At 41.3% G+C, this 72089-nt stretch overlaps 2 protein-coding genes across 2 annotated transcripts; one reads left to right on the top strand and one right to left on the bottom strand.

Moving 5' to 3' along the window:
• Positions 1-19483: 19483 nt before the first annotated feature.
• On the bottom strand, positions 19484-22431 carry LOC110729970. Its single transcript, XM_021909760.1, has 5 exons — positions 21927-22431; positions 21298-21805; positions 21030-21221; positions 20534-20937; positions 19484-20458 (listed from the first exon to the last, which is right to left on the bottom strand). The coding sequence occupies exons 2-5, from the start codon at positions 21794-21796 to the stop codon at positions 19775-19777; spliced, it is 1779 nt and encodes a 592-aa protein (XP_021765452.1). The 5' UTR covers positions 21797-21805; positions 21927-22431; the 3' UTR covers positions 19484-19774.
• A 27153-nt stretch (positions 22432-49584) lies between these two features.
• On the top strand, positions 49585-51245 carry LOC110729966. Its single transcript, XM_021909755.1, has 2 exons — positions 49585-49968; positions 51231-51245. The coding sequence occupies exons 1-2, from the start codon at positions 49585-49587 to the stop codon at positions 51243-51245; spliced, it is 399 nt and encodes a 132-aa protein (XP_021765447.1).
• The last annotated feature ends 20844 nt before the right edge of the window (positions 51246-72089 follow it).

Below are 72089 nucleotides of genomic sequence, written 5' to 3'. Positions count from 1 at the left end.
AAACATCATTATGGAACGGAGGGAGTACAAATGACGAAAAAATATGAGTGATGGAGAGAGAATTAATCTGTATATCTTTATTATATAGGATGGGGTATATATATGCATACAATGTAATTAGGGTTTGGTTAGATCAGAATATAAACCATAGATCTAGAATATTCCTGAAGGATATAAGAAGGATAATGGATATCTCTAAATATTTCATAACAGTTCCCCTTGGATGTCCATTATCAAAGACTGTGCCTCGTTAAAATCGAAGACTGTGCCTCGTTAAAATCGACAAACTCTCCTCAAGCACCTTACCACTCCTTGTTACTATGGCATTAACGAGTCTCTTAGGGTCTAGGCCTTGAAAAGGTGAAGAAGAAGGGCTTGCATAGTCTTTCAAATCATTGGAAAGTTGAGAGATTTGTTTTTCAAGCATCTTATTGTAGGTCATCATTTCATTAAACTTCTTGTCACTCGCCGCCATATAAGTGTTCAACAACTTGGTTTGGATTTCAATGATTTCTTCCAAGTTGGTCCTAGAAGAAGAAGAAGAAGAAGAAGAAGATTGAATATAAAAATTATCATTTTGGGTCTTTGGAGAAAATCCGGGTGGGGAACCCTTTTGAGCATTGTTTTGAAAATTTCTCCTATTTTGATTGTTCCAATTACCTCTTCCTTGATTTTTACCATAACCTTGATTATACCTCTTCCTTGATTTTGACCATAACCTTGATTATGTTTGCCATAACCTTGGTTATGATAACCGTAATTTTGGTTTTGATTTTGGCTACTATAACCTTGGTTGTTATAGTTACCTCGGGAATTTTGGTTTCCTTGGTTCCTATTACCACCACCTTGGTTAGAGTTGTCAAAATTCCCATGGTCGTTGTAATTCCTATTCCATTGACTTCTTTGATTCTAAAACCTAGAATCATTATTGTTTGACACATAATTCACATGCTCATTCACATTTCCATCTTGATCATGACAAACATCCATACATGCATGAGGGCAATTAGAAGCATCATGATCATACGATCCACAAACATCGCAAAATAAGCAACCACTAGGCATGTTACTAGAAGAGGGAGAGGGTTGAGAACTATAAGACATACATCTCCCCTTAGATTGTGAGGGAAGACACGAAACTTGGGAGGTAGCACTTTCCAACTTTTCCTTGATAGCGGAGATTTCCTTCCCCAAGTTTGTCATTTATGAGGATAGATTGTTGATGACATTTATATTATCAACCGAGTACACCGAAGAGCTACTCTTTCTAGTTGACTCCCTTTTTCCATCTTGCCAATCTCTATAGTACCTCACTACTTCTTCAATTACGTCTACCACTTCCTCCTCCGTTTTATTCATGATGGGACCTTCAGCTCCTCCATCTAGACATGACTTGACTTTCCTTGAGGACTTAGGCAATCGTAAAAGATTTGAATAATTTAGTAAGTAGGAATTCCGTGGTGAGGACATTCTCTTTGATACTCTTTGTATCTCTCCCATGCTTTATAGAGGCTTTCACTAGACTTTTGCTTGAAACCTTGAATCAAAGCTCTAGTTTCCGTCGTTTTCTTTTGTGGATAGAAACAAGATAGAAATTCCTTGGTCACTTCATCCCATGTCCTTAGAGAATTCGGCTTAACCTCCTTGTCTAGCCATTCTAAGACACGCCCTATGAGGGTAAAGGGAAAAAGCTTGAGGCGGATGAATTCTTGGGAAATTCCATTCACTTTGATAGTGATGTAAAACTTTTCAAATTCTTTGAGATGGTATAATGAGCTTTCATGTTTAGCTCCACTAAACTGTCGCCTTTCTATCAAAGTGATCATTTTCGGCCTTATTTCAGTGTCATTTGCCGGTGTTGTAGGTGGAGCAATCCCACTTTCAACCCTATATGCACCCGGAATCCCCAATTCCTTTAATGCTACCCTTGGATTTTCTCCCATCCTTGCTTGTTCTTCATGTTGTGGTTCTTCATCACTTGAAAATCTAGAACTCAAAGATCATCTAGAAACTTTTATCCTTACAATTGTCCTCACAATCTCCGGATCAAGTGGCACTAGTGAACGACCACTTGCTTTATGCATACAATCTCAAAAGACACAATTAGTAGCACGACTACAAATGTAGCCAAAAAGAGAAAAATCTTTTTGTATTTTCAATTTAAGATGAAGTAGACTCAAAAACTATAATAAAGCACCAATATCATTCCCTGGAAACAGCGCCATTTTAACGTAGGAAAAATGTAGGTCGTTTTCTAATCTCCCCTAGAGCCAAACAAATTTATAATCACTTAACAAACCTAATATGAGTATAAGGTAAGTCAAGGGTCGAACCCAAAGGAATGAGTAGGAGAAAGATATAGCCTAGGGTCAAGATACTTCGAAGATTTTAAGATGAATTTGATTGTAACTAAGGTATCAAAAAGCTAAACAAATCAAAGAATTTATAATCACTTAACAAACAATACGAGTATAAGGTAAGTCTAGGGTCGAACCCAAAGGAACGAGTAGGAAAAGCTATATCCTAGGGTTAAGCTACTTCGAAGATTTTGAGATGAATTTGATTGTAACTAAGGTAACAAAAAGATAAACAAATAAAAGAAATTCAATAAGCTAAACACTTGGGATATAGGTTCCACATGCAAGCTCAATGATTATGCTATTTGATGGATGACTCGATTGATTCAAACATTGCAAAGGACAAACAATAGTTGTAACTAATAGCATCCAAAAGCTATCTCCTACAAGCCAAGCTAGGGTTCACTAAGAATGATTAACAAGGAGAATCACAATAAAATTCAAATAATTAAAGTAATTATCAAATCAAGGGTTCATGTCATTGAAATTTGCTATGCAATCTAGATTAATCTTATAGGTTGATCACTCCTAGTCTAATTAACCACATGCACAAGTATGTCAACCAATTTAATTGCAACAATTCAATCAACCAAGAATCATCTACTAGCAATAATCATCAATCAAGCATGCTTCCCCTTCTCCCTAGCTACTAATCTACTCACTAATCATGGTGGAATTGAAAAACAAAGCAAATTGAATCACAAACATCATTATTTCAAGCTTAATCAAAGAGAAAATCAAACATTCAACAAATTCTTAACCAAAGATCAAAATTTAAATCAAACATTCAAGAATTAAAGGAAATAGCAAACAAAAATAAATTCAAAGGAAAGAAATCTCACAAACCTTTATTGATAGAAGATGAAATCCAAGCTCAAATTTGAAATCAAAGATGAAATTGAAGTACCAAACAGGTAATCTCAAGTTTCTCTATCTACTTTCTCTCTCTTCTAATTCTGGAAATAAGTCTCAAGTACAAATAAAATCGTCTACCCCTAAAAAAAAGGAAAAGTCAAGGCTATTTATAACAAATTGAGCGAAGGAAGGGGAGCACCCCGTGCGCACGCACAGCAGGGTCTGCATGCACGCACAGAGGGGCTTGCGCGTGCACATCTCTGTGCTCGTGGCTTGGCTTCCCTTGCTCGCTCGTTGATCCTTGCGCTCTTGTGCATCCTCATCATTGGTGCTCTCGAGGTGATGCCCGCAAGGAGGGAAGCCTTTTAATCTTCAAATATTTGCGTACTCTGGACCTAAAATCAATGAGAAAGCATCCGTATGAGACCGACAAACAAGGTTTCCAAACTTCACTTGCAAGAAATCAAGTAAAAGTAAGAGAGAAAGCAAAAAGAATAGAAATTAAATAAACATAGCTAATTAAGAACAATAATCATGAAAAACTCATAAAAGTGAATGAAAAACCGCAATGAGCTATAAAGACGAAAAATAAGAGAAAACTAGAAATATAATATGAAAATAAAACGAGAAAATATAGAAAACGGAATCGAAAACTACTCTATTGAGCGCCATAAATGACGCTCATCAATAGAAGAATCACAATCATGCACTAGAGACTCATCAAGATGGGAATGAGGGTTTGGGTTTTCGAAATCAACACTATCTTCACTCTCATCTCCTTCACCATCACTCAATTTCTCACCAATGGGATCCTCACACTCTCTTGGTTGCTCAAAATCATCATCATCATCCTCAACACACACATTGGATTTAGAATTTTCACAAACAAGCATCAAAGATGACAATTAGCTTTCTAGCTCTCTACCTCTCCTTATTTCCTCCTCAAAATTCTCCTCACTCTTTTTCATCATCTCCAATTAACTTCTCATAGAGTTAAGAATCGACTCCTTACTAGGCCCAAGCTCATTACTAAGCTCAATATGCCTAATTTGAGTTTCAAAAATAGTAACAAGAGATTCAAAAGGTGTAGAAGATTGAGGTTCAACAAGAAAAGAAGAAGTACAACCAATATTAGAAGAATCAACATGAAAATCATGAGCATATTCATCACATTGGGGAGTGGGGGCACAATCAAGCATATGAGATTTGTTATTGAGGGAATGAAGCACATCAAAAGATGGCATGGTAAATAATGAAGAAAATGGAAACACACCATTAGCATCAACTTGAGCAGGCACCTCATCATCATGAACAAAAGAGGAAATAATAAAGTTGAAATCATTTGTTTTAGGTTCACTTATGGGATTATTTGACATTTCATGGGAATTCATGCTAACATAAGAAGAATTAAGACATTGCACATCAGCATTAAAACCATGATTATCCCTATTATATACATCCTAAGCAAACCAAACATAAAAACCCCAAGCATCATCAATTGACAATGCTCCAAATTCACCATTATGCGTGTATTCAACTTTATTCCTAGTTTCCTCATTCATACCAAAATAACAAATCTCGCAAGCCTCCCAAATATTACAATAATAATAAATTTACAATCCAAATATCCTTCAAGTCTATTGAAATATTCACAAAGAGACTCATTGTTATATTGAGGAAATGATAGACATGCAATTTTTTTTTCAAACGAAGCAAAAATCAAATAAAAGAAAAGTATATACAAAGACCTAGACTTAAGCAATCAAAAACACTCAAACATAGTCACCGTTCCCCGGCAACGGCGACATTTTTGACGAGGGAAAACTAGGTCGTTGACTAATCCTTCCTAAGTCAAACTAAATTTATAAACACTTAACAAACATAAATATATACAAGTATAGAGATAAGTCAAGGGTCGAACCCAAAGGAACGGTAATGTTCAAGCGCTCTCAATTATGCGCTTAATCTAGGTGGAAGGCAAAGATAAAGAGGGAACACTAACAACTAACAAACAAGCAACCAAACAAATAAAACACTAGGAATGGGGATTAACAAGTAATCATGACAATTGCAACAACTTGGGAAGAACATGCCAATTAATGGTTGTGAAGCCTAATTGTTAAATAAATCAATTGGAATCAAAGAGCTATCTGCTAATCGTTAATCTAGATGTCTCTACGAATAACAAACTAAGAGAATCACAATTCAAACCAATCGATAATTGCAATTCCTAAAAATTGGTCGTGTCATTAGCAATTACAATGCAATCTAGCATAATTCTCAAGGCCTAATCGAATCACACAAATGCAAACTTACATTAATCACTTTAATCTCAACAATCAATCAACACAATTCACAAATTAATCAAAATCAATCAATCATACAAGTTTAACCCAATTCCTAGCCAAATAACTACTCTAGAATCATCATCAATCAACAATCAACTAAAGAAATCAAGAATCAAAAAATATCAAGAACAATTATACTAATCAAGAATCAAACATCAAAATCAAACCAAACAAACATGAAATTAAACTAAAGAAATAAAATGTGATAGAGTTAGATATGCTCATTGATAATAAAGAAGATTTTCAATACAATTGTCACCCTTGTATCATCAATCTCTCACATCACCAATGAAATTCCTCACTTTCTCTCTCCAAATCTACTCATAAAACTAACCCTAAATCTAGAGAGAGAAACTCTCAAATAAGCTAAAATTATGATCAAAATTATGTCTATAACTTCTTACAAAAATTGGTCGAAAAAAAGTATTTATAAGAGGCACAGAAAAGGAAATCGAGCGAAGCCGAAAACAGGGAGGAGCGACCGCGCGGGCAGAGGAGAGCCCGCGTGGGCAGAGGCTCGCGCCCGCGCAAGCGACTTGCACGCCCTCTTTTTTCTGGGTTTCTTCCGTCTTTCTTGTTGCTTCATGCGTTCGCATCAAGTGCACGCATATGATGATGATCAACACTAAACATGGAAGATTGAAATGGACTCTTTGGTGGGTTCAAACACCACCTTTCATGAGGGCACGATTTGAGAGCGCAAGAGCTAGAATTTAGAGCATCCACTTCCTTGCACCTTGATCTTTCTCAATGCTATGAGCCTAATCCACAAGCATCTTCCAACTTAGAAAATCTTCAATATCAAGACCCAAACCTCGTACATACTTACAACCACAAAAAGAAGAGATAAAGGAGAAAACACAAGAAAAACCATAAAAACACAAAACAAGAAAAAAAGGGAAATAAAGAGAAATTGCATAAAACTAAGCATTTATTAAGAAAGAAAGCTATGAAAATAAGGTAAAAGCAACCTAAATACTCATCAGATGAGTGCCATAAATGGCACTTCAGAAAGGTATGTTTGCCTCTTACCAACATAATGTTTTTCAAACTAACACCTTGTATGATGGTAGTATACGTAGGGGGGAGGTCACTCCTCCGGTCAACTATCCATATGCGCCAGCCCAACGAGGGTCCGTGCCATCATGGGGGTATGACAACAACCTACGTACCCCTATTTACCGGCTGTCTTAAACCCCGATGAGCCAAGGCGTGAGTTTTCTAATAATGAGTCCGGTCACTATGACTACTGGGTTTCGGGTGGAAGTGATTATAGGGGCGACCCAAACTACCCTACATTGATCCCTCTCACCCTTTGCTTTTGGTACAACCCGATCCACATGACCAATTGACCCAATCCCAGCTTAACCTTTTCAAAGGTCATTATGGGTGGCCCCCCAGTTACACTGTGGGTTGGGATCCTTATGCCCCCCCTCGCGCTTTTCCTATGATAGGGATGATGATGATGGTGTTGGCCCTAGTGGCTAATAGTTCCCCATTGGTATGTATGTTCACCCCCCCCCCCTTTTGGTCCCTCCCTTGTGTGTTTATTTGCATGTGAAGCATCGAGGACGATGCTCTTATTAGTGTTGGGGGGGTGTTTGAGTCAAAAGGGAGTAGTTTTGGGTAAGTGTGGGGGAAGGCACTAAGGACTCGTGGGAACGTTTGAAGGATTTATGTTGGTTTTGTTATTGGGTGTGGGATTTTATGTCTTTTAGTTGTATTGTTTTTAATTGATGATAATGACGATGATGAGGATTGGATGATGATTTGGGTATTTTGTTGTGCCCACGGTTCAAGTTTGTAGATTTTTCTCTAACCTTTCACTTTGTATAGTTTTTCTCTTTGTTTTTATCTCTCTATTTAGTACCTTTGAAGAACATTGGAAGCAACAAATCGAGTTATGGTAAATGGTTTGGTTGATTTATTTTTCTTTAAGAAACATTTGGGTGAGACCATTCCTTTACTCTCTTTCATTTTCTCTTGTGTGGATAGCTAGTTAGATTAGGATGGAGTTGATTGTTCGAGGTTGTATGCATTTGATTCTATGGAATCTGGTGATCGTTGGTATAATGTAGAACGATTTTTATTTGTCAATTGGTAATTAAATATTTACTTGCCTCTTATTGCTTTTATTCTCCTTCCTTTTAAAAAAAAAATGACTATATTGTTTCAAGACAAACCATGAAAATTTTAGTTGTTTCATCTTCATTTTGAGCATAATAAAAGTTAACTTGCGTGAATGAATGTCTTTCTTACTAAGTGTTAAAACTTTACATGCTTTGGGATTTCCAGTAGTTGACTTTAGGATAGGTCCATGCTAAGGTAGCCGGTTTAGAATTTGTAAGGCCCATCGAACTCAATTTCTCTTGTTTGTGGTAGGAAGGTTTTGCTCTAATTTGGGGATTTGAAGCCTAGTGGTAGTTTTTGTAACCCGATGTGAGTTTCATTGTTCAAGACTCCAACATTTCTTTGTATGAGCGGCGTAGGATCCTTACCAAGGCACGCTTGATTCTAGAAAATGGCGTCTAACTCCCAAAATCGCGACCGAACTAACTTAGGATGACAAAGAACATTCTTTCATTCAGTGACTATTTTGTTTTCTAGGTTTAGCTTTTATCTTATTTTATTTTTGGTTGCATTTTCCTTTTTTGCTTCCCATGTAGAGCCTTACCCCTCCTTGATTATAGCACATTATAAACCCATGGCCTTTTATTTTACTTTCACCCTTAGGATCGTGAAATTCAAGCCTCGAAAGCTTATAGAATTTTTGATTTGAAATGTGGAAGGTAAGGGTTCTTAATTAAAAGTGAGATTGTGATGTTGGGAATATTTTGTTTAATAAAAGCAAGTGCAAATCCTAGTATAAGTCGTCCATAGTTTTAAAAGGCAAGGACTTTGGAAAATTCGCAAAATGAAAAAGAGAATAAAGATTTGTTGAATGATGATGAAAGGAAAAGATGAAAGTTCATAATGTTCGGCAATGTGATTCAAATTTGTGGCAATATAGTTTGAAAATTAGTAGATGTTTAATTTTGAAAAAGAGGCTTGATCACCCTTCGCTTCACGATTAGGCTAAGCACCAATTTCCAAAATATTCCACAACTTTACCCCCTAGACAATGCTACAACCCTTTCAATATTCTTTTGACCTAGGTTGGTTGAGTCTCTAGTTAGTGGCGAAAGGGAAAATTCAAGTTTAGTGAAAGGAATGACTTGGTAAGATGTCAGGTTCTTCTATTTTATATTGTTTTATTTTTTGTTTGGGCTCCTTTCAAAGAGTCATGAGATGCTACCTCTAAGGGTGGATTTGAATCTAGATGAGGCAACACGGTAAGAATGTATGGAATGCGGGGGGAGTGACGCATCTCAGAGTTCTCTATGCTTAGCATGGTTTATCCTTCAATCAAACATTGGCATTCCCTTGCATGCTCACTTTTACTACTTAGAAAGCTTGCCATCCACTTGTGCTTGATGTCTTTAAAAGCTTGATTTGATTATGATTTGCATGTGCTTATAGATTCATCATCTTGTTTTCTCCTTCTTGGTTTGTCTTGAACGCAGTTTTGTGACAGTTGTGGGCCAAACTCTTTGGAAACCCTCACGAGATCACAACTCGTCCTTATTGGCGACCTTGAGGTTCGAATGGCTTGTTGCTTATGCTAAAAGCAAATTCGGATTTTCTTTTTTTAGCTTTGACTCTTCTAGTTTTATTTTGTTGAGGACAAGCAAGAGGCAAGTGTGAGAGATTTTGGTGAGTGGAATTTATGCCACTCTTTTATCCTCTTTCTCTAAGGATTTTCCCCTCATTTGCACTTGTTTGATCCTTTTCAAAGCTTTTTATCTTTGTTTATGTGATGTTTGTCCTTTCTCGTGTTTCCCCTCCTTTTCTCCTTTTCTTATGTTCTCTTAGTTTTTCTTCATTGTTTTGTAGATTGATGGCCCTTTAGGAGAAGCCTATAGTTGCATATTGAGCTATGGAGAGGAAAGAGATGCTCAAGGAGAAGGTGGCAGCCATACAGGAGCCGCGGGAATGGGGTGCTGGTCTTTAGTTACTCAGAATTTCAGTAGATGCCTAGCCGCGCCCTTAGAAAGGTCTCTCCTCTCTGACCCGCAAACGCGACACTTGGAACCACAGGCGCGGTGCTTTGAGCCTAACATCATCCCTGTTCCCAGAACATGGCCTCTCCTCAGCTAGAGAGGCCTCTCCATCTTCGACCCGCGGGTGCAGCTCCACAGGCCGCGGGCGCGGCCATTTGGGCTAGACGAAGCCGTACCCCGTCATGAGAGGGCGTGGCAATGTGAAGAGATGCCTCTCCTTGGGGTTTTATTTCTAGTTTGTAGATGCATATAAAGAGCTTTCTTATTTAATTTTGTAATCATCTTATTTTCAATTAACATTAGACCTAGTATTTTAGAGAGAGAAAGTAGCTTATTCTTCAAGTTTCTTCATTGTATTCAAGACTTGGTCAAGGTTATTTCAATCCAATAATAGAGTTTCATGTTTTCATCTTTAATCAAGTTCCTCTTTAGTAATCTCTAATCCTTTCTTTTAGTTTGATTTATTTGCATTTATATTGTGTATTTTCATCTATCTCTTTAGTTGAACTTGTTGGATTTGTTTTTCTTTTTCTTAATCATGTTTAGTTTGTGCTTATTGAATCCTCACTACTACAAAAACTGGAATAAGGATCGCAACATACAAAACGATTAAATAGTATAGGCGTTTTGTAGAAATAAAAAGAATGCTTATCTTAGATAGGCGTTCTGTGAGTAAAATTATATAGAACAATTAACTAGTTAACCATTCTCTAATATTATTTTGTAAATAAAAATAAATTTAATAAATGACTTTAAAATGATATAGAACGGTTTTCTTGTTCAACCGTTGTGTATTGCTTTCCAAAAATCTGAAATTTTGTCTTCTTTTTACCCGCTTGTAACTCTGTTTTGAAATTAAATCCTAACTCCACTCCTACTAACTATACCCACTTAACCACTCGTCTTATACCATTCTCTTCAACTTCATTTTCTACTCTTCTCACAATCTTCTTCCATTAATTTCTACACTTTAAAGTAAATTCGTTACTCTTATCATTTTTTTTTCTCTTTATCCCGGCAACGTTGTCGAAATCGCCGACCATTTTACCTCCACCATAACTCATACTCTTTTTTGTCAGCCCTGTTCAGATTTCTAGTTATCATTGTCTTTCTTTCGATGTTTTAATATGTATATTTATAGTGTGGGTTGATTTGTGTTCCTGCATTATGCCGCTAATTGAAATAGGTGGAATTTTTTATGAGATCTTCAATGTAGATGGTCTTAGGGCCTATTCTCATAAGTTTATTTTCAGTTTAGTTCAGTTTATCTGAGTTCAGTCAATGAGAATAGACCCTTAATTCATTCCTTAATCTGCAAAGTTGGCACCGCCTAAAATAAATTCCTTAATGAGAGGTTTCCAATGAAGCTTGATGAATTAAGGTCGGTTATTTCTACCTTTAATTTTCATTCTTAATATTTTTTTATGTCATTTTGTTTTACAGGAAAGTAAATTTTGTTACTTTTACATATGTTTATTTTAATTTTTAGATCAAAATTCTTAATTACCTTTGATTGTTCAAATTTTATGAATTTTAGATTTGATTGTTATAACTATGCATATATAGAATTGATTGTTTAGCTTGATTTTCTTCATTTGTTTTCTTTTTGATGCAAACATATACAAGGAAGAACAAGAATTATGCATTTTAGATTTAATTGTCATAATTATTCATAGGTAGTATATAGAATTGATTATTTAGCTTAATTTTCTCCTTCCGTTTTCTTTTTGTTGCAGACATACAAAAGGACAAGGAATTTCTCACAAATGTTCGTTCGCAAATACATAATTTTAGTTCTCAAATTTCTCCATTATTATTATCCATATAAACTGTATTGATCAATATTGTAATTAATACGATGAATATATCCAGTTTTCGTATTTCACAATTGCATATCTAATACGAGTACTACAAATTTTGTTTCATTTAGTTTTCATGTGGAATTTGAATATTAATCTTTTGGAGATCTGCAGAATTGCAGGGGGTGTAGACACCCAAATGTGTCTCCCTAAAACCAAACCTAGTGATAAATACCTTTTATGTAATTTGAATATCGAACGAGGCAAAAGTGTGAAATGTCTAGTGATGAGAATGTTTTTATTAAAATATCTCTTCTTTCTGTTTTTGAAAATATATCTTTTCTTACCCTATTTATGAAAAATGTGCATTCCAATTTAGTTTTGTCCATGATATGCATCCAATAATGGTTTAGTTGGATGGGGCTTGAAAAGACCTTTCCAACGATATATTATAAGCCCAATTCCGATGAATAATGAGGAAGTTATGGCCAAAATACTAAACTCGGCCCAAACCGGATTTTACCTACGGCCCAATGATCATGTGGAGGGTCCACAGGTCTAAGCCTATTCCTAAACTAATTAGGATTAATTAGAAGCTTCTATATGTTTCTAAAAGGTCTTAATTATCCTTTTTGAAAAGATAAGATTAAAGAATTTGAGTTAAATAAAAACTTTCCTTTTTCTAATCTTATTTCTATTCTCGTTTAAAGATGTTCAAAGACAGTCAGATATTATTTTCGTGCCTCATAATTTTTATCCAAATCTTAATGGTTGGATTGATCTTGAAATTATCTTTCCAATGATATATTATAATATTAATTCCGAGCTATAACGAAAAAGATATGAATGAGATACAAAACCCTATCCAAAACTAACACCGTCCTACTATTTCGGACATATATTTTTATCTACAAAATATTTTAATTTGATTATAATTGTGTTGGAAATTAGACTTCAAGAGCTTTCCAACGACATATTATATGCCTTATTTGGACATCTGGATCAAAAGATATGATAAAACAAAATCCGCAAAAACTGTTGCCCATCGAGTTTTATTTCGATTCGAATTCGGATTCTTTTCTTATTCTTCGACCCTCTTTTTTCTCTATAAATAGAGGTCATATCTCCCCCTTTTCAATCATCAACTCTCATCAAGAATTTGTTGATTCTCTCTCTTTCTCTCTAGCCTAGCCTTTTACAAATACAATTCCTCATACATTAGTTCTAGACACACCTAGCCAAGTTCGAAGTTGCCTTTTCTCTAGATGTGAAAGGTTTGATATTTCTGAGGGTTTGGTCCCAAATCTAGTCTAAAATTTTGTTATGGGTAAAAATCTGTAAGTGTAAGTCAACGACAGTCAAGTAGAGTCAATGACAAAGACTCATCTTGACGGAGGCTAGAATATGACGAAACTCCTTCAGCAACGACGGAAGACGAAGTCAAATAACGACTCCTTATTTTCCAGGATAGGATAAGCATGGAAGAACAAGTCTAAGCTCAGCCTATTCCCCCGTGGAGGATCAAAACAAAAAAAAAATCCAATGCATAACTATCATCTGAAAATCATGGAACTTGATTTATCTCCTTGCAACCTAGAATTTAACCTAGCAATAGTCTATATAATGAGGGAAGCGTCGACAGATAGAGGACACATCAAGCTAGCTATATTCGTACTAAAATCCTTGATTGTAAACAGTTATCTTTGATATTTTTCATAGTGAAAGTTTGGTAGATCCTCATTCTACCCGCGGTTTTTACCTTCATTGGGTTTTCTGCGTAATCCCTCGTGTCATTTAATTGTTTTCATTTTGTTTCATCTTTTATTTTATTTAGTTGATCCGTAGCCTAGATTTTGATAGTCAATCCCACTTAACAAAAATTAGCATAAACAATTTGGCGCCTACCGTGGGGCTACAACTAGGTAAAATCCAAAAATCCCTATTCACCTTCCAATATGTCTCCCAACGAAATGACCTAGAACAGCTTAAGGAAGCCTATGAGAAAGCTCAAGCTGATCTTGAAGCAGCCAGGGAATGCAATGAGCATCTCAACAAAGAAAAGGAAGCGTTAGAGTCCGACGCAGCCAATCTCCGTCAAAAGTTGGAGTCAGCTCAGAGCAATCGTTGGCGCCAGCCGAGGCAACTAGGTCTGATCCCAAGGATGCCATCATTAGATGTCATTGATTCTGCACACGAAACTGACATCGAATCCAGCGATGGAGAGATGAATATGAACCCTCCAATTAGGAACAATGGGCAAGGAAACATCTGGACTCCAGGGAATGATCAGGACAACCCGCAACCAAACCAAATAGAGATCTTGCTCCAGAGGTTGGTCGCCTTAGAGAAGCAAAACTCCAGGGTACTGTCAATGATGAAGAGAATTCCAAGTGTTCTGATCCCCGTTCAGAGAGAAGCTCTAGATGGGTTCGTGGCAACTCCATTTTGTGATGAGCTGGCCATGGCCCGGATTCCCAGAAGAGTGTCGCTCCCGACGTTCACGTCGCTTTATGATGGAACGACCTGTCCAGAGCAACATGTCGGGTACTACAAGCAGCGGATGTGGCAAGCTTCAATCCCGTTCGAGTGCTGGGAAGCATGCATGTGCAAATCGTTCGGCGCGATGCTGACTGGCCCCGCTCCCAAATGGCTCAGCAAACTCGAACCAGGTAGTATAACTAGTTTTTCTATGTTAGTTAACAAATTTTATTCCCATTTTGAAAGTAGCAGGCAGTTTGACAAGCAAACAAGCGATCTATATCGGATCGTCCAGGGACCCAAGGAAACCATCGACACCTATTGGTCTCGATTCAACAAAATGAAGGTCTCAATCAAGAATGTCGACAACAGAACTGCCATCGAAGCCTTCCTCCGTGGACTGCATACAGATTCAGATCTGTACAAAGATATGGTCATGTACCCTTGCTCAACATTCGAAGAAGTCAAGACGAGAGCTGTGGCCCAAATGCGCTTTGATGAGGATATCGTCAATTGCAGCTCCTATCCAAGTGCCAGAGGTTTGTCCGACCGCAAAGCCCCAAGCAATCAGAGGGGATCGTGGCGACACCAGCCCTATGAGGCATCAGGTAGATCACGCTCTGTTAATGTTGTGCAGGTAGAACAGATCCTCGACGCCCCGCAATACCCCGAGATATCAGAGTATGGGTTTGACGTAAACATTGTGGCCGTGGTAAAAGAATTGGAGCCCTTGGGAAACAAAGTGCGCTGGCCGATGAAGAGTAACAAGCCAGAGTCGGAGAAAGATATAAGCAAGTGGTGCGAGTTCCATAGAGACCATGGCCACAAGACAGAAGATAGCTACGCCCTATGAAGAGAAGTCGCCTTCCAGTTGAAGAGAGGCAACCTCAAGCACCTGTTAGGAAAGAATAAAAGCAACGACGCCGGTCGTCCTCAACCAGAAACAACGACAAGCGGGCCTCCAAAGCCACCCGTACCTAAGGTAATAGTGAATGTTATCACTAGTGGTTCCGATATTTGTGGACTAACCTATTCTGCAGCAAAGAGGATCGCAAAGTCGACAATTGATAATGCAGATGTCCTGGAAGAGATCAGAGATCCTTTGGAAAAGAAGTTAGAGGCAATGGAAATTACCTTCGTCGATGACGACATCAATAACATCAACAAAGAGCATGAAGATTCTTTGGTAATTTCCTTTGTTGTCGGGAATTGTCTGCTTCGAAGGGTGCTAGTCGACGGAGGAAGCTCCGCAAATGTCCTATTCAGAAAAACTATGGAAGATATGGGGCTGAAAGATAGCGACATCACCAGAAGGTCAACAACTCTGGTCGGTTTCAGTGGTGAAAGTATGTCAACTCTCGGAGACATAACCCTTCCAACCTTTGTAGGAGGCCTAAACCCTCAAACCAAATTCAACATCATCGATTGCCCTTCAGCCTACAATATCATAGTAGGCAGACCATGGATCCACCGACTAAAAGCTATCCCTTCCACCTACCACCAGTCAATCAAATTCCCAACCCCGTGGGGGAACCAACAAATTAAAGGAGAACCCCACGAAGCTAAACACTGCTAAAAACAACCTTAAAGCCAACCATGAGAACCGCATAGCATTTACAGCATGGCCCGACACCAGACAATCCCAACGACCTCGAAATTGACAAAATACCTTTAGACCCTGAAAAACCCGATCAGACCGTCCGTGTCGGAGCTAACCAAGAACCTGAACTCAAAGACACTATCCTAACCTTTCTTCGATAGAATAAAGACTGTTTTGCCTAGTCTCATGAAGATATGACTGGCATAGATCCGAACATCATCTCGCACAAGCTGAACGTCGACCTAAATCACAAGCCTGTCAAGAAGAAGCGTTGAAAGTTTTCTCCGGAACAACACCGGGAAAATAAGAGAAGTCAAGTATATAGATTGGCTCGCTAATGTCGTCGTAGTCAGCAAAAAGAACGGCAAGTTGAAAGTATGCATCGACTTCACCGATCTCAACAAAGCGTGCCCTAAAGATCCGTTTCCGTTGCCGCACATCAACGCCCTGGTGGATGCAACAGCAGGTCATGAGCTCTTAAAATTCATGGACGCCTACTTCGGATACAACCAGATCTTAATGCACCCCGACGATCAGGAGAAGACGACCTTCATGACTGACAAAGGTATTTATTGCTATAAAGTTATGCCTTTTGGACTAAAAAGTGCAGGTTCGACGTACCAGAGACTAGTCAACAGGATGTTCAAGGATCATCTAGGAGACACGATGGAGGTATACATCGATGATATGCTGGTGAAATCCAAGAAGTCAGAAGATCACGTCGATCACCTCCGTCAAACCATTGAAGTATTGCGAAAGTATGGTATGAAACTTAACCTTACTAACTGTTCATTTAGAGTATCTGCTGGAAATGTTTTGGGCTATGTAGTAATGCAAAGGGGAATTGAAGCAAGTCCCGACCAGGTTAGGGCTCTAATAAATATTCAGTCCCCCCGAAACGTTAAAGAAACCTAGAAATTGATAGGGCGAGTGGCAGCGTTAAATCGCTTTATTTCTTGATCGTCAGATAAGTGTCATCTTTTCTATAATGTTTTGAGAAAAAATTAAGGTTTTGAATGGACTGATGATCATGAAAATTCTTTGCAAGATTTAAAGAAATATCTAATGACGCCACCCCTCTTGTCAAAACCCAAGACTAACGAACCTTTGCAGCGTTTTATTGCCGTCAACGCAGTTCTGATGAGAGAAGATGACGAAGCTGGGAAGCTTCCGGTTTACTACATAAGTAAAACCTTACTCCCACCCGAGGTAAGATACACGTCCCTAGAAAAGTTATCTCTTGCTTTAATTAGAGCCGTTAAGAAAATAAGGCTTAATTTTGAGACCCACCACGTCATGGTGATGAATAACTACCCACTTAAGTCTGTTTTGAGAAAGCTAGATTTAACAGGACGATTAGGCAAATGGAGCATTTCCGAGAGGACGATGGACATCGAGTACCAACCCAGAAAGGCAATCAAGTCCCAGGCCCTAGAAGATTTTGTGGCTGACTTCAGCCCCAATTTAAAGGCCATAGCCGACAAAGAAGTAGAAGAAATCAATATTATCCAGAAAAGAACAAATGGATCTTGTTCGTTGATGGCTCGTCCAATCAACGAGGAGATGGCCTGGGAATGGTGCTAAAGTCGCTACAAGGGAACATGATCGTAAGGTCTATATCTTGTGATTTTGAAGCAACTAAGAATGAAGCAGAATACAAGCTTTGATTGCAGGAATGATCGTCGCTAAAGATTTAGGTGCTATAGCCTTGGACGTATACAGTGACTCCCTCCTCATCGTTAGCCAAATGACAGGTGACTTCGCAGCCAAAGATTCCAAAATAACAGCGTACCTCGATGTTGCCAAAGAAAAAGCTAAATACTTTGACCCTTTCACTATCTCACAAATCCCAAGATACCAAAATACCCAAGCCGACGCATTAGCAAACCTAGCCTCCGCCGTAAAAAAGACCATCTTCACAAACATTCCTTTAGTCCACTTGCAGAAACCATCTGTGTCCACCAAAGAAATCCTGCCCGTCGACGACGTCAATGACGACGACGATTGGACCAAACCCATCATAGATTACCTAACCAAAGATATTCTCCCCAGTGACAAGGCAGAATCCCGAAAACTAAAGTACAAAGCCTCCCGATACCACATCGTCGACGGAGTCTTGTTCCACAAATCAGCGTTAGGGTTACCCCAAAGATGCATCCAAAAACATGAACAACAATCCATCCTTAGCCACTTGCACGACGGAATATGCAGTAGTCACGTCGGAGGAAGAAGACTAGCCAAAATCGCAAAAAGACAAGGTTACTTCTGGCCGACGCTTCACGAAGACGCAGTACAATATGTGACCAGATGTGACAGCTGTCAACGGTTCGCCAACACCATCCATTACCGTCAGAGCCCCTCCACCACACATTATCTCCGTGGCCCTTCATGAGATGGGGAATGGATATCATCGGGAAGCTACCCGCAGCACCAGGGCAAAGAGTTTACATGCTAGCACTAACTGATTATTTTCTAAATGGATTGAGGAAATTGCTTTGAAATAGGTGACGGACAAGGATGTTATCTCGTTCATATGGACTAACATTATTTGCAGGTTTGGAATCCCGTCAGTGATCGTCTATGACAATGGATCACAGTTTATTAGCGACAAAGCTCGTTGTTTTTTGCAGAAATTCCGCATAGAGCTGAGAACGTCAACGCCAAGGTATCCACAAGATAATGGACAGGCCGAGTCCAGCAACAAAGTCGTCATGGAAGCCATCAAGAAAAGGCTAAAAGCAACTAAAGGCAAATGGGCCGACGAGCTCCTAGCAGTCCTATAGGCCAACCGAACGACGCCGAGAGAAGTAACGGGGCAAACACCCTTCTCCCTTGTCTATGGATATGAAGCCATTCTCCCAGTAGAGGCCGACTTCCCAATGTCAAGATTCGATCTCATGGCGGAAGAAAGAAATCAAGAGGAAATAGAGGACAACCTAGATGCAACCAAAGAATTAAGAGAGACGGCGTTAATCAGAATGGCAGCAAAACAACAGATCGTTGCAAGGAGCTTCAACAAAAATGTCAAGGACAAAACATTCCAACTAGGTAACTAGGTACTCAAGAAAACGTTCCAGAACACAAAGAATCCAACCGACGGAAAGCTTGCCCCACCATGGGAAGGTCCATATGAAATCACCCAAGTCATTGGAAATGGCGCTTATCAACTGACCGACCCAAAAGGTAACCCCGTTCCAAGAAGTTGGAAAGCAACTCATCTTAGAAAATACTACTTCTAAGTAATCATCAAAAGCACTCATCGACGAAAAGGTAACGTCCTAGTAAAATTCCAAGTTCATTTCACTCATTCAAAGTTTTCTTTTATGACTAAGTGTACTGACTTAAGCATCGGAGGGTCGTTGGCCGTGCCAACGGTCAACGATACTTTAACCGTGTTGGTTTTGCAGAACAATGATTGACAAAGCATGTAGCCAAAAAAACAAAGAAGACTTGGTCACAATCTAGCCATACAGAAAAGGCAAACGACGACAAACGTCAGCTACACTGACATCCTTTAAAAGGGGATGAGGAAAGCTGTCGTTCAAACGATAATCGAAGCAATACGAAGCCTAGGGCAAATCTGAACTTAGCGTCCGAGGCCAAACACCTGATACTTGAACAACAAACTAGTCTTCAGTGTTCATCGTCGACGCTGGAACGCAAGGGGCATTGGCAAACAACGCAACGATAGGCCTAAAATACAAAGCCTTCGACGAGTATACTGTATAGTCATAGAAGTATTTTGGTGCTTAACATTTTTATGATTTTCTTGTTTATACATTATTCAAACATTAATAAAAGTCGAATTTTTAAAAAAATTTTTGCATACCCCTGACATGTCATCTTTTTTTAAAATATTTTTACTAAGCCGTATTTTTTCACAAAACTTTATGTTACGTTTTTGCTTCACATCTACAGAATACAAGTCGATATCAAGCAACGACGAAAAGCAAGAATTACTTAGCATGAAAAATCAATATCATACAAACAGAAACAATTAAAAGACCACTTGCCCTCAAGTGGAACAAAGTACAAAGACAACAGAAACATAGTTTTCTAACAAAAGCAAAAGTTAGTCGAAAGCATACAAAGAAAAAGTCTAAACCATCACAGACGATGGCCTTCAAGCATTAGTTCCGTCGATAGAGAGCCCGTCAACGACTTCTTTGACAATCTCATCAGCACGAGCATTGTCGTCAACACCTTCAACCTGCAACTCCTCAGCACCTTCGGCAGGCTAATCGTTGGCGACAAGAGGTTGATCCCCAACAGCTACAGATTGATCTCCGACTATGAATGGCTGGGTATCGACATCTACAGACGGATCTCCGACGATGAGAGGCTGGGTATCGACAGCAACGACAGATGAAGGAACGGCGACAGATGGACCAGGACCTGAATCCGCAGTCGATGCCACCGCATCATCCTCTTCCAACTCGTCAAGAGTTCCACCATTGGCTAGAAAACAGTCGATCACCTCCTGTGGATGCCATTCCGAAACCTTCCCGTCCAAAAAATGCATCATCAGCTTCGCCTTCACCTTAATGTCCAACTCGGCGTAGTCGTCCAACATGTCTTCCAATTCCTTTTTGGTCGATGCCAACTCTTCCTGAACCTTCGTCAGAGCCTTGTCCTTAGCAGCGATACCCCTAATCTTATCCTCCAAATGCTTGGCCTGCTCCTTCAGCTGATCCCTAAACTTCTCGGTTTCCTCCTGCATCGTCTTCGATTGAGCTTTCAACTGACTTTCCAAATCGTCCACCTTCTTTGTCGCCTCGTCCAGCTCTTTCTTGGTCATTTGAAACACGTTAACTGCAGTCTTACGTTGAGCTTCACTATTCTTGGCAGCACCATCCAACCTTTTCATCTCTCTCGCCAATCCGATTACCCTATCCCTCAACACTAGAGAATTTTGCAAACACTGGCCAAACACATCCCAAATTACAAACCAAGAAATCAACCTTGATAAATAAAACTAAACGAAACAAAGACTTACATATAAATGAGTCGTAGCAGCTTCAGAGGCTATGTCCAACACAGATTTCCCAGCCAAAACCTCCCTAGACTTAGGAAACAACAATTGGTTCAGGGTAGGGAAAAGAGAATGTTGGTCGTCCTTTCGGAGATCTAGAAAGTTGGCGGGGAAGCGTCCCAAGATGTCGGGAACCGAGGGCTCATCGTCAGTCTTCTGTTGCTTGCGCGGAGGAGACGGTGACAGTGTAATAGTTCCCGTCTCATCGACTGTCCTCAGAGACGTCAGAGTCGAGATAGGCTCCACCTTCTCAGCCGCAGACGGCGGCTGCTGTTCTTGAAGTGCCAAACCTCGCTTCCTTCTTATTCGTAAGTCGGCTTCTTGTTGAGTCAAGCTTCGTCCACGACGAACGCCTTGAGCAGCTGAGTCTTCCATAATGCAAAACAAAGCAAACGAACGCATAAGAAAAGGTACAATGACAAACGACGTAAAAACAAAGCAATGACAGTACAAAACTTACGAGTTGACATCGTTTCTTCAGAATCTTCGACTTGTTGAGAAGTGTTAGTCGGTGTTCCTTGATTTTCCTCTGACTGATCACCAGCTATTTTCTTTTTCCTCACATAGGTTCTCGCTGAAGGACTAAATGCGAGGAATTTCTTCACGTTTGACGAAGATGTCTCCGACGATTCCAGAAATCCTAAATCCAACTCTGCATGAATAAAACCAAGATCAAACAATTTAGCCAATTTTAGCTTAAAAAACAAACACTTAAGAATAATGCTTACCCTTTGTCGGCCACCCTTCCGTAAACCACGAACCTTTGAAGCCCAGAGATACCCTCTTGACAAAAAGAAACCACTTCTTCCAACCACTGTCATTTACGTCTGTGTTCAGAACCAACGTACTCCCTTTCTTACATAAGCTAACAAACCCACTTTCTGCCATTTTTATCTCGTACCCTATAGCCAAGTCTGACAAAGTAAAAGGGTCCTCCCAATCCTTGGTTTTCTCCGATATCAAAGACAAAATCCTCCAATCAGAAGGCATCAGTTGTCCAAGACTGATACCCAAAACCTCTAAGAAAGAACGAACCAAGGGTGGGATTGGAAACGCAATCCCCGTCTCCGCAAAAGGGTACTTAAAAAATACAACGAAACCTTCCAAACAGTCCTCCACCGTCTGTCTAGGACCCGGGATATGGGAAAAAGTAATATCGGGAAAACCCGCCATTTTGACGAAATCATTCCTCATTTCAGGCTCCATCGATGATTTCGGCCGAGACATTGATTTTTTCTGTGGAATAACCAATCCCCTTTTTTCAACAATGCGAAGAGAAAACCTAGTTCTAGTTTCGGGAATTCTGTTCGACATTTCGCCCAAATTAACTAACAAAAGAAGGATTCAAGAAAATTACCTGTTAATTGAAGACGCCAGGAGTTCGAAAACACCGCCGCACGCTGCCGTTCAACCACCGGAGTGATTCTGCGCAAGAAAGAGAAAAGAAGAGAGAGAAGAGAAGAAAGGAGTGGAAGCTTGGTGAAATGGGAAGTGTGTTGCAGTAATCAAAGGGTGAAATGACGGTTAGAGTGAGAAAGTGGTAGAAGTGGAGTAACTCCCCCTGTAGAACGTGCCTTCTAGATGAAAGACAGAAACGCCCCTAAGTAAAATTATATTTATGTTGTTTTTGTTTGTTTTATTTATTTTTTTAATATCCAAACGTGTATGTAGCAATACACATTTAGCAATTAGGGGCAAATTGTTATGGGTAATAATCTGTAAGTGTAAGTCAACGACGGTTAAGTAGAGTCAATGACGAAGACTCATCTTGACGGAGGCTAGAATATGACGAATCTCCTTCAGCAGCGACGTAAGACGAAGTCGAATAACGACTCCCTATTTTCCAGGAAAGGATAAGCATGGAAGACCAAGTCTAAGCTCAACCTATTTCCCCCGTTGAGGATCAAAACAGAAAAGATACTCTGCATAACTATCATCTGAAAATCATGGAACTTGATTTATCTCCTTGCAACGGCTAGAATTTAACCTAGCAATAGTCTATATAATGAGGGAAGCGTCGACAGACAGAGGACACATCAAGCTAGCTATATTCGTACTAAAATCCTACATTGTAAACTGTTATCTTTGATATTTTGCATAGTGAAAGTTTGGTAGATCCTCATTCTACCCGCGGTTTTTATCTTCATTGGGTTTTCCGCGTCACCAATCCCTCGTGTCATTTAATTTTTTTAATTTTGTTTCATCTTTGATTTTATTTAGTTGATCCGTAGCCTAGATTTTGATAGTCAATCCCACTTAACAAAAATTAGCATAACCAACTTTCTTAATTCTTTCTTTCAATTATTTAATTTAATTGTTTGTTTGTTATTATTTCCTTGAAGTTACTAATGTGTGTATTTTGTTATTAGAAAGAGGTACGAGGCATCCAAGTAAGTAATCTTATGGTTTAATTGTTATTATGATATAAAAATCATGGTTAGATTGTTGTTTTGATTCCTAGTATCATGTTAGGATGTTTTATTGCTTCCTAGTATCATGTTTAGGATAAAGAATAAGTTCCTTAAATCAAGTATGATTATTATGATGCTTCCTATTTCTTTCCTAATATCATTTTAGTATCATGTTAGGGCTAAAGCTTTGACTTTTATTGTTTAATGACATGCTAGGGTTTGTTATTAATCTTGTTAGTATCATGTCTAGTATCTTGCTATTATTATGCTTTAGCGTTGATATGATTATGATTATTTTTATAATTATTATGATGATTATAATTTTGACTATTATTTATGATGATTATGTTACTCGATTATATTTATTGTTATTTCTTGATCACGCCTTTTATGCATGTTTAAAGGGAATTTGTACTAGTAATCACGCTTAATAAGATAATTAATAATCTTGTTTATGGTTAATTTGATTATAATTCAAGTGATCGCCAATAATAGATTTATTTATGCATTAATATTCAACCAACATAGATTAAACAGGTTTAGGGTTAACCTATTGATTGCATGTTAGTCAGAAAGCGCACATGAATACGAGAAGAATAAAGTAGAGGCCTATCATTAGGGGAGGTTCTTTCTCTTTTAGATTGGATTTGTGCCTTCATCCTTGAACACCAGTCATGGTTCCAGCCCTATTGGAATTGACAATCTCATGGATCGTTAAGGGGTGTAACCTTCACCCTGTGAACGGTTTACAAGTTCCTAAAACTTGTTGGCGACTCTTTTTCTCTAACTTCCTTCCCTTTGGAAGCCACCATGCTTAAGTGTATGATCACAGTGGGGTTCAAGTTTGGGGTAATGCTTGAAATATTCCCTACAGTTTTTGGCCACTCTGCTGGGAGGATTTCTATTTCAATTCCTGAAATTTATTTTGGCAATTATTTAGAATGAGTCGATGAGACTCGAAACGTTCTAAGTATTTCATGTGCGTAATTTTGATTAACATTATTGTCATATGCATAAAAAAGATCTCATTGGAAAGACCATTCATAATGAGTTAAAAACATAGGTTTTTTACACGTAGGAAATTTGAGGAATATCTTTCACAACTAGGATTGGAATAATGCTGCAAAAAACTGGAAAATTTCATCAAACACAGAAAGCTATTGAGGCATGTAGGAACTGGCGTCTAGCAAGCAGAGCCTGTCGCCGATGATATGGCTCTGTCGCTAGGCGACAACGCTATATTGCGGCGACAGTTCATGTTGGCTAGCGCTGTGTTCTTCTAATACCGAGCCAGAATGAGTTTTAATTTTGACCAATTCTAGCACTGTTGGCTCGATCTTACTTCCTGATTGAGTTTTTCTCACTTTTTCTGAAACCCATATGTGTTCTACATATGGACATAACCCTCTAGGAATTCATGCTCCATCTACCTGATTGAACGCTTTGTGCAACAACGGGTACATCCGAGAATGTTGAATTCACCAAAACATGGAAGCGAGTTTTTAACTCGCGGGGTCCCATCCACTCGCGCCAACCCTTCCAAAGGTAAGGCTTCTGCGCGGTGCATCCGAAATCATAACCATGGACCATCTTTGACGAACCCATATCCCCAACTTTAGAGAACTAGAGCCATGGTTAGGTTGCAAACTCATTGCATCATATTGTGACTATTTGACTACTTGTGCATTATTTGCTTGTGCATAATTATTATGTGATTAAACTAACCGTTTGGTTTGACTTTTAATTATGAATATGTTTAAATAAACTAACCAAGGACTAAAGGACTTTACTTAATTAATTGATTAATTAATTTGAACTAATAAATATACCTTAAATCGAGTCATAGTTCCTTTAAGTCAACCCGGATTTTTATTCCCATATACTGCACAAGCGTCAACTTGTTTTGGTCATAACCGGAGTTCTAGGAAGAGTTACGAGTCGTATAACCTATGGATTTGTAGCCCCGAGTGTTATCCTTAATTTGGAGTTGGTTTCATCAAAATCAAAGTCACATATCAAAAGTTATGACTAAAATACCACAGCCTGTCCAGTTTAATACATATACGTGAAGCCTTAACTTAGTCTTTGCTTGAGTCTAGTCACATAGTTTAGCCACATGGTCATGAAACCAGTCTTAACATGTCACCTACACTCACTAGTCTTAGCACACACTTTGAGTATATGTCACCATGACCATGTCTTAGGTTCATGCATGAGTCGGTTTTTTCCGTCATTTGAGTTTGGGGTACATTCTATTCCTAATTTTTTCATATCTCTCCATCTACATCATCTTTCCATTCTCTACATGCTTTCTCCAAATCAAAACCTTCATTCTTCCTAATTTATTCCATCCATGCATGTTGAATCGAGTATGTGTCATGTGATTGACAAACAAAAAAAATGAGGGTAATGATGAAACAAATGCACAAGGCAAGCTTCTCACCAAGATTTCATGCTTTATTCTTCTTTTTTTCAAACCCTTTCCCCAATAAGTCTAGCATAGGCACTGTTTCGGGGTTTTTTGATGTGTCCTGCGGGAGAGTTACAATTCCAAGAATGCCCTTCGATGCCTGTGCCTGCAAAATCACGAAGACTCCTGGGGGTAGGAGCTCCGCCTCCGACGATCAAGTTAGTAAAGATACGGGAGGTAGAATGCACGTAATGTGGAAGTTACTTCTCGCGTAATGGGAGAATTCTGCAATTAATATTGCTCGGGGTAAGTGTTTTTCTTTTTGAGGAGTATTCAATGTGAACAACAAATGTTCCAGCCCCCCATTAATGAGGGTCCTTCCACTATTTATAGTGGGGAAGGGATGGTTTCCCTTTTAGGGTTTAGAGGACACGTGTCAGCAGAGGATTGGAGCACTGCTGACCAACGGTTGGATGCCACGTGTCACTAGGCCATTGGGCCACGTGTTTAGGGTATTTTTACCCCAAACATTTGCCCCTCACTGGTGCTGACGTGGCAGGGTGCCACGTGGCGCCGGTGAAAGGTTTTTTTTTTTTTTTTTTTTTTTTTTTGAAGGATGGAAAAGCAGAAGGCGAAGAGTCACGACTTTTCACCTTCTGGGACAAATTCTATAAATAGGAGAAGATGTCCCCCGAGCTCTCATTTACAAACTTTGCCAAATTTCTGAAAATTTGAGAGCAGCCGGCAATTTGAGAGTTGAGAGCATTCGGAGTTGAGATTCGTTGGGAGCAACCGGTCTACAGACCGTCTGGGTCGTTGCAAGCTAGCCAGAGGTTTTCGAGAGGGTAATCAGAGAAACCCAGCCGGATTTTGAACCGCCTGCGTCTTCGCAAGCATCCCAAAGAATTTCCAGATTTTCTTCTAGGTACCGTCTCTATTCTTTCTAGCTTTTTCATGTATTTCCGTTTGAGTCTTTTACTCGCATTTTTGTTCATTGGTCCCATAAGTAGATGGACCCCTTATACCCATACCCGAAACCTAGCTGTGAACTCAGCCGGTTTATTAGTACGGCTGAGTCTAGAACTGGGTCTGCCGCCTCTGTTCTTTGGGACAACCCTTTTTCAACACCCATATCGACCGACTCTGTGTCTGTGCAGGACACAATGGCCAGAATCCGGTCTACTGCCAGAGATCCCAACTACAGAAGTGGGAGCTCAGATGAGCAGCCGCCTGAGGTCCCAGCTTCAGGCGGTGAAGTAGAGCAAGGAGAGGTAGAGCAGAGAGGCTCACCCGGGGGCGCTCCTAGCACCCCGGGTGATAGCATTTTAAACGAAGAGAGTGCTCCCCTCCAGGAGACCAGAGAGCAGGTAGGCTCTGATGAGGAGGTCTCCAACTCCCCAGCCGGCTCTGATGCCGGTCACGTTCAAAGTAGCAGTAGCAGCTACTTAACCGAATCTGAGGATAGCGAGGAGGCGGAGAGGCCTTCTTGGGACAATAGGAACGATCCTCTCATGATCGCCATCCCCTCTAAGGACCGCGAGCTCATGCGGGCTGCGCTGCCAGATTTTATCAAACGGCGGCCGCTGGGGGGTGACTATTCAATAAAAATCCCGGCTGCTCTGGGAACAATATGGTGGGAGGATGGACAACCGAACGCGAACGCTTGGTTCGGGTGCTACGAGGCGGCCTTCGTGGCCGGAGTCCGCTTCCCTCTCCACGACACAATAAAAGCCATACTTAGGGGGTATGGCCTAGGTCTCTAGCAATTAACCCCCAACTCATGGGTAAATATTTTAGGGTATATCGCCGCCTGCGAGATGCAGGGCCTCAACCCCGGCTGGGAGGCGTTTGCCCACATGCATTACTTGAGTAGGAGCCCAGGCGGCTGGAGAGCCTGGTATACCTTGACCACCCAGCCCAAATACCTTATGACCTTGGACAAGCGATCCAAATGTTCGGACTGGAAGCACCGGTTCTACTTGGTTAAGGCCCCAACTACGGAAGAGAACAGAGAATTCCGGATCTACAACCGGAAACCAGAACTCTTGGGGACCAAGTGCTGCCTGCCCCCTGTCCCGGAGGATGATAGAGAGACCATCCTGGACTCCGGGTTTTTTGAGTTAGTTCCTAACACCCTCTCATCCGGAGAGAGAGTAAGGGTACCTAGAAACTGGGTGCCCAAACATGAATTTTTTAGGGACGAATGCTTCTTGTCCGCTTGTGGTCTAAGCAGCATGTTTAAAAAACGTATGTATTCGGAACTCAGCCGGTTTCTTTCGAACCGGATGCTTTTATTTATAGGCAGAGCATATGCGAGTTTCTCACCGTCTGTTTCTGGTGCAGATAATTCTCCCCGCTGGCCGGACGGGGCACAATATGCCCGGGCCATGCTGAAAGCCGTCCCCAGGGACGAGAAGGAGGCGATCCCTGGGATCAACTCCTTTAATGCCGACCGGGTGCTGGTCGACCTGGCCGACGTATGCTCCAACAACCATTCGGTAATTTTCTTGACGTGCATTTTTAAATATGCAGTATTAACCGGCTGTATTTTTGCAGGCTATGCTGCGCGTAGAGGGGCTCAAACGAGCTTATACCCGCAAGTCTGAGGAGGTAAGGAGAAGCAAACGGGCTGTTGATGACGCCCATAATGTTGCTGACTACTCTTTGTACATGCATGGCTTAGAATCTAAATCTATACGCATGGAACAGGCGGAGAAGACCAAGGCCCTCCAACAGCAGATTGATCAGCTGAAAAACCAAGTTGACCAACTGCAGGCGTCCCTGGATGATGCCAATAAAAAGTTGGAGGAACAGACAGAGCCCCTCCAACGGCTGAGCAAGGCGGAGACTGAAAATGGCCGCCTTGCCAAAGAGAATGAGCGCCTGCGCAAAGAGGCGGCTGCTGCCAATGAGAACTTCAAGGCCACCTTGGAGTCGGAGCAGGAGAGGCTCGTTGAAGAGAATGAGCATGACTGTGCAAACCGGATGCAACGGGCGTTTTCCCTCATCCACCCGGAGGCAGACTTCACCGTCTGGGAACTCACCTTCAAATATTCTGATCTTGCCATTCTGGCCGAGGAGGCGAATGAGCCGGGGCCCAAACCCTATGACGCTTGGGTTAGGGAGGAGATTGCGCGACGGCAGGCGGAGGCTGCTGAAGAGGAGGAAGTCGTTCCTGAAGCCGACGAAGCCGCTCACCCTGATCCAACCCAGAACCAACCGGAATAGGACCGGTTCACTGTTCGCCTGGAGTAGCAACTACTTCCCGGCCTGCGCGCCTTGTATTATCTTGTAATAGCACCGGATGAGATGGGCTAAGCTGTAATAATTTTTATTTTGAATATTAACATTTTCACCGGCTAAGCCGGCTTTTGAATGCTTTTTATGTTTCTGCACTTCAATACTAGAATTCTTGTTATTTTTTTTTTGTACATATTTCTGCGAGGATAACCAAAAGAACCCCGCCGGTAACACTACCGCTTGGGTCTTTGCCAACTAGGCGAAGAAATTTACTAGGGTTGCCAAGAAGACCCCACCGGGAACACTGCCGTCTGGGTCTTCGCAAACTAGGCGAAGAAATTTGCAAGGGTTGCCAAGAAGACCCCACCGGTAACACTGCCGTCTGGGTCTTCGCAAACTAAGCGAAGAAATTTGCAAGGGTTGCCAAGAAGACCCCACCGGTAACACTGCCGTCTGGGTCTTCGCAAACTAGGCGAAGAAATTTGCAAGGGTTTCCAAGAAGACCCCACCGGTAACACTGCCGTCTGGGTCTTCGTAAACTAGGCGAAGAAATTTCGACCCAAAACCAAACCGGATGGCGTCTGGGTAATTGCCCCTGGATAGCGGTCTGGGTCTTTGCAAGCCAGGCGACTATCCATATGATATAGCTTGAATATACACTAAGTGCCAACATTAGATTCGGGAGCCAGTCGGTTTATACTGAATTACCGGTCGGGACTTCGCAAAAGAATCACGCCAGATTAGGATGTCCATTCACCGGTTGGGCTTTTGCAAGCATACCCCTGAATGAATTATGGCCTAGACCAAATGTTTAGGCCTGCTCTTAGAGAGTCAGGCGGCGGTACTGAGTACCGGCTGTCCTTCCAAAAAGTGAGCCGGCTGCAAGTTTGTGGTTGCTAGCCTGCCCCTTTTTTTGGTGCGAAGGATCGTCAGGCGGATTTGTCCGCCTGTGTGATCGATTAGAACAATTTACCACCCAAATGGGAGATGTTCTCTTCGATGAATTCACCCGTATGGGTGTCACCGGATGAAAAAATTAGTTACTGGTGCCGCTTGTGGTAGGCACAAGACATGGCGGCTGTATACAAAATTGAATGTAATTCTCATTAATCATTTGAAAATTTTCAAAAGATGTACAATACTTAGAAGTAGTATTTTTTGAGGTTATCTACATTCCAAGTTCTAGGCAACTTTCTTCCGTCTGGAGTTTCCAGGCGGTAAGTGCCGTCTCGTACTTCTTCAAAGATCCGGTAGGGTCCCTCCCAATTTGGGGTTAATTTGCCTTGTTCATTGGCCCTACCGGTTGCCTCCATTTTGCGAAGCACAAAATCTCCTTCTTTCAAAGGTCTTTTACGAACCCGCTTGTTGTAGGCTCTAGTCATACGCAGACGGTAGATCTCATGACGCAAGGCAGCATTCCCCCTTCGCTCTGGAAGAGCGTCTAATGCCAACCGCATGGCTTCCCAGTTAGCCTCCTCATCATATAACATAATGCGTAGAGTAGGCTCATAATGTTCAATGGGAAGAACTGCTTCAGTGCCGTATGTCATGAGAAATGGGGTCTCACCGGTTGCCCCCTTTTCGGTTGTCCGGATAGCCCAAAGGACATGAGGTAATTCCTCTGCCCATAGTCCACCGGCTCTTTCTACTTTCTTCTTTATCCCGTCTGAGATCAACTTGTTAAAAGCCTCAACTTGACCGTTTGCCTGAGGACGGCCAACGGATGCAAAACAATGGGAAATTCCTTGGTCTCCCAACCAGGTCTTCAGGACAGGCGTTTCGAACTGCGGTCCGTTGTCGAAAACCATGGACATTGGAACCCCGAACCGGGTGATGACGTTTCTCCAGATGAAAGAAATCACGTCTTTCGTTTTAATCCCTTTTACCGCCTCTGCCTCAACCCATTTGGTGAAGTAGTCTACTGCTACAAGAATGTAGCGGCGGCCGCCTGACGCAGGCGTATAAGGTCCCAAAATGTCCATGCCCCATTTAGCAAACGGAACCGGACTATGGATTGCCGTGAGTTCTGTTGCCGGTTGATGTATCAACTTAGCGAATTTTTGGCACTTGTCGCATCTCTTTACTAGATCCATGGCATCCGCTTCAAGAGTGGGCCAGAAGTACCCTTGCCGTCTGGTTCTTTTTGCCAGGGACCTGCCGCCAATATGCGAGGCACAAAACCCTGCGTGCAGATCTTCCAAAACTTCTCTCCCCATATCCGGGGTTACACATTTCAAAAACGGCTGCAGGTATCCCTTCCGGAGGAGTTCCCCTTGATGCATAACAAAACTTGAAGCACGCTTCTTGAGCGCTGATGCTTCTGGAGGGTCATCCGGCAAGGTACCATCCGTCAAAAAGGACCGGATGGGATCCATCCAGGTAGCAGTTCTGTCCAAGACTCCAATGGGATCATTCTGAATACTTCGTTTTTCAATGACTTCCCAAAAGACCGTCCTAGGAGCATCACCGAAGGCTGATGATGCCAACTTTGAGAGGGCATCCGCCTGATTGTTTTCAAACCGGGGCACCTGTCGCAGATGAAATTCATCGAAGGACCCAGCCTCCTCTTTGACCGCCTGCAAATATTTGATCATAGCCGGATGGGTGGCTTCGTAGTCACCAAGGTATTGGCTAACGATCAGCTGTGAATCTGAGCAGGCGTCGACCTTTCTTGCACCGGCTGCCTTACACATGCGCAATCCGGCTAGCAGGGCTTCATACTCTGCCTCATTGTTGGAGGCTTGGAACTTAAACCGTAGTGCATATTCAAACTTATCCCCTTCCGGGGAATGACAGATAACACCTGCACCAAAGCCGTTCACCATAGAGCTGTCGTCTACAAATAACTTCCAGACCTGATCAGGGTTTTCCGGGTGCACCGGCCTAGTCATCTCGACAATAAAGTCGGCAAACGCCTGACCTTTCACTGCCCGCCTGGGTTCAAAAGTTATCTCAAGGCCTTGTATTTCAACAGCGCACTTGATCATTCTACCGGATGACTCTATAGCAGTCATCGTACGCTTGAGCGGCTGATCTGTGTATACCACAACCGGATGTGCCAAAAAATAAGGCTTCAACCGCTTGACTGCTACAAATAAGGCCAACCCAAATTTTTCGATCATGGGGTACCGGAGCTCAGCATTTTTTAAGACATGGCTGATGTAGTACACCGGTAGCTGAATGCCGTCTCTCTCAGCGAGGAGAACGGCACTAAGGGCGTGATCAGAGACGGCTAGGTACATGTACAGAACCTCCCGGGGTAGGGGGCTCACTAGCCTTGGCAAAGAATGCAAGTGCTGCTTAAGCCTCTGAAATGCCGCCTCTGCTTCTTCACCCCATTCAAACCTTGACCTCTTCCTGATTGCCTGAAAGAAATAGAGGCACTTGTCACCTGACCGGCTGAGGAACCTCCCCAATGCCGCCAGACAACCGGTCAACTTCTGGACTTCTTTTACAGTGCGGGGAGACTTCATGTCAATTACCGCCTGTAATTTTTCCGGATTAGCTTCGATGCCTCTTTGGTCAATCAAGAATCCGAGAAACTTCCCAGACTCAACACCAAATACGCATTTCTTTGGGTTAAGCATGACCCGGTGCCGCCTGAGTGTGGTGAAGGTTTCTCGCAGGTCTGCTAGGTGATCCGTCTGTAGCTTGGATTTGACCATCATGTCATCGATATACGCCTCTACATTCCTGCCAATCTGGTTGATAAAAACGGTGTTTATCATGCGCTGGAATGTAGCCGGTGCATTCTTCAACCCAAACGGCATCACCGTATAGCAGAATAACCCCTGATCAGTGACAAAAGTCGTCTTCTCCTGATCTTTCTTCCAGAGAGGTATTTGATGGAAGCCGGAATAAGCATCCATAAAGCTCATTAACGCATGGCCGGCTGTTGAGTCGACTAGGCTGTCAATCTTTGGAAGCGGGTAGCTATCTTTTGGGCATGCTTTGTTCAGATCTGTGTAATCCACACACATCCGCCAAGTACCGTTCGGCTTCTTTACTAGAACGACATTTGCCACCCAATCCGGGTAGTAGCATTGCCTAATGAATCCAGCATCCAACAGCTTTTTGACCTCAGTCGCTGCCGCTTGAGATCTTTCTCCACCATGATCCCTCTTTTTCTGCCTAACCGGCTGCTTTTTGGGATCTACGGCTAGCTTGTGGACAGCAAGATCCGGGCTGACGCCAAGCATCTCTTCCACTTCAAAGGCAAAGATGTCTTTGAATTCCTTCAGCAGCTGGAGCAAACCTTCTCCCAACCGTTCGAAGGCTACCGTCCCGACCTTGACTGTTCTTTCAGGACGGCTGTCATCTAGGATGACATCAAGGCAGTCACCAGCCGGCTGAGGTCGTTGGTCATCTGACCTTTCCCCGGCTAGTGAATGCTATTTCTCCTTTTTGACGGGTGCCAGTTGGTCCGCCTTTCTTTTCATACCGGCTGCCCTTGGAGCCGGGACTGCTGGGTCGCAGTTATCAATATCTATGGGCTCGCCCTGGCCGGCTGCACCCATAGTTGTCTTGACGTCAGAGAGATAGCACTCTCTTGCCGTCTTCTGGTCCCCGCTTAGGGGACCGACTGTACCATCATCCTTTTGAAATTTGACCAACATGAGGGACGGGATGATGACAGCCTTAGATGCGTTGAGGGTAGGACGGCCAAATATCATGTTGTAGGCGGACAACTCCTCCACAACTAAAAACTTGACTATCATGTGGCGTCCTTGCCCCTTTTCACCCAGCCGGATCGGAAGATCTATGCTTCCGACCGGATGCACTACTCCACCCCCAAAACCGACTAGTGGGTGAGGAGCCTGGTGCATGTTACCGGATGTGTACTTGAGCTTGGTCAAGCACTGATGACTGATTAGGTCAGACGAGCTCCCGGTGTCTATTAGGATCCGACCAACCTTCTGGTTGGCAACCTTGCATTCGATGACGATGGGGTCATCATGAGGCCGCCTGACCTTGCCCCGGTCCTTTTCAGAAATAAGGACCTCAGGGAAGATGTCTTTCGACGCCTGGCCCTCATCCACTGAGTTGACCAGCTTCCTGATGTTGTCTTTGGTGCCCCGGATGGTGGGACCCCCTCCGGCAAAACCGCCTGCTATGGTGAAGATGGTCTCTTCATCCGTCTCGGAGTTTACTGGGCCGGTTTTTACCGCCTGCCCTTTCTTGGCCTGGGTATTACCCTTAGCCTTGGGTAGATAGGATTTTAGGGCCCCCTCATCTGCCAGACGGTCCAATAGCCGCCTGAGGCTATAGCAGCCATTGGTGTCGTGGCCAACATCCTCGTGGTATTGGCAATACTTGCTCTTGTCCCGTTTATCCAAGGGGCTTTTCATTTCAGCCGGTTTGTCGAGAGACATCCGGTCTTTGATTTCCAGGAGGATGGTGGAGCAATCTTTTGTGAACTCGTATTTGGGGACATATGGTTCTGACTTCCGCCTGATCTTCTGGGCCGGCTGTCCTGATCGGTCAGCTGCCCAGACCCCTTTTCTCTTTTCTTCCTTTCTTGCCGGCTGATGCTGTTGCCGGCTCTCTTTTTTGTCAGACTTTTTATAATCTGACGGCTGCTTGACAGCACAAAGCTCCGTCGCCTGTATATAGGCTTCAGCTTCAATTAACGCCTCTTGGAGGGTAGCAACCCTCTTCCGGACGAGGTCAAACTTAAAGGTCGACCCATCCTTCAGACCTCGAAAGAAGTCTGTATAGGCCACTTCGTTTGATAGTCCTGGAATCTGAATTCTCATCAGATTGAACCGTCTGACGTACGACCGGAGGCCCTCCCGGTCGCCCTGCTGTATTGCCCCTAGGTCGAGGCTAGTCTTTTTGGCAGGAATATTCATTGAGAAATTTGACGTAAACAAGTACGCCAAAGTTCGAAAGCTGTTGATGCAACCGGCTGGTAGGTTACCAAACCACCGCTGGGCTATGCCCTTGAGGGTAGCCGGGAAGCATCGACACCAGACGGCATCATCTAACCCCTGGAGGTACATGAGGTTAGAGTAGGCCATTAGATGGTCTTCTGGGTTGGTGGTGCCATCATAGGCCCCCACCAAAACATTCTTGATCTTAGGCGGCTGTGCCGCCTGGGTTATCTCTGGTGAGAACGCCGTTGGCTGTTCCCCCAAATTTAGCAGGCGCAGCTGCCAGTCCGTGGGTTGGAACGGCTGCTGCGCTTGCCCACCGAAAAGACCCGGTGACATGAAAGGGGATCCACCCAACCCATTCGGTGTGCCGAATAGGCCAGGCTGGATCACTTTCGGTCCAGACCGGGCAGAAGCTTCGCCCGTCTGGCTCCTAAGGTTCGTTCCCGTACGCCTGTGTGAGACGTCATGGAAACTGTCCGGGAAGGTCGACGTTGAGGCCGACGCAGACTCCTGACCTCGCTTCTCTTGGAGAAATGTGCGGGCGTCTGAGAATGTTTTCTTGGAGCCATCCGGCTGTACGTGCCGGATGGCCTTTCGCAGCTCCCCTTGAGGAAAACGGAGTCTGCTTGGATCAAACCTTAAGCCCTCCCCCTCCTTTGGCTTGGGATGAGGGGTAGGAACTCGTTCTTTGACCGCCTTCTTTCCGGAAGGCTTCTTGGCCGGCTGACCCTTCTTTGGAGTAGCTGACCGGATGAGGCTCTTGATCTCACCCTTGAAACTATTCATGAAAGACATGAGTTCGTTTCTTGTAACGGGGGCTGAGCCCTCCACCGTTTGGGCAATTCCAGCCGGTTGCCCGGCTGGGTTGTTGGGAGCAGCTTGGCTGATTTCCCGTTCTCTTCTATCTTTAGCACGAGGGTGCTTCGTTCTGAAAGACCCATCCGGGGCCACATATGTTTCAATTTCGTCGCCACTTTCATGGTCCGTCTGGACCTCAGGCTCGACCACAGGCCGTTTACCCCTATTCGGTGACACAGTATCAGAAGTCATCTTAGAAGTACTCTCCCCACAGACGGCGCCAAATGTTTCGGGGTTTTTTGATGTGTCCTGCGGGAGAGTTACAATTCCAAGAATGCCCTTCGACGCCTGTGCCTGCAAAATCACGAAGACTCCTGGGGGTAGGAGCTCCGCCTCCGACGATCAAGTTAGTAAAGATACGGGAGGTAGAATGCACGTAATGTGGAAGTTACTTCTCGCGTAATGGGAGAATTCTGCAATTAATATTGCTCGGGGTAAGTGTTTTTCTTTTTGAGGAGTATTCAATGTGAACAACAAATGTTCCAGCCCCCCATTAATGAGGGTCCTTCCACTATTTATAGTGGGGAAGGGATGGTTTCCCTTTTAGGGTTTAGAGGACACGTGTCAGCAGAGGATTGGAGCACTGCTGACCAACGGCTGGATGCCACGTGTGACTAGGCCATTGGGCCACGTGTTTAGGGTATTTTTACCCCAAACAGGCACCCTTCATCCTCCTTGAATTTATTTCTTAGAGTTTGATTTTTACCCTTCACTTTTTAAATAAAATGAACATTTATTTCCTTACATATGATCATTGCATTGCAAAAAAAAAATAAAAAAATAAAAAATTAAAAAATAAAAAAATTTAAAAAAAATTAATGATTAGTTTCTCTTCCCTAGGCTAAGTTTTTAGTTAAGGGAAGGGGGTGAAAAACATGTATTAATATTGATGATTGATGATGATTTGATTAAACTCATGGATAAGTTGATGAATGCATGATTTTTGATAGCTTGAGATTACTAGTAGCAGATTATTTGATGTTCCCTATTATAGATGCATGAGAATGATTTGAACTAGATTAAGATCACCATTAGTTTAATGATTGCATGAAAATGAATTAAGTTTTATGAATTTTGCACTCTTACTCTCTTGACTTGATTGGTGACTAATTGGATGCATGAAAGTGATCTCAATTCGGCCAAGACGTAGTTCATTGATTTACTTAAACAATTGCATGAAAGTGAGTTGTTTAAGTAGAATTTAGCATTCTATGGCATGTTCTTCATGTTAATTATTTTAGGTGTTTTTGCCCCTCAGGAGAGTTACAGCTCGAAGATTGTTATGACTACGCCTATACCTGCAAAAACAATGGAGGCTTCGGTTGGTGGGAGCTCCGCCTCTAACGATCAAGTTAGAATGCGTTGGAGAATGTGAAAAAGGTGCGGAAAGCAAAGTGGGATCTTCTCGGATTCCGAGATCAGGTGTTTTCTCTGACGTAAGAGAATGTAGGGTATGCTGTAATAAATTTCCGATGTCCGAAAAATGGGGGGAATCTCCCTATTTATAGGGTCATTGGAAAATGTGCCCCTAATTAGGTCACTCTAACCTAATTCTGTTAGGCTGCGCTGAATTACGGCTTTCGTGGGATTTGGGCCTTGAAGGCCGCCTTTTCTCCCAAATTTTGGGAATGACACGTGTCAAAGGGATATTGGTCTAATTTGGACGAATCTAGATATGACACGTGTCGCCACCTTGTTGGCCTACGTGGCATGGTTAAAATTACCCAAAACATTTGCCCCTAACAGATGTGACGTGGCACGCTATGTGGCATCTGTGACACGTGTCACTCAACCACTATTTTTTTCTTCTTTTTTTACTGTGTAATTCTAACTTTTCCCATTTTGGGGAAATTACAGGAATGCACTTGTCTTTACCCTTCTATAAATACAGGTTTTACCCCCCTTCTTTTTGGACGTTCCAAAAGTTTTTAGAGAGAGAAAGTCAAAGAAATATAGAGAGAGACTCTGACCACCATTTGTGTTAAAACACACTCCTTTTCTTCTCTGCCTGCCCCAACCAGTTTAACAAACGCTTGTACTTCATACAAGCAAGCTTGCTTTCAACCCGCCTGCAACAGCCGGTCAATGCTTGACCCTTTTTAGAGCAAGATTCAAAGGTACTGTCTTTACCGCTTTCAGCTCATTCTTAATTTTTTCGTGTGCATACTTTCGTTCAAATAAATGGACACATCACCAACACACACGACACGGCCTTGGATAGTAGTTAGCTGGTCTCCTAATACGGCTCAGTCTAAGACTGGGCGGCTCTGAGTGCATGGAGCAATTTTGTACCTTCCCCCAACCGACTGTATGTGTGTCTTTGTAGAACATAATGGCTAGAACCAATCAAACAACCATCAAACGGCGAAGAAGAGGCGATATGTTGGAAGTGTCGTCTGATGAGGTGACCCCGGTTAAGGGGGGAGCGAAGCAAACCAGCTCAGTGGAATACTCCCTGTCTGGGATCCCTAGGAGCCCAAGTGACGGGATATTTTGATGACGGTGAGGATAGAGACGGTGAAGAAGCCACCTCCAATGTTGGGTCTGAGGAAGGCCTGTCTGCTTCAGATTTAGACGGCGAAGAGGTTTCCTAAAGAAGAGAAAGGAAAAACCACGCCCCTGAGTCCAGCTCCGAGGACAGCAGTGATGATGATCTTCCGCCGCTTAAGGATATCGAGGTGAAAGAGTGAAAGAATTGGAAGGAGAAGAACAACCCGACTGAGATTCATGTGTCAACCAAAGATAGAGCTGCAATGGAGAAGAACTAAGTTAATTTTAAGCTTAAGTATTCCTCAGGAGAAGGGTTTAACACCTGAGTGCCGCCCAAGCTAGGCACTATTTCTTGGGAAGATAAACAGAGGAACGCTAACCGGTACATCGGTTGCTATGAGGCGGCGTTCCTAGCCGGTCTCTACTTTCCTCTTCATGATGCAATTAAGGTCATTCTCCAGGGGTATGTCCTGGGTGTATGGCAGTTGACCCAAAATTCTTTTGTCCACATCTTGGGGTACATAGCTACCTGTGAATGGCAAGGGCTCCACCTCGGATAGAAGGCTTTCGCACACATGCACAATCTCAGTCGAAGCCCAAGCGGGTGGAGAGCGTGGTACACTCACACCACGCACCCAAAATACCAAATGACCTTAGACAAGGTGTCTAAGTGGGATAACTGGAAGGAGCGCTTCTACCTGGTTTTTTCTTCCATGGAGAAAGTGAATCGTAAGTATAGGCAGTACAATAGGAAGCCGGACCTTGTAGGTCAGAAGTGTAAATTCCCTGCCATCCTAGACGAGGACTATGAGACAATCATAGAGGCGGGATTCTTTGAGCTTACAACCGACTATTTTTCTACAAGGGAAGCTATAAGCGTCCCTAAAAATTGGATTCCCCGGCATATATGGTTGAGAAACGAGGCGTTTTTGTCCACCTACGGTCTTAGTACAATGTTTAATATACTTATGTTTAATTCGTACCGGCTGTACTTTGCTTTGTTAAATTGTTAAATTTTATTCATGTATGTTCTAATAGGCGTTTTGCTTGCAAAAACAAGCAGAGACATGGTTTTTGAGGAAAAGACCCCCAAGAGGTCCGTGACAGGATAAAGTCGTATCACCTTATCAAAAGTAATTCCTGAATACACTAACTAATGCAGATAGGGAAGTAGGGTCGAATCCACAGGGAAACTGGTCTTTCTATTACTAATGTACAAAAGCAATCTAAATTATTAAGTAAAAAATTAATATTATGGTGAAAGGAAACTAAACTACGGAGAGTAAAAGTAGAGAAGAATAAGAATAGTGAAAATCAATGAATAAAAGACCTAGGGCATTGGTTCACCAATAAATAACATTTCAGGGTAACACATAATAATCAATCATCAATGCATCAATTAATCAGATCATAAATTTTCGCTAAGTATTACAACCACAAAATTAATTTACCGGTATTAAATCTCATCTCTTGAATCTCGACTAAACCATTTATAAATTAACTTGCCTATTGAAACTAGACCTAAACATCAATTCTCATCTCTTGAATCTCGAATCAATATTGTCAAACTCATGCATAAAAGATCAGGCCTAATCTAGTCATAGAGCATTAAATCAATCAATAGGAAATTAATCTAGCATTGATAATTAACAACAATAAATTACCCTTCATACTATTTAGGGATCCCCATAAACCCTAGAAAGGAAACTACTCAGACATAATTAAATATAAACTAAACAAAGCAATAAAAGGAGACATGATGAAAGAATTAAAGTAAAATAAATGAGATTAAAGTAGAAGAAATCGTTACCAAAATCGACAGAACTACAAAGTTGAGTCAAGAACAAGAGTAAAGTTAAAAGAAATCTAGAAAGAGAAAATAATTGAAGTAGAGAGAGAAAGTCTAAGAAAAGAGGTACTAAGCAAAAGCATTAAAATCGTACTTAAACAACAATCTCCAATTACTCCTAATTAGAAACTAAAAAATCGCCGAAGAAGTCTCCCTAGAAACACGCGCCCGATCGGGCGAAGGGTCGCCCGATCGGACCCACCTTTTCCTTCGCACACCTTTCTGAACAGCCGCGCTTGATCGAGTCAATGCTCACCCGATCGAGCCCGGATTCTCCTTGAGGCTTGGAGCTTTGATTAGGCTTTCTTCTTAGCTCAATCCGGATATCCACCAAGGGTCTTGAATACTCGGTCCAACGCTCGTATTCCACAAGTCGAGCCCTTAATCACCGGCTTGATGATTCTAACTGGGCTTGGGCTTCAAAAACGGTCGTGCTCCTCCAATGTCCGTAGTTGCTATATGAAAACCCGGAAAAATGCATCAAAAGTGCAATTTCCTACAAAACTCAACCAAAACTACGAAAACACTAGAAAACACCAATTAGTAATAAAAGTGGCTCTAAAGAGCTAAAAACACTACTAATTATGGCCAAGGGATGAGGGTAAAATACTATATAAATTAGACACATTAAACTCCCCCAAGCCAAACCTTTGCTTGTCCCTAAGCAAAGAGCTCATCAATGAACATATAAAACATACCTCACCCCAAGTAATCAAAATCAAGCACAAACGATTCAAGGCAAATCTAATAAACATGCTTCAATGTCAATCAATCTCATTCATCTAATCACTCTTCCTCCCCAACAATCGTCAAGTAGAGCAAACCACATGAGCATATATAATTCAAAACTATTTCTCAAACACTCAACTCTCATTTATGTGGAGAGTAAAAGATGTACTTAATCGCTCTCCATCCCAACCCCTTTAATGTGAATAATGCCCTCCCAACTCACACTCTCGTGTGTTTAAGAAGATATACACTCAACCTACTTGTCGACTCAAAATATGTCAAATCATAACTTGCATTGATAAACAACACTTTCACATTCATACAACTCTATGCACAACGGTCGAAAGGTCTTTACAGCTTGTAATGTAAGGCTAGGGTAAAAGGTAGGATAAATTTGGGAAAATGTGAGAGAAAAGCCATGCTTAAGGGAGCCATATCCTAACAAAAGCCAAGGTCAAAATAAACAATGACCCAATCATATCCAATCATAACTTAACTCCACAAAAGTTCACCAAACAATCTCTGACATAACAACAATCCCAACACTTACACATTCACTCATAAAAATATGATAATAAAGAATTAGAGTGAAATAAAACAAAATTTGAACTCATTCTTTTTTTCTTTTTTTTTTTCTTGAGCAACCTTCACATAGAACATTTGAACATTTGAAACAATTTTTTCTTTTGCTCATTTTTTCTTTCCATCTCACGTTGGAATTTTTTTTTCATTCTTGAACAACAAACCATCAGCAATTTTTCCAACCACAAAATCAAAAGTACAAACCCTCTTATTTTATTCCCACATTGTGCAAATAATATGCACATGACAACTGCCTCACTTCACCAACTAATTGTAATACCCCGTATTTTTATACGTATTTTATTTAAAATATGTATTTTATAAGGGTATCTAAATAATTTTAATATTTTAATTATGGTGTTTTAATTATTTATCCTATGTAAGTTTGGAAATATTTTTACTAAAGGAAAGTTTGTTTAATTATTTATTTTATAAAAGTTGGGGTTTTATTTTAGGAAATTATTATTATAACAAGTTTTAGTAGGGAAGGGATTAGGAAAAACTAAAGGAGGAAAGTTTAGGGTAACAGGGTGATAGAGAAGGGGTTAAATATCCCTCTTATGAGGCAAATCAACTTTTCCCAGAGTGGAGAAAACCCAAGGTAAACTTCTCTCCCTTTTCTCCTTATTTTTCTTCATTCTTTTTCTTTTTCTTTCTCCTTCCCCTTCCCCTTTTGTTTTCGCACCACCACCACCGGCAACCACCACCACCGGTGGGCCGCCGACCATCGGTCACCCACCCGGCAGCAGAGGCGACCACTAGTGCTGGCAGCAGCCGACAGTGGCGCCGGCCTGCTGTCGGCAGTCGTGGGTTTCAGAAAAAAAAATTTTAAAATCAAATCTTTCTTGCTCAAATTTAATCTATGCTTTAATCTAATTGTAAATTAAGAGTTTTTGGGATTTAATTTTGATGTTTGATAATTATAATTATGTTGATTAATTTTCACGTTTGGTTTTTAATTAAAAAGCCCCAATTTTTGAAACCCTAGGTTCTTGATTTATGAGTTATTGAAGGATTATGATGTATATTGGGGTAAATCTTTGTTTTAAGTGTTTTAAGGCTTAATTACAGCAAGTTTTAATTAAAATAAAGTGATGAAATTTTATGTCGAACACTTAATATTATGTTTCTTGAAGAATTTTTAATTACCCATTAATTGGGACTTAATTATGGTGTTTTATATATAATTTCAGCTTACTTTAATTAAATTATGAGGGGTTTTAAAATAGTATATATTGCTGGAAATTTGTTTAGAGTGGATTTTAATACTCTATTATGATTTTAATGTGTAGGAGACTTTGAAGTAAGCAATTTCTACTAGTTGTGGCAATTTTAAAATCGTACTCAAGGTACGTACGTGTACTTAGCATATTTTGATTGTGTAGAATCATGCTAGGCTTGATTTCAATCAATTACAAGTAGTATCATGGTAAAGTTTATGTATGGAATTCATAATTAATGGTGTTGGTAATTGAATTGTGAAGCATGAATTATTTGTGATGGTTTATGGATTGGAAAATTATATTTTTGGGCATGTTGAGTTTGAACCACACTTTTATTTATGGTATGTTAGAATGCATGATTAATTAAACTACATGTTTAATTATGTTTGGAATATTGAAAATGAATTTTATTATGGTTCAAATAATTTTTATGGATGCTTTAAGCATGAGGAAGGAGCTATATAAGTGTCTATGTACACAAGGGTTAAATTGTATGTTGGTGCCTTTGTGCACTTAAGGTGTTTTTAACACTGAGGGATATGATTTTTGGCGCTTTATGTGTTTAAGGTGTCTTTGACACTGAGGTAGAATTAAAAAGGGTTCAACATTTAAATAATATGTGATCACTAATTATTCAAGAATTAAATTGGTATGTTTGGTTAATTGAATATTTATTGTTGATTGATTTATTATGCTTGAGAGTCATCACCAAGTCCAATAACAGGTAAATAACGTAAAGTGAAAGAGATTACGCACCAAAACTCTTGGAACGTATATACCTTGAGTATGAACAATGGGGGGAGTTATGGGGTTTTATACGTAACCATAACTTCTAATGGAGTACAGGATGTTGTACATTCTTTTTTATTTATTATTATGCGAAGGAATTCAAACACCTTTGAGTTGTTATGTCACTGGAACGGTTAGCTCCCGTGTCAATTAACCTCAATTTATTTGGGGGAGGTATAGTTGAAAACCCGTTCGATGCGTAATCAACGCTAAATGAATTATTTAGTGTCTATTTTAAGTGTCTTGTTGATTTTTCTGTGTGCTTGTAAATAGGTGCATTGAGGTAAGTGTGTGTTGATAGGTGAAAGCATGTTAGTGTGTTTAATTACGCTTATGTACTCAGCTTTGCTGATTGTGTGTGTTGTTGTGTTTGGCCATGTATTTATCTTGGCCCTATGATGACCCATTTTTAATGGAGAGTAGTGGGGACAAGTAAAGATAAACCTTTCAGGTATTGAAGCATATGCATGACGGGGCATGAGTGAAGAGGAAATCATGCTAGTTTCCATTAGTTTACGATGTGTTTTATGCTTTATTTATTTATGACGTATTTTGTGTGGACTAACGTAAAGGTTTGGTTTTGGAACGGTTTTGAATAAGGGCCTTTAATGGTTCCAAGTTGTAGTTTGATTTTAGTTGACTTTGTTTGTTTCGGTTTTAAACTTTACTTTCGTTTGGTGGACTTTTGAGTTGACTTGTTTAAACGGTTTTTAGTATTTAAGCCTTCCGCTGTGTATCTTTGATAGTTGCCTTAGCCGTTTTCACGGTGGCGGTAATGTCTTAGATATTCTTAAATCGTAATTTAAAAAGTAAAGTGGGTATTTCAAAGAAAGGAATTTCACGGTGGTAGAGCAAGGATAGATTGAGGTAAGAATTATGTGTTAAAAGATTTTATTAACATGTTGGTGAGCTCGGGTAGGAAAAGAAAGGGCATATAGGCTAGAATTTAATTTTTTTCCCTGTGTGCATAATTTTATTTTGAGTGTTCAAGCATGTTGTTTGACTAGATGTTTGTTGATGAAAACATGCAATATGTGTATTATTTTATGTGATCCTTCAAAATTGTATGATTGAACACCAAACTTAATTTCCTACAAGACTGTATTATTTATTTTATGTTCTTTGGGAAGAGAATTCTTTTCTAATCCTTTTCTCTACAGGATCTCAATCTTTCTTAGCAAATATACACAAATGGGATCACTTGTAAAGAAAAATAATGAACACCCCTACGACGTTGTAGAAAAGATCAGATACTTTTGTTCCTACATGAGCAATGTTTTACGAGACAGAGTTTATGACACCCCTGATCGTATTTCGGCTATGATTGTCCTTTGTCTTCCAGAGGAACCTCCTAACATTGCTGTCAAACAGAGATTTTCTGATTTTTACCTTCCAGGAGACATCCCGAATTACCATAAATTCAAAGACTATTATGGCTAGTGGTATCCAGATTATGTTTTCTTGACTAAATATCTCGTAAGAGTTGAAAAATCTCATTGTTAGCACTTAAATCTTCCCTAACCTGATTACTACTACGATAATCCAGTAGGGAACAATCCTCCTCCTAATCAACAACCAGGAAATTATTCTTCTTCGTCAGGGGGTAGTCAGGCAGAAAATGGAGAACAACAAGAGAAAGATAGTTCACTTATGGAGATTACTAATCCTAATCCACCTCCAACTCCAATAATAATAGACATTTCATCGGATGAGGAGGAAGAAGGGGAGTTTCTACAAGTAGAACTCGAACCTGAGTCACCTGAACCAATGGAGGAGTCAAATGATTCTGATTTCGATCTTTCAAGCTACAAACAATCCAATGAAAAAAGGGACAACGTTCAAAAGCATTAGATTTTATAACTTTCCTTGTCATGAATTCACAGTCTTTATTTTAGTTATTATTATTTTAGTTTTAAATTAATAAGTGGCATGACCACATAAGTTTCTAGAAAACAATTTTTATTTTAGTAATTTTAGTCTATTTTAATTAATAAGACCTCATTTATTTCCTTGTCAAAATTTTTATATATTACTAATAAATAAATTCATTTATTTTCCAAATCTCCTATTTCACATCACTATTCCAATAGCCAAAATTCCAAGCAAATTAATTTCAATAAATATTTCTAAGCTATGGGCATCTATGGGAATTATTTTTTTTATCTATGTGATGCTTTATTAAATGTATGGTTGGTTAGCAATCAATAATTGATTGACAAAGCTACAAATTTATGGAATTCTTAGCTTTCGCTATCCCAATTTGTTGGCTTCAAATTTTACTGTGAATGTTTAAAGAGTGCTAGGTAATAGATGGGTGTATGTCTTGAGAACTAACCATAGCCATTTCTAATATAGACCCTTGTCCTTAATTCAGGAGAAGCAAAATGGCGGGGGAAAGAGGTTCTGGCAATGGTGGAAACGATTTGAATGAATTAGTGAGGCAATGGGCAGTAGTTGCCCAACAATTAGCAAGAAACTCAACTGGTAATGGGGATGCTCAGGGGGAGCTCTTTAAGAAGGTGGCACAAAGTAAGTCACCAACATATCAAGGGGAGCCAAACTGATTGAGGGAATTTGAGAAACTATTTGGAGCTATGGGATGCCCTGAAAACTCAAAAGTGAGTTGTGCTACTTACTATCTGAGGGGTGAAGCTGACCTTTGGTGGAAACAAAATGAGACTACCATTAGAGCGCTACCTGGGTTCAATTGGGCTAAGTTCCAAGAGAAAGTGAGAGACAAGTTTTATCCTAGCTTTTTGCAGAAGCAGTAAGCTGAGGAATTCTCAAACCTTAAGATGGAAAGGATGTCAGTTACGGAATACTACACCAAGTTTATTGAGTTGTCCCGTTTTGCTGAAGAGTCTGTCGCTACGGAGTAAGCAAAAGCTAGGAAATTTGAGAGTAGTTTAACTACTGATTTGTAGTTAAAGTTGTGCGGGCAAGTATTTGAGACCCTGGATGAAGTATATGGAAGGGACGCACACCTTTATGCATTGGAGGAGAAGAAGAAGAAGGATTTAGCTGAAATAGAAGGAATAGAGAAGAGGAAGGAAGTGGGGCAGGTTTCTGGTAACCAGCAGGGAAACCAGAATGGTTTTAAGAAGCAGAAGTACCACCATAACAATAACTTTCACAACAATAATAACTTCCAGAGTAATAACCGTCAGGGAAACCGTAACAACAATGGTGGGGCTAGAAACAATAACCAGGGGAATAACAAAAATGGGAAAGGATTTATTTTTGCAAGAGGTGTAGAAATAACCACCCTAAAAAGGATTGCGAGGGCAATTTGGTCACTTGTCATGTTTGCAATAAACTTGGGCATAGGGAGTATGACTGTTTCTCCAAGAATAGCAATGGAAACAGGAAAAACAACAATAATTCAGGAGGAAACCAGAGGAATTTCTAGGGGAACAACACCAACTTTACTAGGAATCAGGGAGTGCAACAGAATGGAGCGAAGCACAGTAACACCACCACTAGGAATACCCAACAGAAGGATGGAACTGCAGAGAAACTGAATGTTTTGAGTAGGCATGAGGCGGATGCCACGAAAGATGTTATCACCGGTACTTTTTCTATTAACTCTATTCCTGTTAAAGTATTGTTTGATTCTGGTGCAACTTTTTCTTTTGTTTCTAAGGGTATTTTTTCAAAAACTTAAAGATTGTTTAAAGATAGTAGAAGTTGTAGATTTACCCATAACCATTTCGACAGGTGGGGTAGTGAAATGTACCAAAACCTTTAGATATGTGCCTTTAGAAATAGAAGGAAAGACATTCCCGTCTGACCTTATTGAGTTTGGGTTGAGTGACTTTGATCTTATTTTGGGAATGGACTGGTTGAGTAAGTATAATGCTGAGATTAGTTGTAGATCACAGAAAGTGAAGATGGTCACAAGCTGAAATAAATCAGTAACTTACTAGATGAATGGAAAAACCAAGTGCCCAAGGTTAATATCAGTGCTAAAATTAGCAAAATACATGAAGAAGGGACATCCAGTATATTTCTGCAGTGTTAGGAATATGGACCATGAACAAGTGACAAATCAAGAAAATATAGAAGTAGTAAATGAATTGCTGGATGTATTCCAAGAGGAGATTCCTGGAATGCCACCTAAGAGGTCAATCGACTTTACCATAGATTTAGTTCCCGGAACAACCCCAATATACAAGGCACCATATTGCAGAATTCAGTGAGTTAAAGGAGCAATTGCAAGATTTATTGGAAAAGGGATACATTAGACCAAGTGATTCTCCTTGGGGAGCGCTAGTTCTATTTGTGAAAAAGAAGGATGGAAGTATGAGGTTGTGTATTGACTATAGGGAACTAAATAAAGTAACCATACAGAATAAGTATCCCTTACCAAGAATCGATGATTGGTTTGACCAACTAAAGGGTGCCACAGTGTTTTCAAAGATTGACTTGAGATCTGGGTATCACCAATTGAGGATTGCCGACGAGGACATTCCTAAAACTGCATTTAGGACAAGATATGGACACTACGAGTTTACAGTTATGCCTTTTGGATTGACAAATGCTCCAGCAATCTTTATGGATTTGATGAATAGGGTGTTTCATAAATTTATGGATAAGTTGTAGTAGTGTTCATAGATGATATATTGGTGTACTCAAAGAGCAAGGAAGAGCATGCAGAACACCTAAGGGCAATTCTGCAAACACTAAGAGAAAACCACCTTTATGCAAAATTCTCTAAGTGTGAATTTCGGTTGGAAAAGGTAGCCTTCTTAGGAAATTTCGTGTCCAAGAACGGAGTAGAGGTAGACCCAGCCAAAATAGAAGCTGTTAAGAGTTGGTCTACACCCAAGACAGTATCTGATGTGCGAAGTTTCTTAGGTTTAGCTGGGTATTATAGGCGTTTTGTCAAGGATTTTTCCAAGATTGCTAAACCTATGACCACCTTGATGAAGAAGGACAAGAATTTTGAGTGAGACGATAAGTGTGAAGAGGAGTTCCACCTCTTGAAACACAAACTAATTACAGCACCAGTGCTTACACTTCCGGACGATAGTAGACTGTATGATGTGTATAGCGATGCATCAAAGAATGGTTTAGGGTGCGTGCTTATGCAAAATGGGAAGGTGATTGCATATGCATCGAGGCAGTTAAAGACCCACGAAGTAAGCTATCCAACCCATGATTTGGAATTAGCTGCAATCATTTTTGCACTAAAAATTTGGCGCCATTATTTGTATGGAGTGAAATGTAGAATTTACACAGACCATAAAAGCTTAAAGTACATTTTCACCCAAAAGGACTTGAACTCTCGTCAAAGGAGATGGTTAGAGTATACGACGGATTATGATTTAGACATACAATACCATGAAGGGAAAGCGAACGTGGTTGCGGATGCTCTAAGTCGTAAAACTAGTCATGGATTAAAATCGTTTGTGGTAGCTAATGAGTTATGTAGGGAAATGATAAAATTGAATTTAGAATTGTAGAATGGGGAGTACTAGTGGGCATTCTTGCGAGTATAAGCATCCAACCAACAATATTCGATGAGATTCAAGCCAACCAAGAGGGAGATGTAAAGTTAGATAGGATTCGTGAGAAAATTAAGCAGGGAAAAACCACAGACTTCAAGATTCACGAAGATGGGAGTTTGAGGTATAAAGATCGATGGTGCGTACCACATAAATGTGAGGAAGTGAAGAGAAAATTGATGGAAGAAGGCTACAATACACCTTACTCAGTACACTAGGGAGGAGACAAGCTATATAAGGATTTGAAGAAGATGTTTTGGTGGCCTAGAATGAAAAATGAGGTTGTTGAGTTTGTGGAAAAGTGTTTAACATGTCAAAAGGTGAAGATAGAGCACAAGAGGCCTCAAGGGACGGTGCAGTCATTAGAAATTCTAGGATGGAAGTGGGATTGCATTTCAATGGATTTTGTGACTTGCCTTCCTAAGTCAAAGAGTGGAAATGATACCATTTGGGTGGTGGTGGATAGACTTACAAAATCAGCAGTGTTTATACCTATGAAAGAAACTTGGAAGATGGAGCAACTTGCGAAATCTTACATCAAACATGTTGTGAGGTTACATGGGGTTCCAAAAGATATTGTATCTGACAGAGATTCTAGGTTTCTCTCAAAATTTTGGAAAAGTGTAAAAGAAAATTTTGGTACAACACTTAAGATGAGTACGACATTTCACCCTGCCACAAATGGGAAAACTGAGAGAACCATTCAAACCTTGGAGGACATGTTCAGAGCTTGTGTAATAGACTTCCAGGGAGGATGGGAAGATAGCTTGGATTTAATTGAATTTTCCTACAATAATAGTTACCATGCGAGCATAGGAATGGCACCATTTGAGGCTTTGTATGGGAGGAAATGTCGTAGTCCAATTTGTTGGAACGACATTAGTGAAACTATAATCCTAGGGCCTCAAATGATTGAAGATACAGTTAAGCAAGTAATGGAAATTCAAGGTAAAATTCAAGCAGCTCAAGATCGCCAAAGAGCTATGCAGACTTAAAGCGAAGGGAAGAAGATTTCGAAATTGGTGATAAAGTGTTGTTATAGGTGTTACCAATGAAAGGAGTGATGAGATTTGGAAAGAAAGGAAAGCTCAGTCCAAAATACATTGGTCCATATGAAATACTGCAAAGAATAGGCAAAGTAGCTTATAGGTTAGCCTTACCTATGGAGCTTAGTAAAGTACATGATGTATTTCATTTGTCCCAATTGAGAAGATACATTCCTGATAAATCCCATATGCTACAACTCGAAACCATTGAGTTAGATCAAATCTTAACTTATGAGGAGAGACCTTTCAAGATTCTTGACAGTAAAGTGCGTAGTACACGCAATAAGAACATTAACATTGTGAAAGTACTTTGGTCTAACCAAGAATATGAGGAAGCCACTTGGGAGGCAGAAGATGAAATGAAAAAGAAATACCCGGAGTTGTTTCAGGTATGTTGAGTTACGGGGGCGTAACTCGTTTTCTTTAAGGGGGTAGAATGCGATAGAATTTCGCGCTTTTTCCCTATATTTTACATTTTTTTGGTGCTTTTTTCACAAATTCTATTAAGTATTTTGAGTATTAGTGCTCTCAAAGAGACACAAAGGAGTAAAGGAATGACAAAAAGTACAACAATACTATACATAAAGAGGAAAAGTTTTTAATTTCGTTTCCCAAGTTTCGGAACGAAACTTTTTTAAGGGGGGTAGACTGTAATACCCAGTATTTTTATACGTATTTTATTTAAAATATGTATTTTATAAGGGTATTTAAGTAATTTTAATATTTTAATTATGATGTTTTAATTATTTATCCTATGTAAATTTGGAAATATTTTTACTAAAGGAAAGTTTGTTTAATAATTTATTTTATAAAAGTTGGGGTTTTATTTTAGGAAATTATGATTATAACAAGTTTTAGAAGGGAAAGGATTAGGAAAAACTAAAGGAGGAAAGTTTAGGGTAAAAGGGTGATAGAGAAGGGGTATAAATATCCCTCTTATGAGGCAAATCAACTTTGCCCACATTGGAGAAAACCCAAGGTAAACTTCTCTCCCTTTTCTCCTTATTTTTCTTCTTTCTTTTTCTTTTTCTTTCTCCTTCCCCTTCCCCTTGTGTTTTCACACCACCACCACCAAAAACCACCACCAGCAGTGGGCCACCGACCACCAGCCACCCAGCCGACAGCAGCGGCGACCACCAGTGCTGGCAGCAGCCGGCAGTGGCGCCGGCAGTTGTGGGTTTTGAAAAAAAAATAAATTTTAAAATCAAATTTTTCTTGCTCAAATTTAATCTATGCTTTAATCTAATTGTAAATTATGAGTTTTGGGATTTAATTTTGATGTTTGATTACTATAATTATGTTAATTAATTTTCATATTTGGTTTTTAATTAAAAAGCCCCAATTTTTGAAACCTTAGGTTCTTGATTTATGAGTTATTGAAGGATTATGATGTATATCTGAGTAGATCTTTGTTTTAAGTGTTTTAAGGCTTAATTACAGCAAGTTTTAAGTGCTGGAATTTTATGTAGAACAATGAATATTATGTTTCTTGAAGACATTTTAATTACCCATTAATTAGGACTTAATTATAGTGTTTTAAATAAAATTTCAGCTTACATTAATTAAATTATGAGGGGTTTTAAAATCATATATATTGCTGGAAATTTGTTTAGAGTGGATTTTAATACTCTATTATGATTTTAATGTGTAGGAGACTTTGAAGTAAGCAATTTCTACTAGTCGTGGCAATTTTAAAATCGTACTCAAGGTACGTACCCGTACTTAGCATATTTTGATGATGTAGAATCATGCTAGGTTTGATTTCAATCAATTACAAGTAGTATCATGTTAAGGTTTATGTATGGAATTGTGAATTAATGGTGTTGGTAATTGAATTGTGAAGCATGAATTATTTGTGATGGTTTATGGATTGAAAAATTATATTTTTGGGCATGTTGAGTTTGAACCACACTTTTATTTATGGTATGTTAGAATGCATGATTAATTAAAATACATGTTTAATTATCTTTGGAATATTGTAAAGGAATTTTATTATGGTTCAAATAATTTTTATGGATGCTTTAAGCATGAGGAAGGAGCTATATAAGTGTCTATGTACACAAGGGATAAATTGTATGTTGGTGCCATTGTGCACTTAAGGTGTTTTTAACACCGAGGGATAGGATTTTTGGCGCTTTATGCGTTTAATGTGTCTTTGACACTGAGGTAGAATTAAAAAGGGCTTAACATTTAAATAATATGTGATCACTAATTATTCAAGAATTAAATTGGTATGTTTGGTTAATTGAATATTTATTGTTGATTGATTTATTATGCTTGAGAGTCATCACCAATTCAATTAACAGGTAAATAATGTAAAGTGAAAGAGATTACGCACCAAAACTCTTGGAAAGTATATACCTTGAATATGAGAAATGAGGGGTGATTAGGGGATTTTGCTCCCACCAATCGGAATGCGCCACGTGGGCCAATCAGGTCCTGCCAAGTGTCCCCCAGTTGGAACTGTCAGGACTTGCCACGTGGCACACGCTTATTCGTCTACCCTGGACCTATTATGTCATGACACGTGGCATACTCCATGCCTAATGGAGAAACCGGCCACCCAGGCCCAACTTCCGAGGGAAGCCCAATCAGCCCTAGGTTAACCTAAACCTTGGATTGGCACGTTTCCCAAGGTTATAAATACCTCTCTTAATCCTCATTAAGGGAGATTACGCACATTAAACACTCTCACCTAGAGAGACCCAATCACTTTGATTTCCGCATTAATTACTCCTTAATCAAGTACTAACTTGACCGTCGGAGGCGGATCTCCAATCATCCGGAGCATCCGTTTGTTTTGCAGGTACAGGCGTCCGGTTCCAGTCTCGGAATTGTAACTCTCCCGCAGGACATCAGAAAACCCCGAAACATTTTGGCGCCGTCTGTGGGGAGAGTACTTCTGAGATGGCATCCACGTCAGTACCGACTCCTGAAGAGAGGCGTCCCCTAGACAACCCTCAAGTTCAGTCGGACCACGATACTGAGAATGAATTTGAAGTTGAAGCTCACACAACTTCAGACGGGACCCTAAGGGCCCGACGCACCTATCATACCGAAACGAGGGAGCGGGAACATCTTCAAACTGGACTCAGTGATCCAGTAGGCGCACTGCTTGTTCAGCAGCAGCCGGCTGATGGGTCTGCTCCCATTACAAGGAACGAACTCATGACCTTCATGAGGGGCTTCAAGGGAGAGATTCAAGAGTTGCTCAACAAGAAGCCTGCTCTGGCCAAGGAACAGTCGCCTAAGAAGCCTTCCACTTCAGGGAAGAGGAAGCCTGTTCAAGGGTGAGAGGCGACCTCTCATCCTAACTCTAGGAAGTGGGAGCCGCCTGCCCTTGATTTCACAAAGTACCGCTTTCCAACTCCAGGAAAGAGGAAACCTGTTCGTCATATTCAGGCGGACGGGTCAAAGAAAACATACACAGATGCTCGGCTATTGCTAGAGCAGAAAAAGAATGACCGATTGTCAGAGTCGGCCTCTACTTCAAACTTCCCAGACAGTCTGCGCAATACCTCGATGGGGCATACTCAGTCGCATTATGAGAGTCAGTCAGGCGGTACCTCCCGTTAGTCCGGCTTTCATAGTGACCAGGCGGTACCAAACTTACCATTTGTACCGCAACAACAATATTTTTTGCAGCCACCACTGTTTGGTGGGCATGCAGCAAAGAATGTCCAACCTATGGACTGACAGCTATGGTTAATTAGACTTGGGGAACAGCCGTCGGCCTTCTCCAAGGAAATTGCTGAAGCCGCTCAGCCGACCAAAGTGAAAAATATATTAGTAGGCGCCTATGACGGCACTACTAACCCAGAAGACCATTTGATGGCATTCACCAACCTGATGTACCTTCAAGGGTTGGATGATCCCACTTGTTTTAAGTGTTTCCCAGCGACTCTCAAAGGAATCGCACAACAATGGTTCGGCAACCTGCCGACTGGTTGTATGAATAACTTCAGGACGCTTGCTTACTTATTCACCTCCAACTTTGCCATGAACATACCTGCGAAGAAGACGACCCTTGATTTAGGAACGATTCAGCAGGGCAAGAAAGAGGGGCTTCGTTCTTACATCAGGCGGTTTAACCTGATGAGAATACAGATTCAAGGGTTACCGGATGAGGTAGCCTATACTGACTTTTTCAGAGGCCTCAAAGACGGATCGACATTCAAATTTGATTTGGTCCAAAAGAGGGTGGCGACTCTTCAAGAGGCCTTGATTGAAGCGGAAGCCTATATACAGGCGACTGATCTTTGTAGTACAAAACAGTCGGACGGGAAAAGGTTCGACAAAAAATAAGGGCGACAGAAACAGTTGTCGAACAAAGATGAGAAGAAAAGAAAAGAGGTCTGGGCGGCTGATTCCTCTAAACAGCCGGCCCAGAAGAAGAAAAAAGAATTCAAACCATACTCCCCGAAGTATGCGTTTAACAAAGATAGCCAAGCTATCCTAAAGGAAATCAAGGGACGGATCTCAATTGAGAAGCCGGTCCCCATGAAGGGTTTTGCAAGCAACCGGAACCAAGAAAAATTTTGTGACTATCATGAAGATGTTGGTCATCACACCAACGAATGCATCAGTCTCATGCGGTATCTGGACCGCCTGGCTGAGCAAGGCGATCTTGACTCTTATGTCAAGAAATCCACGGGGAACACTTCCTCGAAAAAGCAGTCGGCCAAAAAGAGTCAACAGGCCGACAACTCTGATACAGATGATGCAGTCGTCTACACCATTGCAGGCGGCTTCGCAGGAGGCGGTCCCACTATTAGGGGCAACAAAGACAATATCAGGCGGCTAGATGTAAATTCCGTTCACCAAGAACGGCCCTCCAAATATTCATTTCCTGAGATTGTCATCACTGAAGAAGATCTAGGAGGGGTAAGGGGGCCGCATGACAACCCTATCGTTATTGAGTGTAAAGTGGCCAACCAGAGAGTTGGCCGAATCCTTATAGATACTGGAAGCTCCTCAGATCTTATCAGTAGAAAATGTCTGTCAAAATTAAAAAATCAGACTGATTGCATATATCCGGCATCCCACCCTTTAGTAGGGTTTGGAGGAGGAGTCGTCCACCCAGTGGGACGAGTGGATTTACCCATCCGCCTGGGTGAAAAAGGGGAGGGACGACACATGGTAGTCCGGTTCCTGGTAGTAGAAGAACTCTCGGCCTACAACATGATTCTGGGACGACCAACCCTGAATAATTCCAAGGCTGTTATAATCCCATCTCTTATGTTGCTCAAGTTTGAGAGGGATAATGGAACAGTCGGGTCCCTAAGGGGAGATCAGAGGATGGCCCGAGAGTGCTATCTCTCGGATATCAAGCCCACTGTTATGACCGCTGGATTAAGTGGTGGAAAAACAGACCTTGACAATGTCAAGGAGAGTGCGCCTGTTCAAGAAGCAGGCGGCAAGAAGAGAAAGGCAGCCCAGACGGGGGCCGCAAGAAAAGACAGAAAATAGCAATTATTGGCAGAGGAGCGGTCGGACGAATTCCGCCCTCAGCCGGCTGGTGAGCATACGGACCTGATCTTAGACGACTCACGTCTTGACCGAACATTCAAAGTTGGGACGACTACTCTGAAAGTCCTGGGTGACGATTTGCACAAACTATTGAAAGAATACAAGGATATCTTTTCATTCGAAGTCCACGAAATGCCAGGCATTAGTCCTGACCTGGAGGTACATAAACTGGCTGTGGATCCGAAAAAGAAGCCGGTAAGGCAGAAAAAGCGGAACCATGGCGAAGAAAGAAGTCAGGCGGCAGCCGCCGAGGTCAAAAAACTGCTTGATGCAGGGTTCATTCGGCAATGTTACTTCCCAGACTGGGTTTCAAATGTGGTGCTTGTTAAAAAGCCGAATGGCACCTGGCGAATGTGTGTAGACTACACAGACTTAAACAAAGCATGCCCCAAAGACAGTTACCCTCTGCCTAAAATTGATAACCTGGTCGACTCAACAGCCGGCCATGCTTTAATGAGCTTTATGGACGCCTACTCTGGTTTCCATCAAATTCCTTTATGGAAGAAAGATCAGGAGAAAACAACCTTCGTCACTGATCAAGGGTTATACTGTTACACGGTTATGCCGTTCGGTCTTAAGAATGCCCCGGCCACCTTCCAGCAAATGATAAACACTGTGTTCTTTGATCAAATCGGGAGAAACGTCGAGGCATACATTGATGATATGATTGTCAAGTCTAAGCTTCAGACAGATCATCTGTCGGACCTCCAAGAAACTTTCGCCACACTCAGGCGGCACCATGTCATGCTCAATCCCAAGAAATGTGTATTTGGAGTTGAGTCTGGGAAATTTCTCGGATTCCTTATCAATCAGAGAGAAATAGAGGCGAACCCTGAGAAGGTGCAGGCGGTCATCGACATGCATTCGCCTCGTACCGTCCGAGAGGTTCAGAAGTTAAAAGGTTGTCTGGCGGCCTTGGGAAGATTTTTAAGCCGATCAGGCGACAAATGCTTATACTTCTTCCAGGCCATTAAGAAGAAGGCAAGGTTTGAATGGGGGCCGGATGCTGAGGCGGCCTTCCAGAAATTGAAAGTTCACTTGCATTCCTTGCCAAGGCTGGTCAACCTTTTGCCCAAAGAAGTACTTTACATGTACCTGGCCGTCTCTGATCATGCGTTAAGCGCTGTTCTTCTTGCTGAAAGAGACGGCTGTCAGCTCCCGGTCTATTTTGTCAGTCATGTATTGAAAAATGCTGAGTTGAGGTATCCCTTAGTGGAGAAATTTGGTCTTGCACTCTTCATGGCTGTTAAAAAATTGAAGCCCTACTTTTTGGCACATGCAGTCGTCGTGTATACAGATCAACCTATCATGCGGCCACTGACCACCATGGAGTCGTCAAGCCGGATGATCAAATGGGCCATAGAAATACAGAGCCTCGAAGTTACTTTCGAGCCTAGAAAAGCAATGAAGGGGCAAGCCTTTGCTGACTTTATTGTTGAGATGACTCGTCCCCCTGATTCTCGAGATCTAGACCAAGTCTGGAAGGTATATGTGGATGGAAGCTCTACTTCAAATGGTTGTGGAGCAGGCGTCATATGTCAGTCGCCAGAAGGCGACAGGTACGAATATGCTCTACGCTTCAGTTTTCAGGCCTCAAACAATGAGGCATAATATGAAGCTTTACTTGCCGGAATCCGCATGTTCAAGGCGGCAGGGGCACGAAAGATAAACGCCTTTTCCGATTCACAATTGATAGTGAGTCAGTTTAATGGCGAATACGAAGCAACCCATCCGGCCATGATCAAGTATTTACAGGCGGTACGACAGGCAGTCGGTTCCCTTGAAGATTTTCATCTAACTCAAGTGCCGAGATCAGAAAACAACCAGGCGGATGCACTTTCAAAATTAGCATCGTCCGCCTCTTGTGATACTCCTCGAACTGTTTTTTGGGAAGTAATGGAGAAGAGAAGCATCGAGGAAGACCCTATTGGAATCCTAGACAGAAGCTCAACCTGGATGGATCCAATCAGGGCATATCTGACAGACGGTACCCTGCCGGATGATCATCACCAGGCGGCAGCGCTGAAAAAACGGGCAGCCGGTTTTGAAATGATAAAGGGAGAACTTCACAAAAGAGGGTACCTTCAACCCTACTTAAAGTGTGTTACTCCAGAAAAGGGGCGAGAGATACTAGACGATCTTCACTCTGGTTACTGCGCTTCCCATATAGGCGGTAGGACGCTTGCTCAACGGGCAAGGCGGCAGGGCTACTTTTGGCCTACTTTAGAAGCAGATGCAATGGAGATGGTGAAAAAATGTGACAAGTGCCAAAGGTTTGGCAAACTAATTCACCGTCCGGCTACTGACCTCACTACCATTCATAGCCCACTACCGTTTGCTAAGTGGGGCATTGATATTTTTGGGTCCCTATACGCCTGCTACAGGCGGAAGGAGGTACATACTTTTTGCAGTCGACTACTTCACTAAATGGGTGGAGGCGGAGGCTGTAAAGGGAATCAAGACGAAGGATGTAATTTCATTCATCTGGAAAAATGTCATCACTCGGTTTGGGGTTCCCATGTCTATGGTCTTTGATAATGGTCCCCAATTTGAGACGCCTGTTCTCAAAAGCTGGTTGGGTGACCAAGGAATTGCACACCACTTTGCATCAGTCGGCCGTCCACAAGCAAACAGCCAGGTAGAAGCTTTTAATAAAATCATCTCAGACGGTCTCAAGAAAAAGATTGAATGAGCAGGCGGCCTATGGGCGGATGAATTGCCACATGTTCTTGGGCCGTTAGGACGACTGAAAAAGGGGCGACTGGAGAAACTCCATTCCTCCTAACTTATGGTGCAGAAGCTGTTCTTCCAATAGAACACTACGAGCCGACTCTTCGAGTAATGCTATATGACGAAGAGGCAAACTGGGAAGCCATGCGCCTGACATTAGACTCACTCCCAGAAAGGAGGGGCAATGTTGTCTTGCGCCATGAAATTTACCGCCTAAGAATGACTAGATCATACAACAAAAAAGTACACAGGCGTCCACTCAAAGTGGGAGACTTTGTACTAAGAAAAATGGAAGCAGTTGGTAGGGCTAATGAGTCTGGAAAATTAACTCCCAACTGGGAAGGACCCTACCGAATCTATGAAGAGGTCAGGGACGGTACCTACCGTCTGGAAACACCAGACGACCAACCGTTGCCTCGAACCTGGAATGTAGATAATCTTAAAAAATATTTCTTTTGAATGATGTAAATAGTCGAGGGCTAATTAATAAAAGTTTGATGTTTCATTCAATTTTGTACTAAGAGGGGCATGCCTACTGACAGACAGTCGGCTACTCTCCATGCTTAATTTTCATTTTTACCTAAGAGGGGCACGCCTACGTACAAACAGTCGGCTACTCTCCATGTTTAATTTTTATTCTTACTTAGGAGGGGCACGCCGCTTGTTCCACACAACCGGTTACTCTCCCATAACACAGTTCACCAAGAACTATCAAAGGCTCATGGAAAAAATGATCAGCCCAGGCGCCAAGCCAACTGATCCAAATATAAATTCAATTCGACCTGTCCCAACATTATAGAAGGCGTCCGACGGCATCCATCCGGATGAAATTTGTCGCAGAGAGCAGCTCCCTTTTGGGTGGAACATTGTTCTATAAAATCATTACACGGCACATATACGACTGTCTAACCAAGACAACCACGTAGCCGTTTCCCGGACAAGAATACCTCTCACTTAACTGACTAATCAGGTCAAACAAGTGTTCGCAGTAACCATCCGTGTCAACCAACCGACTGAACTACTTGGGATAAGAACAGTTGGTATCTTATGAGTTAATAGCCAACAAACATTGGCGAATAAGGGGAACAACCGGTAACCACCGCTTGATACCTCTACTACTCAGTCACTTGGCGACTAGTAACTATTATGTTTCCATGGTCACTCCTTAAAAAATTTAGTATGAAGCTAAAAAGGTGTTCATACAGCGCTTATTCACACTAGATTAAAATTGGCGGGGAAAAGTCGGCCTGGACCGACTAGAGTCTCTAGCTTAAAAAAACAAAGAAACAAACAAGGCAGGTAGGAAACCACCTTCCTACTTGGTTGAAGGAAATCCATTCTTTAAAGTGGCCGACTGGTCGCTTAGCCTGGAAACAGACAACCAGTCGTCCAGGGGCATAGGTGGACTATCTCGTACCTGTCCGCAACTATCGGCCATGCAAAACAGTCGATATAGTGTGCAATTGGATATCAGAATTGTTTCGGGTTTTTTGATGTGTCCTGCGGGAGAGTTACGATTCCAAGAATGCCCTTCGACGCCTATGCCTGCAAAATCACGAAGACTCCTGGGGGTAGGAGCTCCGCCTCCGACGATCAAGTTAGTAAAGATACGGGAGGTAGAATGCACGTAATGTGGAAGTTACTTCTCGCGTAATGGGAGAATTCCGCAATTAATATTGCTCGGGGTAAGTGTGTTTCTTTTTGAGGAGTATTCAATGTGATCAACAAATGTTCCAGCCCCCATTAATGAGGGTCCTTCCACTATTTATAGTGGGGAAGGGATGGTTCCCCTTTTAGGGTTTAGAGGACACGTGTCAGCAGAGGATTGGAGCCCTGCTGACCAATGGCTGGATGCCACGTGTCACCAGGCCATTGGGCCATGTGATTAGGGTATTTTTACCCCAAACAAGAATATTCGATACTTAAACAAATTTGAAACAAAACAAAAAAGAAATATTTCGGCATAAAAAAAAAGCCGGTCATTAAAGACCGGCCAAATATTCAGAACCCCGGCCCCTTGGCCGGGTAAATAGAAACAAACGGCACGTAGGCCGTGAAAAGAAGACATAAAACTTAAGAAGGGGACAGATCTTCAATAATAGCAGCTGCCGCCTGGTCAGCACTCTTTTTGCTGGACTCGGCTTCAGCTGCATCCTTCTTCGATGGATTACCCCCAAGCGGCACAAGCGCCACTACCGGCTCCTCCTCCTCCAACGCCTCGTCCTCAGCAGCCGCCAGGATCTCTTGATTATATCTATCAGAACACTGGCGGTACGTTTTTTCCCAGGAGGAAAAGTCGGCATTGGGGAAGAGGCGGCCCCAGGTCATGCGCTGGATTTGAGCAGAGTCTTCCATCATCTCCTGGACCAGCTCTTTCTTTTCTTGCTCGGCCTTTGCCAAGAGCTCCTGAGTAAAACTCTTCTCCTGGGTCACCAGGCGTTCCTTAACGTGCGCCAAGGATTTCTCCAAGGTGTCGTATGAGGACATTTTTTGGCGAAGAGGTCTCAGCTCGGCCTTGAGATTGTTGATGGTCGCCTCCAGCTCGCTATTTTTCTTCTGGGCCGCCTCTAACTGAGCCTGGACAGCAGAAGTAGCCTGCGCCTGATAATAAAGAATGTTAATTGTTAGAACCTCATTTTGGGCAATTTGAAACATTGCCTTATCACAGTCAGAGGCGGCCATAGCTTTTGCAGCCTTTACCTCTTTGTTCTTCCTGTCAAGCGGCTTGCGAAGGCCGTTCACTCGGAGCAGGGCCTAAGTAAAAGGGAACATGCGTCAGTTTTCAAACAAAAAACAGGCGTCCTGGAATTTAAATAACCAAAAATATGCTAAGTATACCTCAGCAAGGACCCCTGCAATCCCGTATAGGTCAAGGGTGCCGACACCCCTGACCGCCTCCCTCTCAGCCGGAGGGACGACCTTGATCATAGACTTGGCCACCTCGACCAAGTCAGGCTCCTGAGGGCCGGCTGCATCAACCATAAACAAACGAGTTAGACCTAGTAAAGAAAGGAACAAGTCTAAATTCACAAAGACAGCTTCATACTTCTAGGCGGCCCGATTGGAGTTTTAGAAGGAGTGGCCGGCTGTTTCTCAGCCGCCGCATGTTTCCTGGCAGAACTAGGAGAGCTCGCAACAGTCGTCCTCCGGGTCTTGGAGTCCGGCTGTTGGGAAGAAGAAGCTCTTGGAGCACCCGTCTAAAAAAAAAAACAAAAACAAAACAACACTCGGTCAATATAAGCATAAACCCAACTCCAAAAAGAGAGTGAAAGGTTCGAAGCTCACCAAGGGCGCCCCCTTGTTGGGGGAGTCAGTTGAGGACTGTTGCATGATGGAGGCCCGCAACATGGCCGCCGCAGTCTTGGAGGCAGTAATTTTGCTCATGGCGTCCGCTGCAAAAACAAATAGCAAAGTTAATAAAAAGTCATAACAGTAATGCATGGAAAAACAGAGTATTCGACAGGCCGGCTACCTCTTGAGCACCGACTGCTGAGGCCACAGGCGGCCAAAAAGTACTCGTCGTAGAGCCATTTGAAGCTCGGGACGCAGTGCAGGGGTACTTGCTCTCGTACCCCTGAAGTAGAGTCGACCCTCGACTCTACTTTAAAGAGTCCTTTATCCAGGATCTCTTTCTTAGCTTTGGGGGGAACAGGCGGCATGCTGCGGCCGCCTGCAAGAAGAGGCGGATTCCTGTTCCACCTGTTCAAGCCCTTGTTCAGCTCTGTGTCTGAACTCTCAATGATAAGGAAGGTGCTTCGCTAGTCCTTCCACTTGTTTGCTTTACCTCTTGTCATGAGGTAGCCTCTGTGGCTTGTCAATTGATACCAGCCGGTACTGCCTGCCTTAGGGGTCCGGCTGAGGTAGTTCATGTGGGCGAAAGCCTTGAAGTTTGGCTCCACCCCGTGCAGTTCGCACCCGGCCACATAGCTGAGTACGTTGACCTAGGAGTTCGGGGCTAAATGCCATAACCCCAACTCATACCCATCCAAGATCCGCTGAACAACCGGATGTAGTGGGAAGCGCAGCCCAGCCTTGATGGCCGCCTCGTAGCAGCCAAAGCAGGCGCCATCATAGCTAATACCAGCCGGCCAGACGACTGTGTCTTCTAGATCCGGCACGAACACTAAAAAGCCGGGGCCCATTGTGTGGTTCGCAATAAAGCTCCCCACTTTCTCTTGCATGGCCGTGATCTGGCCACGTGGGACAGTGTAGTAGTAGGGGGTATTTTGCTCTCGGTAAGAGGCGGATGGCTCCACCCAATTGTCCCCCGTCTCAACTGCGTGAGAAGCCTCGCCTCTTGTAGGCGACTGTTTTTCTCTTCTGTGTCCAGAGAAGCATGACCAGAAGAGCTAGACTCTGATTCGTCCTCTGACGAGTCCGAAGAGGACGACTCCTCCCCTCTCCCAGAGGGGCCCGCCTCCTCTCCTTTAAAAGGAGCAAGAGAATGTAGACTGGTCAACTGTAAAATTGGAAGGGGTCACTTTGACTCCTCCCTCAGAACTGTCGGCTTTCAAGCCGCTTTGCTTCACTTCCACATCTGGCGCCTAGTCAGATGTTTCACTAATCGGCACCCTGTGGGAGGAGCCGTCTGAGTTCAAAATCCTAGCAGTTCTTTTTGTTCTGGCCATCATATTCTGCATAGACACAAAGACAGTCGGACTTTGTATAAAGGGCAAAGATGGGTCCGAAAAAGGGCAGGCGACACTCCTAGTCCTAGATTCAGCCGTCCCCGGTGACCGGCTGATCACTAACCTAGGTCGTGTCTTGTGCTTCCGTGGTGCCATTTCAAAAAAGAATAAAATAAAGAGAAAATTAAGAGTAAGAGAACCAACGGTTACCTGAACGAGTGACGTTGATGGAGTTCTGAAAATCCTTTGCAGTCGGCTTGTCAGAGCAGGCGGTAGGCAGAAAGGGTCCAAAATGTCAGAGCAAGTTCAGGGGTCCGAATGTTCTCTCAAAAAGTTCTCAAGTGTGAAAATGACTGAAGTCAACACTCCCTTATATAGGCAAAGTGAGAAGGCGAAGGGTCACTTCCAGAATTCAAAATTTGGGCGGGAGAATCTCTCGGCCTTTCGCCGAGTGACACATGTCACAGGTAACACGTGACCAGTCACGTGCCACCTGTGAGGGGAAAATGATTAGGGGATTTTTCTCCCACCAATCGGAATGCGCCACGTGGGCCAATCAGGTCCTGCCAAGTGTCCCCCAGTTGGAACTGTCAGGGCTTTCCACGTGGCACACGCTTATTCGTCCACCCTGGACCTATTATGTCATGACACGTGGCATACTCCATGCCTAATGGAGAAACCGGCCACCCAGGCCCAACTTCCGAGGGAAGCCTAATCAGCCCTAGGTTAACCTAAACCTAGGATTGGCACGTTTCCAAAGGTTATAAATACCTCCCTTAATCCTCATTAAGGGAGATTACGCACATTAAACACTCTCACCTAGAGAGACCCAATCACTTTGATTTCCGCATTAATTACTCCTTAATCAAGTACTAACTTGACCGTCGGAGGCGGATCTCCAATCATCCGGAGCATCCGTTTGTTTTGCAGGTACAGGCGTCCGGTTCCAGTCTCGGAATCGTAACTCTCCCGCAGGACATCAGAAAACCCCGAAACAGGGGGAGTTATGGGGTTTAATATTTAACCATAACTTCTAATAGAGTATAGGACGCTGTACATTCCTTTTTATTTATTATTGTGCGCAGGAATTCCGCCACCTTTGAGTGGTATTGTCGCTGGCACGGTTAGCTCCCGTGTTAGTTTTCCTCAATTTATTTGGGGGAGGTATAGTAGGAAACCCGTTCGATGCGTAATCAACGATTAATGAATTATTTAGTGTCTAGTTAAAGTGTGTTGTTAAATTTTGTGTGTGCTTGTAAACAGGTGCATTGAGGTAAGTGTGTGTTGATAGGAGAAAGCATGTTAGTGTGTTTAATTACGCTTATGTACTAAGCTTTTTTGATTGTGTGTGTTGTTGTGTTTGGCCATGTCTTTATCTTGGCCCTATGATGACCCATTTTTAATGGAGAGTAGTGGGAACAAATAGAGATAAACCTTTCTAGTATTGAAGCATATGCATGACGGGGCATGAGTGAAGAGGAAATCATTCTAGTTTCCATTAGTTTACGAAGTTTTTTATGCATTATTTATTTATGACGTATTTTGTCTGGACTAACGCAAAGGTTTGGTTTTGGAACGGTTTTGAATACGGGCCTTTAATGGTTCAAAGTTGTAGTTTGATTTTAGTTGACTTTGTTTGTTTCGGATTTAAACTTTACTTTCGTTTGGTGGAATTTTGAGTTGACTTGTTTAAACGGTTTTTAATTTTTAAGCCTTCCGCTGTGTATCTTTGATAGTTGCCTTAGCCGTTTTCACGGTGGCGGTAATGTCTTAGATATTCCTAAACCGTAATTTAAAAAGTAAAGTGGGTATTTAAAAGAAAGGAATTACTAGGATGTTACACTAATAGCTCCCCCAATCCAAGCTTGGGACTAGTAACCAATGGGGCTCATATAGGCTTGTAATGTGGCTAAATAATCAATAAAAGGGCACAAGCAACAACATCGGTAGCAAGAAGGGAACAAATGTATCTAATATCGTCTGAAGGCTACTTAAAATAACAAATGTCTTTGTCCTCCTCAATGTGCATAATATTGAGCCATACAAACATTACTCATAGTTGCAAACCAATACTCAAATTCCTTGACATACCAGGAACTATCACACAATTCCTAACCAAATCAAATAGTCAAGCATTACATTCACAAATAGTTGGCAAAATTGATGCATGTTTAGGCATCCGAACAATCAAACTTCAAATCATGATCAACAAATTCACAATGCTCATTATCATATACCAAGAATCAAAACAATATTTTTCAAGTATGGGGCACAAGGAAGCATGATTTACAATTCATTGGAACGTATTTTTGGATTTTTTTTATTTTTCAATTTTTTTTGTATTTTTCATATAGGAAAGCAATAAAAACTACACTAGAAAGCAATAAATAGAGAAAAGAGAGAGAGAGTTACCATATGTACAAGATCATCTTCCCCCAAGCCAAATCAAGCAATGCCCTCATTGACTTGGGGGTGAAGCTAGGAGTAGCTACTCTTCATCATCATCCTCATCCATCCTCGAGTAGCCACCTCCATGGATAGAGTCGGCACCTCCATGGATCGTACCTACACCACCATAACCATAACCACCTGCAAAGTAGTTAGGGTCCAAATTCCCCCCAATCCCACCAAAAGGATCATCAACCCCATAACCATGGACCGAAGAATAGTCCACATAACTACCATAGGCATCAGGGGTCGAATAAACTCCTTGGAGGTATTGAAACCAGTTGGGAACAAGAGCCTTGGGGGGAATAGCCCCTCGGCATGCATAGTCATCGTACATGGGGTATAAACCCCTCCCGAGGTTTCTCTCCACATACCCAACCCTTCTATCTAGAGAATCTACTCTAGTGTCCATGTTTTGCACCAAACCCTCTACTCTCCCCTACCCCCTCTCAATCCTATCGAGTTGGCTCCTAAAGGCCGAAAAGTCATATGGACATGAGGATCAATGTTATAAGAAAAATAAGAGGTAGGGATGTCATGTGTGTAGGGTTGGGGTGGTGGTAGAAATTGAGGTTGTAGGTGGGGTGGTGTATGGTGAGCCGCTTGAGCCTCCCATTGACCATCTAACTCGAAAGTGTAGGAAGGCTTACCTTCTCAAATTTAGTCAAGGTGGGGTTGGGTAGCTTAAAGGCTTGGTCTCTCTTAGCCGACTCTCGGTGGATTATCTACCATGTCTCACCACCCATGGGTTGGATCTAGTTAAGGCCTCCTAGGTAAGCAAGATCCATAAGGGTAGAACCCTCTACTTTCCTATGGCCGGTTGAGGTGAAACCTAGATGTTTGACCGCAATGTGGGTAACTAACCCACCAAAATAGATAGGTGCCCTAGAACTACCCCCCTCGGCCGCATTGGCCGCCCTTTGGAAGTGTTGGGCTATCCTATGCGATATGTTCAATTTTTCGGCGCTAGGAATCATATAGGAGGCTAACAAATCTAGCTCATCCCTCCTTACATTAGCCGGTTCATGTAACACCCTAGAAATTCCTTTCTTTTAAAATACCTGTTTTGCCCTGTTTAAAAATTTAAATAGGAATATCTAAGATATTATCGCCATCGTGAAAACGGCTAAGGCAACCATCAAAGACACACAGCGGAAGACTAATTTCAAAACCATTCAAAACACGTCAACTTGAAAAGTCAACCAACGAAAGTAAAGTCAAAACCAAAGTCAAACGAAGTAAAATAAAACCATCCTACAACTTGGAACCATTGTAGGCCCTTATTAAAACCAAACCGACTTTAAAACTTTTGCGTTAGTCACGCATGATAATAATATCATAAATAATTAAAGCGTTAAACACATTATATACTTATAGAAACTAGCATGATTCTCTCTTCACCCATGTCCATTCATGAATATGCTTCATCACCTGAAAACCTCCTCTCTACTTGTCCCCACTACTCGCCATTAGAAAATGGGTCGTCGTAGGGCCAAAGTAAAGACATGGCCAAACACACAAACACACACAATCAGCAAAGCTGAGTACATAAGCGTAATTAAACACACTAACATGCTTTCACCTATCAACACACACTTACCTCATGAACCTGTTCACAAGCATACACACCAATCAACAAGACAAAATGACTAGACACTAATTAACTCATTTTGCGTTGCTTACGCATCGAACGGGTTTCCATCTCCTAACCTCCCCCAAATAAATTTGAGGTTAACTGACACGTGAGCTAACCGTGCCAGCGACAAAACCACTCAAAGGTGGAGGAATTCCTGCGCATAATAATAAATAAAAAAAAAGGAATATACAACGTCCTGTACTCCATTAGAAGTTATGGTTAAATATAAAACCCCATAACTCCCCCCATTGTTCATACTCAAGGTATATACGTTCCAAGAGTTTTGGTGCGTAATCTCTTTCACTTTACGTTATTTACATGTTATTGGACTTTGTGATGACTCTCAAAGCATAATAAATCAATCAACAATAATTATTCAATCGACCAAACATACCAAATATAATTCTTGAATAATTGGTGACCACATATTATTTAATGTTGAACCCTTTTTAATTCTACCTTAGTGTCAAAGACACCTTAAACACATAATGCGCCAAAAATCCTATTCCTCGGTGTTAAAAACACCTTAAGTGCACAAAGGCACCAACATACAATTTATTCCTTGTGTACATAGACACTTATATAGCTCCTTCCTCATGCTTAAAGCATCAATAAAAATTATTTGAACCATAATAAAATTCTTTTTCAATATTCCTAACATAATTAAACATGTAGTTTAATTAATCATGCCTTCTAACATGCCATAAATAAAAATGTGGTTCAAACACAACATGCCAAAAATATAATTTTCCAATCCATAAACCATCACAAATAATTTATGCTTCACCATTCAATCAGCAACACCATTAATTCACAATTCCATACATAAACCTTAGCATGATACTACTTGTAATTGATTGAAATCAAGCCTAGCATGATTTTACATAGTCAAAATATGCTAAGTACGCGAACGTACCTCAAATAAGCTCTTAAAATAACCGAGTACTCTACAACAATTCCCGAACCAAGTCTCCTACATAAAGGGACAATAAACCTATGTTAATTACCTTAGTATACTCAAATTTCCAGCAACTTTTAAACATTTTAAAACCTCACTAACAAGCTTAAATTTTGGTTTAAAACCTTTAAAACTCTCTCTTTAAGAGAGTAATTAAAACAACAAAGTGAAAACTCAATTATAGTGTTCATATAAAAATTTCAGCATACTTTTTAAGGCTTAAACCCTTTAAAAGAAAATCTGAAAATTATATTAAAACCACTTAAAATATTCTCTACTTATGGGTAATCAACTCCCTTTAATTAATACACAAAAGTAGTATGTAAATAAAAATTCCAGCATTATTATTCTATTAACAAAAACCCATTAAAATTTCATTAAAACTCCATAAAGATACAATCTTTAAGCTTTATTACCACTTACAATCAATGGGTATATAAAACCCCCAAATCAATTGTGAGTTAGACCCTAAAAATAAACAATTTAATAATTAAAACCCTAACTTATAATTTTACGAACTATGAAAATAAAACACTTTATTATATAAAATTTACAATCTTTAATCATCAAAACATAATTATGATACTAGTCAAACATACTTTGAATAATTAAAACCAAAAACCATAAATAAAATCATCAAAATAGCTAGAATGAAAAGAGGAGAGAAAAGGAAAGAAGGAGGTGACCCGTGGTGGTGGTGGTCGGAAGGTCACCGGCGGCTGTTGGGCGGCCGGAGGTGGCTGGTGACGTGGCAGGTGTGAGGTTGCGGTTGACGTGGAGGAGCAAAGCTTCCAACTTCTCCTTGCATTGTGAGCAGTTCACGTGCAGCAGGGGAAAAGAAAAGTAAGAACAAGAGAAAGAAAATAAGGAAGAAGGAAAAGAAAGAAAAAAAAAAAAAAGCTTACCCCTTTGACTTCTGTGTGGCAAATTTGGGGATCAAAGGGATATTTATAGAATAGGGTAAATTATAATTATTTGGGCCTCATAAGAAATGGTATGATGGGAAGAATAATTGGCCCAAATAAATAAGTAAATAAAATGATTAGCCTTATAGTGAAAATGGGCTACATTTAGATTAATTAGTTATTGACCCAAAACTTGTTTTATTTATATATTCCAATAATTAAAATAGTTTGACACAAAATATATTTTATTATTAAATAAATAATATATATAAAATACATTAAAATACGGGGTATTACAGTTCATGCCTCCCAAAGATGGTTAGGCCAACAAACTGTTGCCAAAATTTTGGCACGGGATGTTGAATCTAAGTTCCCTTGGCATGTTGGAGGTTAGTTAAACCCTCCCCTGTGAGTTGTTTATAGACCACGACAATATGGTCTTGGGAAGGTTCAGTGGGTTTATCCGATTTTAGCTCAAAACAATTTACCAAAGTCTTTCAAAGTCATTCGCACATCATTGTTAAGCAATCAGAATTGAACATGATTAATCAAAGCATTAGATTTAATCACATTAAAACTAGAAATAAATTCCAAATTCGAATAATCATAAGTGTCATAATGCATTTGAAAAAAGCCACTCATTCCAATACCCTTGAACAATTTTTCTACCGGTTTATCAATTCCTAGTCTAGAAAATGTAGGATGATGTACAAAGCGAGTAGAAATTACCTGCCTCTGAATGAGGTTAAGCATCCTAGCCCGTTGTCCGGTTGAAGTGATCACCACCTCGCTCTACCCCGGAATTTGGAGTTCCGGGTCTACCATTGGTTATTGTTGTTGTCTTGAATTTTCACCCCTTTGTTGCCTAGATCTCATGGAAGCCATTAGAGTAGGAAATTGATGAATTTGAAGCTTTCTCTCTCTTAGGGTTTTCACAAATGTTGAGAGAAAGTGAGAAAAATTGTATGGAGAATGTAGAGGAAGGTGAGAGGATGAAATTTATGTGAAAATTTATGGGTTTTGATTAGAGAAGTTGAGGGGATCTTAAAAAGAAAGTGAATTTTAAGGTATGAAAATGGAGTTTAGAGAGAGAAAGAGTGAATGAAGAAGATGAAATAAGGAGGAAAAGAATAGAAGGGAGGAGAAAAAGAAGTTAAGTAAGTCGACCTAATTTAGGCGCGCCCGATCGGGCGAGGTTCCGCCTGATTGGGGTAATTAAGTGATTCTGGATATTGCATTTGCATGCCCGATTGGGCGCAAACTTGAAGTAATTTTTTCTATATAATTCGCCCGACATTTCTTTTTACTTCACTCGATTTCTCCAAAAATGCGCCTGATCGGGCGAATTTCCCTTGAATTTCTATCCTCACTTGCACGCCCGATCAGGCGAGCTAAAGCTTCGAAAATTCTTCACTTGAGCGCCCGATCGGGACTCCATGCCCGATCGGGTGAATTTTTGCTCGATTTCGACCTTTACGTGCGCGCCCGATTGGACAAACCTCGCCCGATCGGGCCCGTACCCAGCTCGGAGTATGCAAATTGTTCTAATTTTTCTCTTTAAATCTCCTTACTTGTTGATTCAATACCTGTACAAAAACACTTTGGAAAGGTAAAATTGCACTCTCCTCACATCTCTAAAAAAATCATAATAAAGGAAAGGAAAAACTAGTTTAGAAAACAAGAAATACGGGTTGCCTCCCGCAAAGCGCTGGTTTATCTAGGCCCCGCACGACATTCTTACCACATTCTATCTCCAGATGAACCGGAACCGATTAGGTGAAGTAGTTCAATCGCACCAATCGTAGCCCCCTCATGATATAGCTTATGTCTTTGACCATTAATCTTGAACTCATTAACATGCTCATCGAATAATTCCACAGAACCAAATTCGTTAGCCCTTTTGACAGTAAAAGGACCCGACCACCTTGACTTTAACTTTCTTGGGAATAGTTTAAGTCTAGAGTTTAACAACAACACCTTGTCACCCTCTTTGAACTCTCTAAGAAGGATCATCTTATCTTGCCATCTCTTGGTCTTCTACTTATAGACACGTGCACTGTCATAGGCCGTCAACCTAAACTCGTCAAGTTGGTTAAGTTGAAGTAACCTCTAGAAGTTAGGAAGTTTTTGGGTCATCAAGTGCAGTACTGATGATCACATGGTATAGTTCCTGCTCATCAAGAAAAATATATTTTAAATGAGAAGGGAGAGGTTTTTGTTCAGGTTTCTTAACCTCTGCAGGTTTTGATTCCTGAACTAAATTCACTACCTTCATGGTCTCTTTGGGGTCTAGCTCTTCTAGGGAAAGAGCTTTTTCAATGGCATCCACCTCATTACCCCAGACGCTTGCATAATTTTGATAGGCTAAAGTTGTATCACCCAATCTAAAGTAATTCCTAAATCCTTTAACTAATGAAGATAGGAAAGTAGGGTCGAATCCACAGGGAAACTAGTCTTTATATTCCTAATTAATTAAAGCAATCTATATTATTAAGTAACAAAATAATATTATGGTGAAAGGAAACTAAACTACAAAGAGTAAAAGTAGAGAAGCATAAGAATAGAGAAAATCAATTAATAAAAGATCTAGGGCATAGATTCACCAATAAATAACATTCCAGGGTAAAACATAATAATCAATCATCAATGCATCAATTAATCAGATCATAAAGGGCTTTCGCTACGTATTACAACCACAGAATTAATTATCCGGTATTAAATCTCATCTCTCGAATCTCAACTTAACCATTTATAAATTAACTTGCCTATTGAAATTAGACCTGAACATCAATTTTCATCTCTCGAATCTCGAACCAATATGGTCAAACTCATGCATAAAAAATCAGGCCTAATCTAGTCATAAAGCATAAAATCAATCAATAGGAAGTTAATCTAGCATTAATAATCAACAACAATAAATTACTCCTTCATATTATTTACGGATCCCCATAAACCCTAGAAAGGAAACTACTCAGACATAATTAAATATAAACTAAACAAAGCAATTAAAGGAGACATGATGAAAGAATTAAAGTAAAATAAATGAGATTAAAGTAGAAGAAATCGTTACCAAAATCGACATAACTACAAAGTTGAGTTAAGAACAAGAGTAAAGTTGAAAGAAATCGTTACCAAAACCGGCCCTGGGCTTCAAAAACGGCCGTGCTCCTCTAATGTGTCCATAGTTGTTATATGAAAACCCGAGAAAATGCTCCAAAAGTGCAATTTCCTACAAAACTCAACCAAAACTATGAAAACACTAGAAAACACATATTAGTAATAAAAGTGGCTCTAAAGAGCCAAAAACACTACTAAATATGACAAAGGGACGGGGGTAAAATAATATATAAATTAGAAACATTAGTCCATAACCAAAATCCGCAAGGACAAAGCGGAAAAACAAAGGAAGGATCTTACTACCAAGGGTCAGTTTTAGTTCTTTTTACTCTTTCAGTAGGATCGGCTCTATGTCGACTGTCTGCTCACTAAGCCATTTATCATGTAGGAAGCTCCCCACTTCTTTTAGAAGCTCTTCAAGGGGAAGCTGAATGAGGCAGTTGACAACCTATCTAAGTCTCAAAAGGTGTCTTCTATTCAGACGACCCCTAAGCATCCGGCCAGGAAGGCCCGCCTTGGCATTGGGGGGAATAACATTAGTCTGAAGGGCTTTGGCCTA

Source organism: Chenopodium quinoa, unplaced genomic scaffold (genome assembly GCF_001683475.1).
Source record: "Chenopodium quinoa cultivar QQ74 unplaced genomic scaffold, ASM168347v1, whole genome shotgun sequence".
NCBI lineage: Eukaryota > Viridiplantae > Streptophyta > Magnoliopsida > Caryophyllales > Amaranthaceae > Chenopodium > Chenopodium quinoa.
The sequence above is the reverse complement of the archived record's forward strand: the minus strand, read 5'-3'. Positions and strand labels throughout refer to the sequence as shown.

Excerpts from the sequence above, each read along its gene's own strand:
- LOC110729966 (XM_021909755.1), top strand. The coding sequence starts at position 49,585 with ATGAAAGGAGTGATGAGATTTGGAAAGAAAGGAAAGCTCAGTCCAAAA.
- LOC110729970 (XM_021909760.1), bottom strand. The coding sequence starts at position 21,796 with ATGTCTCGGCCGAAATCATCGATGGAGCCTGAAATGAGGAATGATTTC. Across the intron at positions 21,222-21,297 it reads GGAAGGGTGGCCGACAAAGG|AGTTGGATTTAGGATTTCTG; the intron begins GTAAGCATTATT and ends TTATTCATGCAG. Across the intron at positions 20,938-21,029 it reads TGAAGAAACGATGTCAACTC|ACTCAGCTGCTCAAGGCGTT; the intron begins GTAAGTTTTGTA and ends GCATTATGGAAG.